A 72,089-nucleotide genomic window follows, 5' to 3' on the forward strand; every position below is an offset into this window, starting at 1 on the left:
GCTAAGATATATTTGACGCCTCCAGAGCTTGCTGGATGCGGTCCACTAATGTCAGTACACAGAATTTCCAGGGGTCTACCAGGTAAAATAGAATGTAAATCTGTTTTTGTGGATAAATTCTGAGGTTTTGATTTTTGACATATGACACATGTTTTTAGTTCCCTGTAAATTTTTCTTCTCATATTGCTAAAATAACAGTATGTACTGAGCTTTGCCAAACACTTTTTCGTCCCATAATGACCCCAAACTAAGTGTGTGTGCCAAATTAGATTACGTTCAGACTCTTTGGGAATGCATACACACCAGTTAGTAGCATTTGGATGTCGGCGGTAAAATAACACATCATTGTGTAACTTGTAATACTGAGTCAAAGGATGGTTGTGTTTTTCTACCAGTAATGTTATTATCTTATACCAGTGAGGATCAGATTTTTGTAATTCAGCCATGTTTCTGCACATATCAATATAATATTGGTGATACTGCTTGTCTTGCATTAAGAGAATCCTGTAGTCATTTATATTTTCTAAGTCACTGTTGGTATCATTCATACCTTGTGGAAGTCTAGACAAAGTGTCTGCAATGGTGTTGTCCTTACCTCTTATGTACTTAATTTCAAAAGAGTAGTTCTGAAGTGTAACTGCCCATCGTGATAGTCTAGGATGTACAAGTTTACAAGTTAACAAAAATGTCAGGGCCTGGTGATCGGTGTAAATTACCGTATGTTTTCCAAATAAATAATAATTGAATTTCTTGAATGCCCATACTATGGAAAGTGTTTCTAACTCAGTAGTGGAGTATGTACGCTCACATTCAGTTAGAGTGCGACTCGCAAACCCAATAATTCTTATCTGTTCCTCCTCTTTATTCCTTACAACTTGAAATAAGCAACAGCCCAAGCCAGTACGTGAAGCGTCACAAGTCATACAAAAATCTAAATTGAAATCTGGATGGCTCAAAATGTTAGCATTCACTAAAGCATGTTTAATTGTATTAAAGTCATTCTGGCACTGTTCCGACCAGATCCAAACTTGATTCCTTCTGAGTAGATTTAGCAGATGTTTACTGTTCAAAAGTGGTTGTGGCAAAAAACGTCTGAAAAATGAACATAGCCCAAGGAATGATTTTAACTGCTTTTTAGTTCGAGGGCTAGGAAAGTTTCTGATAGCATCTAATTTACTGGGATCCGGACGTATGCCCTGTGAATTAATGATATGTCCTAAATACTTTATCTCACTGCAACCAAATTTTGATTTTCTTAGGTTGGCTGTGACTCCAGCTTGTGCAAATTTTTCTAAAATTCTTTGAAGTGTGTCAACGTGTTCATTCCAGGATTGTGTAGCTATCAGTATATCATCTACATAGTGTGTGACTGTCTCAACTAAATCGTCGCCAAGCACGGTATCCAGGGCTGTAATGAATACCCCTGAGCTGACATTCAGTCCGAAGGGTAGAACACAAAACTGATAGGTTCGCCCCCCGAACATAAATGCAGTATATTTCCGAGAATCAGGAGTGATACCCACCTGCCAAAACGTATTAGCGAGATCTATTGTGGAAAAATATTTTGCATCTAGAAATTTCTGTAATTGCTCTTCTAAATTTTCAGGTTTTGTGTGAACCGGTAAAATTATTTCATTAATAGCTCGTGCGTCTAACACTAACCTAATGCCTCCATTTGATTTTTTGACAACAAGTAGAGGACTACAATAAGGTGAGGTGGATGGTTCAATGACCTTCCAGTCTAACATTTGTTTTAATTCTTGCCACACAGCAGGTCGTTGAGATAACGGTACGTTATATGTCTTATGGTAGAAGATCTTGTGAGGCTTAACTTCAATCTTGTACACATACGTGTTGATAACACCTAATCGTTTGGTAAAAACTTGTAAATATTTGGATAACACTTCCTGTAGTTTTATACGTTCATGTACACTGAGAGCTGTAGCTTCACTTATCTTATGATCAAGCAATGTTTTCAAGTCCATTAGCTCTCTGTCAGATGAGTGTGTTTGCATGTCTTGAATGTCTTTGTCAAGTACTAACTGTACCTTGTACCCTGTACAGTGTTTGTCATGCTTTAGAGTTCTCCTGTCCAAATCAATAATAATTACACTGCCTTTATCATTTAAAATACATTTACCTTTGGAGAAGTCTATAATGCAGTCCTTCTCGCTCATAATATCTATTCCTAATATGCAATTTGTCACAAGGTTTTGTACAACCAGGAATGGCCATTGTACGGTTCCATTACCTATTTTAACGTTTACAAAAACTTGCTTCGTAACCCTACATGACTTATTACCTAGTGCAGTAGTTATTTTACAGTTTTGGGCAGGAAACTCAGGCACAGGTTCCAATTCACACATCTTTTTATAAAAATTAAAAGATAAAACGCTCACAGCTGCACCTGTATCTAGGATAATAGTAGTTGGAATCCCACCTACTACACCAGTAGTGGATGCTAAAACAATTTCATTTGTGTTTAAACGACATTGTGTACTGTCTTGTAAAAGTTCACCTGATATATTGTTATTGTGGTTGTATCTTATAAATAAAACAGGTAGTTTTTGTTTAGAATTACTCGGCATATCATTATTCTGTTGTTCAAGTGTGGTGTCAAATAACTGATTAACATTGAAGCCGCCCCCCAAGGATTCTTCAGCCACGACCTGGGGCAAAGTAGTGACTGTTTCTAGTTTGTTGGATTATCATTTGTACTAGGTACCGACACAGATTGAGGTTGTGCATCAGGTGTCATTTCTATTATATTCACATTCGGATATTGCCTATTATGATCTCCAAACTTTTGCGGTTGTTGTTGCTGTTGCGCATTATAACTTACCTGTCGGTCGTAAGGTATGCTCCAATTTTGACCTGGTGGCTGCTGTGGTAAAGCAGAGTTTGAATGAAAGTACTGATCGTTACGAGTCCAACCTTGATGCTGTCTTGGCTCGTAGTTATTATTATTTCTATTTCTGTTTGTGTTTTTGTTATTACCTTTGTATCCGTTGTTACCGTTGCAGTTATTACCGCGGTGCCTTTTGTATGGATTGCCGCATGAAATGTTATTACTGTTGTAACTATTGTTCGTATTGGAATACGCGTGTTGATTTTGACTGAGACGGCATGTGAGTTTGCTGTTTTTGTTGTACCGCGTATCCAACTGTGGGCGCGCCAGAATTGTGTTGGCAAGCCTGCATGTTTTGCATACCACTAGTGTAAACATTGTGGCTGCTGTTTTGCCGCGCGAAGCGCTGATCTTCAAGTAACATGTCAACCGAATCTAAAGCTGTTAAAAAATAATCTGAATCGTCATCCGGGATATGTAGAAGTTTTTCCTTAATGTTGAAAGGCAATTTGGCCTTCAACGCTCGGAGTATATCACGTGTTGCGACTGGTTCGTCTAAAAAATGTCCCATGTTCAAGTATTTTTCAAAATATCTGCGTAAGTTACCATTTTTACTGTTAAAAGTTTCAGGTTCTAAAATTTGTCTCCTGAGTCGCTCCTGGACGGATTGCGACCAGAATTTGTTCAGAAAGGCACGCTCAAACTCACTGTACGTGGTACATACGTCAGCTTGACTGTATGCCCAGACAGCTGCATCGCCTTGGATGTAACCGACAATATATGAAATCTTTTTCCGGTCACTCCAAGTGCGTGGAAATGCGTTACTAAAAGATTTAAGAAAAATCACCGGATGAATGGTTCGTTTCTCTGGGATAAAAATCTGAAATTGCCTGTGTTTTATTAAGCTTTCTTCTTCCTTTGCATTATGATATGGATTTGTTCCACTGTAATTACTGCAATGCTCAGCTGGCGAGTAATTACGATAATGTTGCTGTGGTTTACCATGATAATAGCTTGTGTTTGTGGTTGCACGTCGTGGTATGTGTTGTAGTCGTGGTGTGTTTTGTTCTTGTGTGTTTGTGGTGTGCGGTATGTGTGCGTCATACTCGAATGTATATTGGTTTCTGAACTGTACATTTTGACTGATATTTTCGTTACATTCAGACTGTGGTTGATCGGTGAATTGTCTCATGGGTGCAGTGACGGATTGTACTGCGTCACTAATCAGCTGTTTGTTATTAGTGATGTATTCCGCTACGGAGTCGTGCACAATTGTTGGTAAATTTTCACGTATGCATCTATCAAAATGTTTGTCTTTGTTCTCTACCCAATCATGAAATTCTTTATTAATATTTTGAAAATGAGCTGTGGCATCAGATTGTAAGATGTCAGTCAGGTGTTGTTCAACATCGTCAAATTTATTCTGCACGTCAGTAATTCGTTTTTCAAGGTTGTCGTGTACTGAAGGATATGTTTGAATTTGTTCAGTAAGAGCTTCACACGTGACATTAAGGTTTTTTAATTGTTTCTGTAAAAGTGCTACGTCATTTGTAGTCTTTTCTTGTCTCGTATTAAGCTTGGAAAATTTCGTACTGAGTTCAGTCATCTGTTCGGTCAGTGTGGCGTCTATAAGTTCCACACGTTTACACAAAGTGTCATTACATGCCTTGATTGCTATGAGATCAGATTTAATTTCGTCATTTTGTGTCTTTAACTGTTCATTTTGTGTCTTTAAGGTTGCCATGTTTTCCGCGTTCTGCATGCTTAAGGTTGCCATATTTTCTGCGTTTTGTTTCATTAGCATTTGTAACATGTTGGCAATGTTTACTGTTTGCAAGGTCTCTGCCCCCGCCGCGTCATTAGACGTGACGTCATGTATTAACATGGGCTCTGACTGAGACTTTGAAATTTTTGTGGTGGACGGCCTATTGTCAAAATTTCCGTTGACACTTGCGTCAATATTTGATGTATCGTCACTACCGGTTGCTGTCGTAAAGTCATTTTCTAACATTTGTCTCTCGTCCGAGTCGGATTGCGTCTGAATAGTACGTCTTTGCTGTTCCATTTTTGCGTATTGTTTTCTAGTTATTACCATGCCACACGTGCTATATATTTCAAGAAAATATTTGACACTGATTTTAAAATAAAATACAGTTGAGTATGAATCGGTCGTAGCAACAATGGCTGTCTGTTAATTTAAAAATATAAACTGAATTTGAGATTATTGGTAATGGCTGCTGGCCATGTTACATGATATCGTACAGAAGTCGGCCATATTGTACACTCGTGTATTGGTATTGTTGCATACGTTATTGTTTAAGGAAAAATACTGAGAATGGAATTTATCACTGAAACTGTTATGCGGAAAAGAAACACTACAGAATTTTACTGAAAAGCTAATACACTGAATTATACGTCTGGTCAAGCCTGCTAATGCAAAGATGCTGCGTCTTACCTTATTTTGCTGGAAGCTTCTTTGCGTCTTCCCGCAAAATTTTATAATTGGCAAACATCTTCTGATTTTTTTTTTATTTCTCATTTAGTCAAGTCCAGGACCAGAAGGTTGATTTTTCACATGAAACAAAGAGAACAATGTAACAAATGACAAAATAACAAGTCCTGTCACGGTCGCCAATATAAAATAAATAAAATAAAATAAAATAAAATAAAATATTAATTATTTTTATCTGTCTGATTGGCTCTCCTATGAGTCGTCAGGTTTTGATTATTCGGTATCAGACGCTTGACAATGGCTTTTTCGTAAATGTAATGTTATTCGTAGTTGACCGTGAAATAAAACTGAAATAATCGGACTTCGTAATTAAATCGTTTCCAAAGACTGCTGCGGTAGGTGCGGACTCAAATCTAAATCTCAATATTAGAATAATTTGCCAGCCATGTCAATACGTCGTACAGAGGTGACTGTCTACTAAACAAAAAATTACACAGTTAGTTAAATCAGATATATTCAATGAATAAGCCTACAGTTCATAATCCTACTTACTTTTATAAATATAAATTCTTTACAGAATCGAGTGCCTAGTATGGTTGCAATTTTCTATATCATGAAATATGGCGGTGTGCCAGACAATAAACTAAAATACGTGCTTCTCGCACCACTTCAACGAGAGCTCTCCCTTTTTTTTTTAATCAAACATACGACTAACGAAAATGTACTTTTGTTTTATCAGCGACACAGCGCTGCAGTTGTGTGCCATAGGCTTTATTTATTTGTCACTGATTATTTATTTAATTAATATCTCGCGTTTCCGAGGAAACTCACGCTCGGCATGCAAATGTGCCTTTATAGTGCGTCGCTATGAAATACTATGGGTTCCATGACTTCTCTTTCTAAATCGAGTAACGTTTCTATGGAAACAACAGGATTTTCTTTTATGAGACGAGTATCTCCTTTCCGATGCACCATTAGTTCTTTACTGCATCCCTGGCTCCCTCACATTGACGAATAAGCACAGAAATTGCGTCGCTATGAAATACTATAGGCTCCATAACTTCTCCTTCTAAATCGAGTAACGTTTCTATTGAAACGACAGGATTTTGTTTTGGGATACGACTATCTCCTTTCCGATGCCCTATTCCTTCTTTACTTCATCCCTCGCTCCCTCACATTGACGAATTATCGCAGAAATTGCGTCGGTATGAAGTACTATGGGTTCCATGAATTCTCCTTCTAAATGGAGTAACGTTTCTATGGAAACGACAGGATTTTCCTTTGGGATACTAGTATCTCCTTTCCGATGAACTATTCCTTCTTTACTGCATCCCTCGCTCTTTCACATTGACGAATTAGCACTGAAATTGCGTGGCTGTGAAATACTATGGGTTCTATGACTTCTCCTTCTAAATCGAGTATCGTTTCTATGGTAACGACAGGATTCTCTTCTGGTATACGAGTAGCTCCTTTCCGAAGCACTATTCCTTCTTTACTGCATCCCTCGCTCCCTCACAATGACGAATTAACACAGAAATTGCGTCTCTATGAAATACTATGGGTTCTAAGACTTCTCCTTCTAAATCGAGTAACGTTTATATGGATACGACAGGAATTGCTTTTGGGATACGACTATCTCCTTCCGATGCACTATTCCTTCTGAACTGCATCCCTCGCTCCCTCACATGTGCGAATTAACTCAGACATCGCGTAGCTATGATATACTATGGGATCTATGGCTTCTCCTCCTAAATCGAGTAATGTTTCTATTGAAACGACAGGATTTTCTTTGGGGTACGAGTATCTCCTTTCCGCTGCACTATTCCTTCATTACTGCATTCCTCGCACCCTCCCACTGACGAATTAACGCAGAAATTGCGTCGCTATGAAATACTATGATTTCAATGACTTCTCTTTCTAAATCGAGTATCGTTTCTATGGAAACGACAGGAATTGCTTTTGGGATACGAGTATCTCCTCTCTGATCCACTATTCCCTGTTTACTGCATCCCTCGCTCCTTCACATTGACGAATTAACGCAGAAATAGCGTCGCTATGAAATACTATGGGTTCTATGACTTCTCCTTTACAATCGAGTAACGTTTCTATGGAAACGACAGGATTTTCTTCTTGTATACGAGTATCTCCTTTCTGATGCACTATACCTTCTTTAGTGCATCCCCCGCTCCCTCACATTGACGAATTTACTCAGATATTGCGTCGCTATGAAACACTATGGGTTCTACGACTTCTCCTTCTATATCGAGTAATTTTTCGAATGAAACGACAGGATTTTCTTTTGGGAAACGTGTATCTCCTTTCCGATACACTATTCGTTCTTTACTGCGTCCCTGGCTCCCTCACATTGACGAATTAACACAAAAATTGCGTGGCTATCTAATCCTATGGGTTCTACGACTTCTCCATCTAAATCAAGTAACGTGTCTATGGAAACGACAGGATTTTCTTTTGGGATACGAGTATGTCCTTTCCGATCCACTATTCCTTCCTTATTGCATCCCTCGCACCCTCACATTGACGAATTAACACTGATATTACGTCGCTAAGAAATACTATGGGTTCTATGACTACTCCTTCTAAATCGAGTAACGTTTCTATGGAAACGACAGGATTTTCTTTTGGGATACGAGTATCTCCTTTCCGATGCACTATTCCTTCTTTGCTGCATCCCTCGCTACCTCACATTAACGAATTAAAACAGAAATTGCGTCCCTATGAAATACTATGGGTTCTATGACTTTTCCTTCTAAATCGAGTCACGTTACTATGGAAACGACAGGATTTTCTTTTGGTATACGAGTATCTCCTTTCCGATGCACTATTCTTTCTTAACTGCATTCTTCGCTCCCTCACATTGACTAATTAACTCAGAAATTGCGTCCCTATGAAATACTATGTGTTCTATGACTTCTCCTCCTAAAACGAGTAATGTTTCTATGGAAACGACAGGATTTTCTTTTGCGATACGACTATCTCCTTTCCGATGCACTATTCCTTCCTTACTGCATCCCTGGCTCCCTCACATTGACGAATTAACACAGAAATTGCGACGCTATGGAATACTATGTGTTCTATGACCTCTCCTTCTAAATCGAGTAATGTTTCTATGGAAAGGACAGGATTTTCTTTTGGGATCCAAGTAACTCCTTTCCGATGCACTATTCCTTCTTTACTGCATCTCTCTCTCCCTCACATTGACGAATTAACACAGAAATTGCGTCGCTATGAAATACTATGGGATCTATGACTTCTCCTTCTAAATCGAGTAACGTTCCTATGGAAAAGACTGGATTTTCTTTTGGTATACGAGTATCTCCTTTCCGATGTACTATTCCTCCTTTACTGCATCCCTCGCTCCCTCACATTGACGAATTAACACAGATATTGCGTCGCTATGAAATACTATGGGTTCTATAACTTCTCCTTCTAAATGGAGTAACGTTTCTATGGAAACGACAGATTTTTGTTTTGGGATACGACTATCTCCTTTCCGATGCACTATTCCCCCTTTACTTCATCCCTCGCTCCTTCACATTGTCGAATTAACGCAGAAATTGCGTCGCAATGAATTACTATGGTTTCTGTGGTGTCACCGCCAGACACCACACTTGCTATGAGGTAGCTTAAATCGGCCGCGGTCCATTTAGTACATGTCGGACCCGCGTGTCCCCACTGTGTGATCGCAGACCCAGCGCCACCACAAGGCAGGTCTCGATATACGATAGGGCACTCGCCCCAGTTGTACGACGACATTGCTAGCGACAATACGGACGAAGCTTTCCTCTCATTTGCCGAGAGACAGTTAGAATAGCCTTCTGCTAAGTCCATGGCTACGACCTAGCAAGGCGCCATTAGCCTTACATAGTTTGAGAGTTATAGTATAAATGTCTCAAGAAGAACGCTGTATTCATCACATAATAAAAGTTAAGTATAAAGCAGCTACGTACTTTTCTTGCTACCATTCAATAGGTATCCTGTTCCAGAATTCACGCCCGTCTGCGTTAGATAGCGTGCCTATCGGCCCCCTCAAAATAACACTGTGTCGGCACTTCTGTCAACACATCATTGGGCGACGAGGCTTAAAGGAAACTTGTTCTTTCTGATTGCTTACATTTATTTGTGTCATGGCTTCGCCACAATCTCCAGATGTACTGTCCGAATTTTATCGCTTGCAGAATCGGCAGACGCAGGCGTTATTGGATGCCCTTGGATAGCTCGTCCAGGGTCAACGTGCCGTTCAAACCGATGCGGCAGCCGCCGCTTCACCGCTACCGCTGCCACAACTCGCAGTTGCACCGCCTTTTAGCACTACGACCCGGGGCACGAGTCGTGGAACGAGTGGTTCCGCCAGTTTGCCTTCTACCTAGCCGCCAACAGAATTCAAGGTAATGAGCGGCAGCTGTTTTTTCTTTCTTGTGTCGGTGTGTCCACCTACCGTGTGATAGTGAAATTGTTTCCCCGACGCGACAAAGCAACTCTGTCCTACGAGGAAATTTTGTCTGCTTTAGATGCCTTTTTCAAAGAAACAGTTAATGTGGTTGCAAAACGGTATACGTTTTTTCGTACAAAATGTATGGCCGGTCAAACTAATAGGGAGTGGGTAGCAACATTGCAAGGACTTACTAGGGACTGTGCCTTTGACTGTGACTGTGGCCTTTCTTATTCAGATACAATGGTACGTGATGCAATTGCACAGAACGTTTCTGATGTCGCATACGGGAGCAAATTTTGAAACTAGTTAATCCCTCCCTTCAACAAGTGATCGACATATTGGATAGACAAGACACACTTGACTGTGCTCAGGAATCCTTTGAAACTTCGCCAGCAGTGTGTAACATTAACCGGCCCTTCGGGCGAGCTGCGGTCAACTGCCCTCGCGCACACAAACGCAGCTGCCACCGCGCTCTACACCAGGTGTGCCGCGCCGGCCCACAAATGCAGTGAAATCATGCCCGCGGTGTGCTACTAGACATTCGCATGAACATTGCCCGTCACGCCAAGCTATTTGCTTTTTCTGTAATAGGAAAGGACATGTTCAAAGTGTTTGCCAGAAAAAGCTCTGATCAGACAATCGCAATCATTCCAGGCCCTTTGCTTCGCGCCGGAATCGAACCAAGGACACTCAGGATTGTGGACCTTCGCCCATGGACTTTCATGTAGTTACTTCCACTTCGTCCAGTGCCACTCTTTCTAACAGTGACTGTGTTCGTCCCACAAAAACCTGTGCGTCGAAGTCGCCGGAAATCACGTCAATTAGCAAGTGATTCTGTACAAGTATCGGTTCAAATTTCACAAAACAGTCGCTCTTGTCGTCAGCAGGACAATTAACTTTTTGTATTTTTGGACTTTAATGGCGAGGTCATACCATTCTAGCTCGATACCGGAGCTGCAATTTCATTGCTCAATCACGACACGTACAAACAACTGGGCGCACCTACATCTACATCTACATCTACATCTACATCGATACTCCGCAAGCCACCCAACGGTGTGTGGCGGAGGGCACTTTACGTGCCACTGTCATTACCTCCCTTTCCTGTTCCAGTCGCGTATGGTTCGCGGGAAGAACGACTGTCTGAAAGCCTCCGTGCGCGCTCTAATCTCTCTAATTTTACATTCGTGATCTCCTCGGGAAGTATAAGTAGGGGGAAGCAATATATTCGATACCTCATCCAGAAACGCACCCTCTCAAAACCTGGCGAGCAAGCTACACCGCGATGCAGAGCGCCTCTCTTGCAGAGTCTGCCACTTGAGTTTATTAAACATCTCCGTAACGCTATCACGGTTACCAAATAACCCAGTGACGAAACGCGCCGCTCTTCTTTGGATCTTCTCTATCTCCTCCGTCAACCCGACTTGGTACGGATCCCACACTGATGAGCAATACTCAAGTATAGGTCGAACGAGTGTTTTGTAAGCCACCTCCTTTGTTGATGGACTACATTTTCTAAGCACTCTCCCAATGAATCTCAACCTGGTACCCGCCTTACCAACAATTAGTTTTATATGATCATTCCACCTCAAATCGTTCCGTACGCATACTCCCAGATATTTTACAGAAGTAACTGCTACCAGTGTTTGTTCCGCTATCATATAATCATACAATAAGGGATCCTTCTTTCTATGTATTCGCAATACATTACATTTGTCTATGTTAAGGGTCAGTTGCCACTCCCTGCACCAAGTGCCTATCCGCTGCAGATCTTCCTGTATTTCGCTACAATTTTCTAATGCAGAAACTTCTCTGTATACTACAGCATCATCCGCGAAAAGCCGCATGGAACTTCCGACACTATCTACTAAGTCATTTATATATATTGTGAAAAGCAATGGTCCCATAACACTCCCCTGTGGCACGCCAGAGGTTACTTTAACGTCTGTAGACGTCTCTCCATTGATAACAACATGCTGTGTTCTGTTTGCTAAAAACTCTTCAATCCAGCCACTCAGCTGGTCTGACCTCCGTTGCATGCCGCAGGTGTTAAGTTACATAGTTATTCAGGACAGAATATCCCTGTGTTAGGACAGTGCAGCCTTCTTGCAACATATAAGGGACAAACAAAACTTGTGTCATTTTACGTTCTTCGTTCTTCTTCTGCAGTGAACTTGTTTGGTTTAGATTTATTTCAGTTGTTTAACATGTCTATCGTAAACCAGGTCCTATCAGTGAATCAGACTGTGCCTTCGGACAGTGTTTCTCCCTTATGTGAAGAATTTGCAGACATTTTTGCACCAGGCTTAGGTTGCGCTAAAAACTATGAAGCACATTTGGAACTGAAAGTCAATGCGCAACCAAAATTTTTCAGAGCGCGCAATGTTACTCACGCATTGCGTGATGAGGTCGCACGAACATTGAACGATTTCGAATCGCAGGGTGTGAGTGAATGTGCGCAATGCCTCTCCTCTTTCAGCTCCGCTTCATCGCGTACGCCGTACAGGTGTTCCGTTCGTCTGGACGACGGAATGCGAACGCGCCTTTCGCCAGTTGAAATCGGCGTTGCTTTCTAATACTTGCCTCACGCCTTTTGATCCCCAGAAACCCCTTTTGTTGATGGTAGATGCATCGGATTTCAGGATCGGTGCTGTGCTTGCGCACGAAGTTGGCTCGCAAGATCGCTCTATTGCCTTTGCGTCCAAATTGCTCTCGTCTGCGCAAAGAAATTATTCACAGATAGAGAAAGAAGCTTTGGCTCTCGTGTTTGGTGTTACTAAGTTCCATGATTTCTTGTATGGTTGTCACTTTACCATCATCACAGACCACAAACCTTTGACATTGCTTTTTCATCCGAACAAGCCTGTACCTCAGCGTACAGCGCAGAAATTCATTCGCTGGTCTATTTTCCTCTCGCAGTACCGCTACGATATCTTGTATCGGTCCACTGCTAAGCACGGCAACGCTGATGCGTTGTCCCGTTTGCCTGTTGCTGAGGATCAAGCATTCGATTCTTCCGAACTTGCTTGCCTGTTCATTGATTCGGAAACCGATGCAGTGGTCGAATCGTTTCCGATTGATTTTCGTCGTGTAGCTACTGCCACAGCTGCTGACCCTGTCCTTGCTACTGTTTTGCGTTTTGTTGCTACGCAGTGGCCTTTGTCAAAGTCTCGGATTGCGGATCCGTTGGTTCGCCGATTTTTTGCTCACAAGGAGAGACTTTTTGTTCGACGTGGTGTTTTGTTGTTGCGTTCTGATAATGATCAGTCCCGAGTCATGGTCCCACGTTCGTTACAGTCCTCTGTTTTACGGCTTCTTCACCAAGGACATTGGGGTATGGTGCGAACGAAACAACTAGCTCGTCAGCACTGCACTTGGTTCGGAATCGATGCTGCGATTACGAATATGTGTTCTTCTTGCATGGCGTGTGCCGAACAACAATCCGCACCGCCGCGGAAAGTCTTTGTATGGCCAAAAGCCACTTCCCCTTGGCAACGCTTGCACATTGATTTTGCTGGTCCATTCTGGAATGCTCGATGGTTGGTTCTGGTCGACGCCTTCAGTAATTTTCCTTTTGTTGTCCGGATGTCTTCCATGGCGTCCTCCGCCACCATCCAAGCGTTGTCTGCTATCTTCTGCATTGAAGGTCTTCCGCAGACTATTGTTTCCGACAATGGCCCACAATTCATGTCCGCAGAATTTCATTCATTCTGCCAGGCCAATGGTATTCAACATCTGACATCCGCGCCGTTTTCGCCTCAGTCAAACGGTGCCGCTGCACGATTGGTCCAGACTTTCAAGTCACAGATGTTGAAGTTGAAAGAGTTGCATTCTCGGGAGGACGCGTTGTTGCTCTTTTTGTCATCGTATCGCTCTCAGCCCCGAGATGGTCGCTCGCCGGCTGAGTTGCTCCACAGTCGTCCTCATCGCACCTTGATGTCTTTGCTGCATCCGCCGCATCAGGTTCCTGTGCAGTGGCGGACTCCTGCTTTTGCTCCAGGCGACGTTGTCTTTTATCGCAACTATCGAGGTTCACGGCGTTGGCTCGCAGGGCGCATTCTTCGCTGCCTCGGCCGCGCGATGTATTTGGTTTTGGGGGCATCTGGTGAGGTGCGACGGCATCTCAATCAGCTGCGCCTCTGTCGTCGTACGGGTTCTGCTGCACCCCGTCTGCTTTCAGCGACGGTGCCGTCCGGTCAGCGCCCTGGGGACCCATCTACTGGCTCGCCTCATCCCCAGGTGTTACCGACGATGCCTTCCATTTTGCCCCATGGCGACGCGCCGCCGCAGCAGCCGCCGCCGTCGCCGCCTGTTCTCCCGCCGGCGCCGCCCTCATTCGACGCTTCGCTGCAGCCGCCAAGCGCATCCCAGGGTCATGCGCCGCCGATCGCTTCCCGTGACCAGCCGTCCTCTGCCATGGAAATCTTGCCCACTCCGGACCACATGACGTCATCGCGCGTCGGGTACCCCGACGCGATGGAGGTCGACCCTTCGGCCCCTCCTGTCTCTTTACGGGCGCATACACCGCATGTTGACGTGCAGCCTGGACTAGGTTTTCAGGCGTTTCCTAGCTCCCCTCGGACCGAATGCCCGGGTGCGGGTGGCACAGCCTCGCCTGTTGTTAGGCTCCCCACCTCATCGCATACGTCAACATGGGGTCCTCCCCACGGCGGGCGGAAGCCTTATCTCACGACCGTTCGCCGATTTGCGCGGGAGGAATGTGGTGTCACCGCCAGACACCACACTTGCTAGGTGGTAGCTTAAATCGGCCGCGGTCCATTTAGTACATGTCGGACCCGCGTGTCGCCACTGAGTGATCGCAGACCTAGCGCCACCACAAGGCAGGTCTCGATATACGATAGGGCACTCGCCCCAGTTGTACGACGACATGGCTAGCGACAATACGGACGAAGCCTTCCTCTCATTTGCCGAGAGACAGTTAGAATAGCCTTCTGCTAAGTCCATGGCTACGACCTAGCAAGGCGCCATTAGCCTTACATAGTTTGAGAGTTATAGTATAAATGTCTCAAGAAGAACGCTGTATTCATCACATAATAAAAGTTAAGTATAAAGCAGCTACGTACTTTTCTTGCTACCATTCAATAGTTATCCTGTTCCAGAATTCACGCCTGTCTGCGTTAGATAGCGTGCCTATCGGCCCCCTCAAAATAACACTGAGTCGGCACTTCTGTCGACACATCAGTTTCTATGACTTCTCCCTCTAAATCGAGTATCGTTTCCCTGGAAACGACAGGATTTTCTTTTGGGATACGAGTATCTCCTTTCCGATGCACTATTCCTTCTTTACTGCGTCCCTCGCTCCCTCACATTGACGAATTAACACAGAAATTGCGTCGCTATGAAATGCTATGGGTTCTATGACTTCTTCTTCTAAATCGAGTAACGTTTCTATGGAAACGATAGTAATTTCCTTTGGGATACGAGTATCTCCTTTCTGATGCACTATTCTTCCTCAACTGCATTCTTCGCTCCCTCACATTGACGAATTAACACAGATATTGCGTCGCTATGAAATACTATGGGTTCTATAACTTCTCCTTCCAAATGGAGTAACGTTTCTATGGAAACAACAGATTTTCGTTTTGGGATACGACTATCTCCTTTCCGATGCACTATTCCCCCTTTACTTCATCCCTCGCTCCTTCACATTGTCGAATTAACGCAGAAATTGCGCCGCAATGAATTACTATGGTTTCTGTGGTGTCACCGCCAGACACCACACTTGCTATGAGGTAGCTTAAATCGGCCGCGGTCCATTTAGTACATGTCGGACCCGCGTGTCCCCACTGTGTGATCGCAGACCTAGCGCCACCACAAGGCAGGTCTCGATATACGATAGGGCACTCGCCCCAGTTGTACGACGACATTGCTAGCGACAATACGGACGAAGCTTTCCTCTCATTTGCCGAGAGACAGTTAGAATAGCCTTCTGCTAAGTCCATGGCTACGACCTAGCAAGGCGCCATTAGCCTTACATAGTTTGAGAGTTATAGTATAAATGTCTCAAGAAGAACGCTGTATTCATCACATAATAAAAGTTAAGTATAAAGCAGCTACGTACTTTTCTTGCTACCATTCAATAGGTATCCTGTTCCAGAATTCACGCCCGTCTGACTTAGATAGCGTGCCTATCGGCCCCCTCAATATAACACTGTGTCGGCACTTCTGTCAACACATCATTGGGCGACGAGGCTTAAAGGAAACTTGTTCTTTCTGATTGCTTACATTTATTTGTGTCATGGCTTCGCCACAATCTCCAGATGTACTGTCCGAATTTTATCGCTTGCAGAATCGGCAGACGCAGGCGTTATTGGATGCCCTTGGATAGCTCGTCCAGGGTCAACGTGCCGTTCAAACCGATGCGGCAGCCGCCGCTTCACCGCTACCGCTGCCACAACTCGCAGTTGCACCGCCTTTTAGCACTACGACCCGGGGCACGAGTCGTGGAACGAGTGGTTCCGCCAGTTTGCCTTCTACCTAGCCGCCAACAGAATTCAAGGTAATGAGCGGCAGCTGTTTTTTCTTTCTTGTGTCGGTGTGTCCACCTACCGTGTGATAGTGAAATTGTTTCCCCGACGCGACAAAGCAACTCTGTCCTACGAGGAAATTTTGTCTGCTTTAGATGCCTTTTTCAAAGAAACAGTTAATGTGGTTGCAAAACGGTATACGTTTTTTCGTACAAAACGTACGGCCGGTCAAACTAATAGGGAGTGGGTAGCAACATTGCAAGGACTTACTAGGGACTGTGCCTTTGACTGTGACTGTGGCCTTTCTTATTCAGATACAATGGTACGTGATGCAATTGCACAGAACGTTTCTGATGTCGCATACGGGAGCAAATTTTGAAACTAGTTAATCCCTCCCTTCAACAAGTGATCGACATATTGGATAGACAAGACACACTTGACTGTGCTCAGGAATCCTTTGAAACTTCGCCAGCAGTGTGTAACATTAACCGGCCCTTCGGGCGAGCTGCGGTCAACTGCCCTCGCGCACACAAACGCAGCTGCCGCCGCGCTCTACACCAGGTGTGCCGCGCCGGCCCACAAATGCAGTGAAATCATGCCCGCGGTGTGCTACTAGACATTCGCATGAACATTGCCCGTCACGCCAAGCTATTTGCTTTTTCTGTAATAGGAAAGGACATCTTCAAAGTGTTTGCCAGAAAAAGCTCCGATCAGACAATCACAATCATTCCAGGCCCTTTGCTTCGCGCCGGAATCGAACCAAGGACACTCAGGATTGTGGATCTTCGCCCATGGACTTTCATGTAGTTACTTCCACTTCGTCCAGTGCCACTCTTTCTAACAGTGACTGTGTTCGTCCCACAAAAACCTGTGCGTCGAAGTCGCCGGAAATCACGTCAATTAGCAAGTGATTCTGTACAAGTATCGGTTCAAATTTCACAAAACAGTCGCTCTTGTCGTCAGCAGGACAATTAACTTTCTGTATTTTTGGGCTTTAATGGCGAGGTCATACCATTCCAGCTCGATACCGGAGCTGCAATTTCATTGCTCAATCACGACACGTACAAACAACTGGGCGCACCTCCGTTGCATGCCGCAGGTGTTAAGTTACATAGTTATTCAGGACAGAATATACCTGTGTTAGGACAGTGCAGCCTTCTTGCAACATATAAGGGACAAACAAAACTTGTGTCATTTTACGTTCTTCGTTCTTCTTCTGCAGTGAACTTGTTTGGTTTAGATTTATTTCAGTTGTTTAACATGTCTATCGTAAATCAGGTCCTATCAGTGAATCAGACTGTGCCTTCGGACAGTGTTTCTCCCTTATGTGAAGAATTTGCAGACATTTTTGCACCAGGCTTAGGTTGCGCTAAAAACTATGAAGCACATTTGGAACTGAAAGTCAATGCGCAACCAAAATTTTTCAGAGCGCGCAATGTTACTCACGCATTGCGTGATGAGGTCGCACGAACATTGAACGATTTCGAATCGCAGGGTGTGAGTGAATGTGCGCAATGCCTCTCCTCTTTCAGCTCCGCTTCATCGCGTACGCCGTACAGGTGTTCCGTTCGTCTGGACGACGGAATGCGAACGCGCCTTTCGCCAGTTGAAATCGGCGTTGCTTTCTAATACTTGCCTCACGCCTTTTGATCCCCAGAAACCCCTTTTGTTGATGGTAGATGCATCGGATTTCAGGATCGGTGCTGTGCTTGCGCACGAAGTTGGCTCGCAAGATCGCTCTATTGCCTTTGCGTCCAAATTGCTCTCGTCTGCGCAAAGAAATTATTCACAGATAGAGAAAGAAGCTTTGGCTCTCGTGTTTGGTGTTACTAAGTTCCATGATTTCTTGTATGGTTGTCACTTTACCATCATCACAGACCACAAACCTTTGACATTGCTTTTTCATCCGAACAAGCCTGTACCTCAGCGTACAGCGCAGAAATTCATTCGCTGGTCTATTTTCCTCTCGCAGTACCGCTACGATATCTTGTATCGGTCCACTGCTAAGCACGGCAACGCTGATGCGTTGTCCCGTTTGCCTGTTGCTGAGGATCAAGCATTCGATTCTTCCGAACTTGCTTGCCTGTTCATTGATTCGGAAACCGATGCAGTGGTCGAATCGTTTCCGATTGATTTTCGTCGTGTAGCTACTGCCACAGCTGCTGACCCTGTCCTTGCTACTGTTTTGCGTTTTGTTGCTACGCAGTGGCCTTTGTCAAAGTCTCGGATTGCGGATCCGTTGGTTCGCCGATTTTTTGCTCACAAGGAGAGACTTTTTGTTCGACGTGGTGTTTTGTTGTTGCGTTCTGATAATGATCAGTCCCGAGTCATGGTCCCACGTTCGTTACAGTCCTCTGTTTTACGGCTTCTTCACCAAGGACATTGGGGTATGGTGCGAACGAAACAACTAGCTCGTCAGCACTGCACTTGGTTCGGAATCGATGCTGCGATTACGAATATGTGTTCTTCTTGCATGGCGTGTGCCGAACAACAATCCGCACCGCCGCGGAAAGTCTTTGTATGGCCAAAAGCCACTTCCCCTTGGCAACGCTTGCACATTGATTTTGCTGGTCCATTCTGGAATGCTCGATGGTTGGTTCTGGTCGACGCCTTCAGTAATTTTCCTTTTGTTGTCCGGATGTCTTCCATGGCGTCCTCCGCCACCATCCAAGCGTTGTCTGCTATCTTCTGCATTGAAGGTCTTCCGCAGACTATTGTTTCCGACAATGGCCCACAATTCATGTCCGCAGAATTTCATTCATTCTGCCAGGCCAATGGTATTCAACAACTGACATCCGCGCCGTTTTCGCCTCAGTCAAACGGTGCCGCTGCACGATTGGTCCAGACTTTCAAGTCACAGATGTTGAAGTTGAAAGAGTTGCATTCTCGGGAGGACGCGTTGTTGCTCTTTTTGTCATCGTATCGCTCTCAGCCCCGAGATGGTCGCTCGCCGGCTGAGTTGCTCCACAGTCGTCCTCATCGCACCTTGATGTCTTTGCTGCATCCGCCGCATCAGGTTCCTGTGCAGTGGCGGACTCCTGCTTTTGCTCCAGGCGACGTTGTCTTTTATCGCAACTATCGAGGTTCACGGCGTTGGCTCGCAGGGCGCATTCTTCGCTGCCTCGGCCGCGCGATGTATTTGGTTTTGGGGGCATCTGGTGAGGTGCGACGGCATCTCAATCAGCTGCGCCTCTGTCGTCGTACGGGTTCTGCTGCACCCCGTCTGCTTTCAGCGACGGTGCCGTCCGGTCAGCGCCCTGGGGACCCATCTACTGGCTCGCCTCATCCCCAGGTGTTACCGACGATGCCTTCCATTTTGCCCCATGGCGACGCGCCGCCGCAGCAGCCGCCGCCGTCGCCGCCTGTTCTCCCGCCGGCGCCGCCCTCATTCGACGCTTCGCTGCAGCCGCCAAGCGCATCCCAGGGTCATGCGCCGCCGATCGCTTCCCGTGACCAGCCGTCCTCCGCCATGGAAATCTTGCCCACTCCGGACCACATGACGTCATCGCGCGTCGGGTACCCCGACGCGATGGAGGTCGACCCTTCGGCCCCTCCTGTCTCTTTACGGGCGCATACACCGCATGTTGACGTGCAGCCTGGACTAGGTTTTCAGGCGTTTCCTAGCTCCCCTCGGACCGAATGCCCGGGTGCGGGTGGCACAGCCTCGCCTGTTGTTAGGCTCCCCACCTCATCGCATACGTCAACATGGGGTCCTCCCCACGGCGGGCGGAAGCCTTATCTCACGACCGTTCGCCGATTTGCGCGGGAGGAATGTGGTGTCACCGCCAGACACCACACTTGCTAGGTGGTAGCTTAAATCGGCCGCGGTCCATTTAGTACATGTCGGACCCGCGTGTCGCCACTGAGTGATCGCAGACCTAGCGCCACCACAAGGCAGGTCTCGATATACGATAGGGCACTCGCCCCAGTTGTACGACGACATGGCTAGCGACAATACGGACGAAGCCTTCCTCTCATTTGCCGAGAGACAGTTAGAATAGCCTTCTGCTAAGTCCATGGCTACGACCTAGCAAGGCGCCATTAGCCTTACATAGTTTGAGAGTTATAGTATAAATGTCTCAAGAAGAACGCTGTATTCATCACATAATAAAAGTTAAGTATAAAGCAGCTACGTACTTTTCTTGCTACCATTCAATAGTTATCCTGTTCCAGAATTCACGCCTGTCTGCGTTAGATAGCGTGCCTATCGGCCCCCTCAAAATAGCACTGAGTCGGCACTTCTGTCGACACATCAGTTTCTATGACTTCTCCCTCTAAATCGAGTATCGTTTCCCTGGAAACGACAGGATTTTCTTTTGGGATACGAGTATCTCCTTTCCGATGCACTATTCCTTCTTTACTGCGTCCCTCGCTCCCTCACATTGACGAATTAACACAGAAATTGCGTCGCTATGAAATGCTATGGGTTCTATGACTTCTTCTTCTAAATCGAGTAACGTTTCTATGGAAACGATAGTAATTTCCTTTGGGATACGAGTATCTCCTTTCTGATGCACTATTCTTTCTCAACTGCATTCTTCGCTCCCTCACATTGACGAATTAACACAGATATTGCGTCGCTATGAAATACTATGGGTTCTATAACTTCTCCTTCCAAATGGAGTAACGTTTCTATGGAAACAACAGATTTTCGTTTTGGGATACGACTATCTCCTTTCCGATGCACTATTCCCCCTTTACTTCATCCCTCGCTCCTTCACATTGTCGAATTAACGCAGAAATTGCGCCGCAATGAATTACTATGGTTTCTGTGGTGTCACCGCCAGACACCACACTTGCTATGAGGTAGCTTAAATCGGCCGCGGTCCATTTAGTACATGTCGGACCCGCGTGTCCCCACTGTGTGATCGCAGACCTAGCGCCACCACAAGGCAGGTCTCGATATACGATAGGGCACTCGCCCCAGTTGTACGACGACATTGCTAGCGACAATACGGACGAAGCTTTCCTCTCATTTGCCGAGAGACAGTTAGAATAGCCTTCTGCTAAGTCCATGGCTACGACCTAGCAAGGCGCCATTAGCCTTACATAGTTTGAGAGTTATAGTATAAATGTCTCAAGAAGAACGCTGTATTCATCACATAATAAAAGTTAAGTATAAAGCAGCTACGTACTTTTCTTGCTACCATTCAATAGGTATCCTGTTCCAGAATTCACGCCCGTCTGACTTAGATAGCGTGCCTATCGGCCCCCTCAATATAACACTGTGTCGGCACTTCTGTCAACACATCATTGGGCGACGAGGCTTAAAGGAAACTTGTTCTTTCTGATTGCTTACATTTATTTGTGTCATGGCTTCGCCACAATCTCCAGATGTACTGTCCGAATTTTATCGCTTGCAGAATCGGCAGACGCAGGCGTTATTGGATGCCCTTGGATAGCTCGTCCAGGGTCAACGTGCCGTTCAAACCGATGCGGCAGCCGCCGCTTCACCGCTACCGCTGCCACAACTCGCAGTTGCACCGCCTTTTAGCACTACGACCCGGGGCACGAGTCGTGGAACGAGTGGTTCCGCCAGTTTGCCTTCTACCTAGCCGCCAACAGAATTCAAGGTAATGAGCGGCAGCTGTTTTTTCTTTCTTGTGTCGGTGTGTCCACCTACCGTGTGATAGTGAAATTGTTTCCCCGACGCGACAAAGCAACTCTGTCCTACGAGGAAATTTTGTCTGCTTTAGATGCCTTTTTCAAAGAAACAGTTAATGTGGTTGCAAAACGGTATACGTTTTTTCGTACAAAACGTACGGCCGGTCAAACTAATAGGGAGTGGGTAGCAACATTGCAAGGACTTACTAGGGACTGTGCCTTTGACTGTGACTGTGGCCTTTCTTATTCAGATACAATGGTACGTGATGCAATTGCACAGAACGTTTCTGATGTCGCATACGGGAGCAAATTTTGAAACTAGTTAATCCCTCCCTTCAACAAGTGATCGACATATTGGATAGACAAGACACACTTGACTGTGCTCAGGAATCCTTTGAAACTTCGCCAGCAGTGTGTAACATTAACCGGCCCTTCGGGCGAGCTGCGGTCAACTGCCCTCGCGCACACAAACGCAGCTGCCGCCGCGCTCTACACCAGGTGTGCCGCGCCGGCCCACAAATGCAGTGAAATCATGCCCGCGGTGTGCTACTAGACATTCGCATGAACATTGCCCGTCACGCCAAGCTATTTGCTTTTTCTGTAATAGGAAAGGACATCTTCAAAGTGTTTGCCAGAAAAAGCTCCGATCAGACAATCACAATCATTCCAGGCCCTTTGCTTCGCGCCGGAATCGAACCAAGGACACTCAGGATTGTGGATCTTCGCCCATGGACTTTCATGTAGTTACTTCCACTTCGTCCAGTGCCACTCTTTCTAACAGTGACTGTGTTCGTCCCACAAAAACCTGTGCGTCGAAGTCGCCGGAAATCACGTCAATTAGCAAGTGATTCTGTACAAGTATCGGTTCAAATTTCACAAAACAGTCGCTCTTGTCGTCAGCAGGACAATTAACTTTCTGTATTTTTGGGCTTTAATGGCGAGGTCATACCATTCCAGCTCGATACCGGAGCTGCAATTTCATTGCTCAATCACGACACGTACAAACAACTGGGCGCACCTCCGTTGCATGCCGCAGGTGTTAAGTTACATAGTTATTCAGGACAGAATATACCTGTGTTAGGACAGTGCAGCCTTCTTGCAACATATAAGGGACAAACAAAACTTGTGTCATTTTACGTTCTTCGTTCTTCTTCTGCAGTGAACTTGTTTGGTTTAGATTTATTTCAGTTGTTTAACATGTCTATCGTAAATCAGGTCCTATCAGTGAATCAGACTGTGCCTTCGGACAGTGTTTCTCCCTTATGTGAAGAATTTGCAGACATTTTTGCACCAGGCTTAGGTTGCGCTAAAAACTATGAAGCACATTTGGAACTGAAAGTCAATGCGCAACCAAAATTTTTCAGAGCGCGCAATGTTACTCACGCATTGCGTGATGAGGTCGCACGAACATTGAACGATTTCGAATCGCAGGGTGTGAGTGAATGTGCGCAATGCCTCTCCTCTTTCAGCTCCGCTTCATCGCGTACGCCGTACAGGTGTTCCGTTCGTCTGGACGACGGAATGCGAACGCGCCTTTCGCCAGTTGAAATCGGCGTTGCTTTCTAATACTTGCCTCACGCCTTTTGATCCCCAGAAACCCCTTTTGTTGATGGTAGATGCATCGGATTTCAGGATCGGTGCTGTGCTTGCGCACGAAGTTGGCTCGCAAGATCGCTCTATTGCCTTTGCGTCCAAATTGCTCTCGTCTGCGCAAAGAAATTATTCACAGATAGAGAAAGAAGCTTTGGCTCTCGTGTTTGGTGTTACTAAGTTCCATGATTTCTTGTATGGTTGTCACTTTACCATCATCACAGACCACAAACCTTTGACATTGCTTTTTCATCCGAACAAGCCTGTACCTCAGCGTACAGCGCAGAAATTCATTCGCTGGTCTATTTTCCTCTCGCAGTACCGCTACGATATCTTGTATCGGTCCACTGCTAAGCACGGCAACGCTGATGCGTTGTCCCGTTTGCCTGTTGCTGAGGATCAAGCATTCGATTCTTCCGAACTTGCTTGCCTGTTCATTGATTCGGAAACCGATGCAGTGGTCGAATCGTTTCCGATTGATTTTCGTCGTGTAGCTACTGCCACAGCTGCTGACCCTGTCCTTGCTACTGTTTTGCGTTTTGTTGCTACGCAGTGGCCTTTGTCAAAGTCTCGGATTGCGGATCCGTTGGTTCGCCGATTTTTTGCTCACAAGGAGAGACTTTTTGTTCGACGTGGTGTTTTGTTGTTGCGTTCTGATAATGATCAGTCCCGAGTCATGGTCCCACGTTCGTTACAGTCCTCTGTTTTACGGCTTCTTCACCAAGGACATTGGGGTATGGTGCGAACGAAACAACTAGCTCGTCAGCACTGCACTTGGTTCGGAATCGATGCTGCGATTACGAATATGTGTTCTTCTTGCATGGCGTGTGCCGAACAACAATCCGCACCGCCGCGGAAAGTCTTTGTATGGCCAAAAGCCACTTCCCCTTGGCAACGCTTGCACATTGATTTTGCTGGTCCATTCTGGAATGCTCGATGGTTGGTTCTGGTCGACGCCTTCAGTAATTTTCCTTTTGTTGTCCGGATGTCTTCCATGGCGTCCTCCGCCACCATCCAAGCGTTGTCTGCTATCTTCTGCATTGAAGGTCTTCCGCAGACTATTGTTTCCGACAATGGCCCACAATTCATGTCCGCAGAATTTCATTCATTCTGCCAGGCCAATGGTATTCAACATCTGACATCCGCGCCGTTTTCGCCTCAGTCAAACGGTGCCGCTGCACGATTGGTCCAGACTTTCAAGTCACAGATGTTGAAGTTGAAAGAGTTGCATTCTCGGGAGGACGCGTTGTTGCTCTTTTTGTCATCGTATCGCTCTCAGCCCCGAGATGGTCGCTCGCCGGCTGAGTTGCTCCACAGTCGTCCTCATCGCACCTTGATGTCTTTGCTGCATCCGCCGCATCAGGTTCCTGTGCAGTGGCGGACTCCTGCTTTTGCTCCAGGCGACGTTGTCTTTTATCGCAACTATCGAGGTTCACGGCGTTGGCTCGCAGGGCGCATTCTTCGCTGCCTCGGCCGCGCGATGTATTTGGTTTTGGGGGCATCTGGTGAGGTGCGACGGCATCTCAATCAGCTGCGCCTCTGTCGTCGTACGGGTTCTGCTGCACCCCGTCTGCTTTCAGCGACGGTGCCGTCCGGTCAGCGCCCTGGGGACCCATCTAATGGCTCGCCTCATCCCCAGGTGTTACCGACGATGCCTTCCATTTTGCCCCATGGCGACGCGCCGCCGCAGCAGCCGCCGCCGTCGCCGCCTGTTCTCCCGCCGGCGCCGCCCTCATTCGACGCTTCGCTGCAGCCGCCAAGCGCCTCCCAGGGTCACGCGCCGCCGATCGCTTCCCGTGACCAGCCGTCCTCCGCCATGGAAATCTTGCCCACTCCGGACCACATGACGTCATCGCGCGTCGGGTACCCCGACGCGATGGAGGTCGACCCTTCGGCCCCTCCTGTCTCTTTACGGGCGCATACACCGCATGTTGACGTGCAGCCTGGACTAGGTTTTCAGGCGTTTCCTAGCTCCCCTCGGACCGAATGCCTGGGTGCGGGTGGCACAGCCTCGCATGTTGTTAGGCTCCCCACCTCATCGCATACGTCAACATGGGGTCCTCCCCACGGCGGGCGGAAGCCTTATCTCACGACCGTTCGCCGATTTGCGCGGGAGGAATGTGGTGTCACCGCCAGACACCACACTTGCTAGGTGGTAGCTTAAATCGGCCGCGGTCCATTTAGTACATGTCGGACCCGCGTGTCGCCACTGAGTGATCGCAGACCTAGCGCCACCACAAGGCAGGTCTCGATATACGATAGGGCACTCGCCCCAGTTGTACGACGACATGGCTAGCGACAATACGGACGAAGCCTTCCTCTCATTTGCCGAGAGACAGTTAGAATAGCCTTCTGCTAAGTCCATGGCTACGACCTAGCAAGGCGCCATTAGCCTTACATAGTTTGAGAGTTATAGTATAAATGTCTCAAGAAGAACGCTGTATTCATCACATAATAAAAGTTAAGTATAAAGCAGCTACGTACTTTTCTTGCTACCATTCAATAGTTATCCTGTTCCAGAATTCACGCCTGTCTGCGTTAGATAGCGTGCCTATCGGCCCCCTCAAAATAACACTGAGTCGGCACTTCTGTCGACACATCAGTTTCTATGACTTCTCCCTCTAAATCGAGTATCGTTTCCCTGGAAACGACAGGATTTTCTTTTGGGATACGAGTATCTCCTTTCCGATGCACTATTCCTTCTTTACTGCGTCCCTCGCTCCCTCACATTGACGAATTAACACAGAAATTGCGTCGCTATGAAATGCTATGGGTTCTATGACTTCTTCTTCTAAATCGAGTAACGTTTCTATGGAAACGATAGTAATTTCCTTTGGGATACGAGTATCTCCTTTCCGATGCACTATTCCCTCTTTACTGCATCCCTCGCTCCCTCTCGTTGACGAATTAACGCGGAAATTGCGTCGCTATGAAATACTATGGGTTCTATGACTTCTCCTTCTAAATCAAGTAACGTTTCTATGGAAACGACAGGACTTTCTTTTGGGATACGAGTATCAAGTTTCCGATGCCCTATTCCTTCTTTACTGCGTCTCTCGCTCCCTCACATTGACGAATTAACACAGAAATTGCGTCGCTATGAAATACTATGGGTTCTATGACTTCTCCTTCTAAATCGAGTAACGTTTTTTATGGAGACGACAGGTTTTTCTTCTGGTATACGAGTATCTCCTCTCCGATGCACTATTCCTTCTCTACTGCATCCCTCGCTCCCCCACATTGACGATTTAACACAGAAATTGCGTCGCCATGAAATACTATGTGTTCTATGACTTATTCTTCTAAATCGAATAACGTTTCTGTGGAAACGACAGGATATTCTTTTGGGATACGACTGTCTCCGTTCCGATGCCCTATTCCTTCTTTACTGCATCCATCGCTCCCTCACATTAACGAATTAACACAGAAATTGCGTCGCTATGAAATACTATGGGTTCTATGACTTCTCCTTCTAAATCGAGTTATGTTTCTATGGAAACGACATGTTTTTCTTTTGGGATACGAGTATCTTTTTTCTGATGCACTATTCCTCCTCTACTGCATCCCTTGATCCCTCACATTGACGAATTAACACTGACATTGCGTCGCTATGATATACTATGGCTTCTATGACTTCTCCTTCTAAATCGAGTAACGTTTCTATGGAAGCGACAGGATTTTCTTTTGGGATAGGTCTATCTCCTTTGCGACGCACTATTCCTTCTGTACGGCATCCCTCGCTCCCTCACATTGACGAATTAACACAGATATTGCGTCGCTTTCAAATTCAATGCGTTCTATGACTCCCCCTTCTAACTCGAGTAACGTTTCTATTGAAACGAAAGGTATTTCTTTTGGGATACGAGTATCTCCTTTCGGATCCACTATTCCCTCTTTACTGCATCCCTCGCTCCTTCACATTGACGAATTAGCGGAGAAATTGCATCGCTATGAAATACTATGGGTTCTGCGTCTTCTCCTTCTAAATCGAGTAACGTTTCTATTGAAACAAAAGGATTTTGTTTTGGGATACGAGTATCTACTTTCCGATGCACTATTCCTTCTATACCGCATCCCTCGCTCCCTCCCATTGACGAATTAACACGAAATTGCGTGGCAATGAAATACTATCGATTCCATGAGTTCTCCTTCTAAATCGAGTAACGTTTCTATGGAAACGACAGGATTTTCTTATAGTATACGAGTATCTCCTTTCCGATGCACTATTCCTTCTTAACTGCATCCCTCGCTCCCTCACATTGACGAATTAACACAGATATTGCGTCGCTATGAAATACTGTGGGTTCTATACTTCTCCTTCTATATCGAGTAACGTTTCTATCGAAACTACAGGATTTGCTTTTGGGATACGTCTATCTCCTTTCCGATGCACTATTCCTTCTGTACTGCATCCCTCGCTCCTTCACATTGACGAATTAACGCAGAGATTGCGTCTCTATGAAATACTATGGGTTCTGTGACTTCTCCATCTAAATCGAGTAACGTTTCTATTGAAACGAAAGGACTTTGTTTTGGGATACGAGTATCTACTTTCCGATTCACTATTCCTTCTATACCGCATCCCTCGCTCCCTCAGATTGACGAAATAACACGAAATTGCGTGGCAATGAAATAGTATGGATTCCATAACTCCCCCTTCAAATTCGAGTAACTTTTCTATTGAAACGACAGGATTTTCTTTTGGGATACGAGCACCTCCTTTCCAATGCACTATTACTTCTTTACTGCATCACTCGGTAACTCACATTGATGAATTACCACACATAAATTGCGTCGCTATCAAATACTATTGGTTCTATGTCATCTCCTTCTAAATCGAGTAACGTTTCTATGGAAACGACTGGAATTTCTTTTGGGATACGAGTATCTCCTTTCCGATGCACTATTCCCTCTTTACTGCATCCCTCGGTCAATCACATTGACGAACTAACGCGGAAATTGGGTCGCTAAGATATACTATGGGTTCTATGACTTCTCTCTCTAAATCGAGTAACGTTTATATCGAAGCGACAGGATTTTCTTTTGGGACACGTGTATGTCCTTTCCGATGCACTATTCCTTCTTTACTGCGTCTCTTGCCCCCTCACATTGACGAATTAACACAGAAATTGCGTCGCTATGAAATACTATGGGTTCTATGACTTCTCCATCTAAATCGACTAACGTTTCTATTGAAATGACAGGATTTTCTTTTGGGATACGAGTATCTCCTTTCCGATGCACTATTCCTTCTTTACTGCATCCCCTGATCCCTCACATTGACGAATTAACACAGATATTGTGTCGCTATGAAATACTATGGGTTCCATGGCTTCTCCTTCTAAATCGAGTATTGTTTCTATGGAAACGACAGGATTTTCTTTTATGATGCGAGTATCTCCTCTCCGATGCACTAATAGTTCTTTACTGCATCCCCCACTCCCTCACATTGACGAATAAGCACAGAAATTGCGTCGCTATGTAATACTATGGGTTCTAGGACTTCTCCTCCTAAATCGGGTAACGTTTCTATGGGAACGACAGGATTTTATTTTGGGATACGAGTATCTCCTTTCCGATGCACTATTCCTTCTTAACTGTATCCCTCGCCCCCTCACATTGACGACACAGAAATTGCGTAGCTATGAAATACTATGTGTTCTATGACTTCTCATTCTAAAACGAGAAACGTTTCTATTCCAACGACTGGATTTTCTTTTGGGATACGAGAATCTTCTTTCCGATGCACTATTCCCTCTTTACTGAATCTCTCTCTCCCTCACATTCAAGAATTAACACAGAAATTGCGTCGCTATGGCATACTATGGGTTCAATGACTTCTCCTTCTAAATCGAGTAACGTTTCAATGGAAACAACAGAATTTTCTTTTATGATGCGAGTATCTCCTTTCCGATTCACTATTAGTTCTTTACTGCATCCCTCGCTCCCTCACATTGTCGAATAAGCAGAGAAATTGCGTCGCCATGAAATACTATCGGTTCTATAACTTCCCCTTCTAAATCGAGTAACGTTTCTATGCAAACGACAGGATTTCGTGTTGGGATACAACTATCTCCTTTCCGATGCACTATTCCCACTTTACTTCATCTCTCGCTCCCTCACATTGACGAATTAACGCAGAAATTGCATCGCCATGACTTACTATGGATTCTATGACTTCTCCTTCTAACTCAAGTAACGTTTCCATGGAAACGTCAGGATTTTCTTTATGGATACAAGTATCTCCCTGCCGATGCACTATTCCTTCGTTACTGCATCCCTCGCTACCTCACATTGACCAATTAACACAGAAATTGCGTCGCTATGAAATACTATGTGTTCTATCACTTCTCCTTCTAAATCGAGTAACGTTTCTATGGAAACGACAGGATTTTCTTTTGGTATACGAGTATCTCTTTTGCGATGCACTATTCCTCCTTTACTGCTTCCCTCGCTCCCTCACATTGACGAAGTAACACAGAGATTCCGTCGCTATGAAATACTATGGGTGCTATAACTTCTCCTTCTGAATCGAGTAAAGTTTCTATGGAAACGACAGATTTTCGTTTTGGGTTACGACTGTCTCCTTTCCGATGCACTATTCCCTCTTTACTTCATCCCTCGCTCCCTCATATTGACGATTTAACACAGAAATTGCGTAGCTATGAAATACTATGGGTACTATCACTTCTCCTTCTAAATCGAGTAACGTTTCTATTGCAACGACAGGATTTTCTTTTGGGATACGATTATCTTCTTTCCGACGCACTATTCCCTCTTTACTGAATCTTTCGCTCCTTCACATTAAAGAATTAACACAGAAATTGCGTCGCTATGACATACAATGGGTTCCATGACTTCTCCTTCTAAATCGAGTAACGTTTCTATGGAAACAACAGAATTTTCTTTTATGATGCGAGTATCTCCTTTCCGATGCACTATTAGTTCTTTACTGCATCCCTCGCTCCCTCACATTGTCGAATAAGCAGAGAAATAGCGTCGCCATGGAATATTATCGGTTCTATAACTTCCCCTTCTAAATCGAGTAACGTTTCTATGGAAACGACAGGATTTCGTTTTGGGATACAACTATCTCCTTTCCGATGCACTATTCCTTCTTTACTTCATCTCTCGCACCCTCACATTGACGAATTAACGCAGAAATTGCATCGCTATGAATTACTATGGGTTCTATAACTTCTCCTTCTAAATCAAGTAACGTTTCCATGGAAACGTCAGGATTTTCTTTATGGATACAAGTATCTCCTTTCCGATGCACTATTCCTTCTTTACTGCATCTCTCGCTCCCTCACATTGACGAATTAACACAGAAATTGCGTCGCTAAGAAATACTAGGGGTTCTATGATTTCTCCTTCTAAATGGAGTAGCGTTTCTATGGACACGGCAGTTTTTTTTTTTTTTGGGATACGAGGATCTCCTTTCCGATGCACTATTCCTTCTTTACTGCATCCCTCGCTACCTCACATTGACCAATTAACACAGAAATTGCGTCGCTATGAAATACTATGTGTTTCATGATTTCTCCTTCTAAATCGAGTAAAGTTTCTCTGGATACGACAGGATTTTCTTTTATGACACGAGTATCTCCTTTCTGATGCACTATTAGTTCTTTACTGCATCCCACGCTCCCTCACATTGACGAATTAACGCAGAGATTGGGTCGCTATGAATTACTGTGGGTTCTATGAATTCCTCTTCTAAATCGTGTCACGTTTCAATGGAAACGACAGGATTTTCTTTTGGGATACGAGTATGTCCTTTCCGATGCACTATTCCTTCTTTACTGCATCCCTCGCTCCCCCACATTGACGAATTAACACAGAAATGGCGTCGCTATGAAATACTATGGGTTCTATGACTTCTCAATCTAAATCTAGTAACGTTTGTATGGAAACGACAGGATTTTCTTTTGGGATACGATTATCTCCTTTCCGATACACTATTCCTGTTTCACTGCATCCCTCGCTCCCTCACCTTGACAAATTAACACAGAAATTGCGTCGCTATGAAATACCATTGGTTCTATGACATCTCCTTCTATATCGAGTAACGTTTCTATAGAAACGACAGGATTTTCTTTTGGGATACGAGTATCTACTTTCCGATGCACTATTCCTACTTTACTGCATCATTCGTTCCCTCGCATTGACGAATAAGCACAGAAATTGCGTCGCTATGAAATACTATGTGTCACATGTCTTCTCCTTCTAAATCGATTAACGTTTCTACGGAAACGACAGGATTTACTTATGGTATAGGAGTATCTCCTTTCCGATGCACTATTCCTTCTGTACTGCATCCCTCGCTCCCTCACATTGATGAATTAACACAGATATTGCGTCGCTATGATACTATGGGTTCTATGACTTCTCCTTCTAAATCGAGTAACGTTTCTATGCAAACGACCAGATTTTCTATTGAGATACGAGCATCATCTTTCCGATGCACTATTCCATCATTACTGCATCCCTCGCTCCCTGACATTGACGAATTAACACAGAAATTGCGTCGCTATGAAATACTATGGTTTCTATGACTTCTCCTTCTAAAACGAGTAACGTTTCTATGGAAACGTCAGGATTTTCTATTGCGATACGAGTGACTCCATTCAGATGCACTTTTCCCTCTTAACTGCATCCCTAGCTCCCTCACATTGACAAATTAACACAGAAATTGCGTCGCTCTGAAATACCATTGGTTCTATGAGATCTCCTTCTAAATCGAGTAAAGTTTCTACGGAAACAACAGGATTTTCTTTTGGGATACGAGTGTCCCCTTTCCGATGCAATATTCCTTAATTACTGCATCCCTCGCTCCCTCAGTTTGACGAATTAACACAGAAATTGCGTCGCTATGAAATACTATGCGTTCTATGACTTCTCCTTCTAAATCGAATAACGTTTCTGTGGAAACGACAGTATTTCTTTTGGGAAACGAGTATCTCCTTTCCGATGCAATATTCCTTTTTTACTGCATCTCTTGCTCCCTCACATTCACGAATTAACACAGAAATTGCTACTCCATGGAATTCTATGTGTTCTATGACTTCTCCTTCTAAATCGAGTAACGTTTCTATGGAAACGACAGGATTTTCTTATGGGTTACGAGTATCATCTTTCCGATACACTATTCCTTCTGTACTGCATCCCTCGCCCCCTCACATTGACGAATTAACACAGATATTGCGTCGCTTTGAAATACAATGCGTTATACGACTCCCCCTTCAAAATCGAGAAACGTTTCTATGGAAACGACAGGAATTTCTTTTGGGATACGAGTATCTCCTTTCCGATGCACTATTCCCTCTTTACTGCATCTCTCGGTCAATCACATTGACGAACTAACGCGGAAATTGGGTCGCTATGATATACTATGGGTTCTATGACTTCACACTCTAATTCGAGTAACGTTTCTATGGAAGCGACACGATTTTCTTTCGGGATACGTGTATGTCCTTTCCGATGCACTATTCCTTCTTTACTGCGTCTCTCGCTCCCTCACATTGACGAATTAACACAGAAATTGCGTCGCTATGAAATACTATGGGTTTTATGACTTCTCCTTCTAAATCGACTATTGTTTCTATTGAAATGACAGGATTTCCTTTTGGGATACAAGTATCTCCTTTCCGATGCACTATTCCTTCTTTATTGCATCCCCCGCACCCTCACATTGACGAATTAACACAGAAATTGCGTCGCTATGAAATACTATGGGTTCTATGACTTCTTCTTCTAATTCAAATAACGTTTCTATGGAAACGACAGAATTTTCCTTTGAATACGAGTATCTCCTTTCCGATGCACTATTCCTTCTTTACTGCATCCCTCGCTACCTCACATTGACGAATTAACACAGAAATTGCGTCGCTATTAATTACTATGGGTTCTATGACTTCTCCCTCAAAATCGAGTAACGTTTATATGGATGCGACAGGATTTTCTTTTGGGATACGTGTATGTCCTTTCCGATGCACTATTCCTTCTTTACTGCGTCTCTCGCTCCCTCACATTGACGAATTAACACTGAAATTGTGTCGCTATGAAATTCTATGGGTTTTATGACTTCTCCTTCTAAATCGACTAACGTTTCTATTGAAATGACAGGATTTCCTTTTGGGAAACGGGTATCTCCTTTCCGATGCACTATTCCTTCCTTACTGCATCCCCCGCTCCCTCACATTGACGAATTAACACAGATATTGTTTCGCTATTAAATACTATGGGTTCCATTACTTCTCCTTCTAAATCGAGTAACGTTTCTATGGAAACGACAGGATTTTCTTTAATGATGCGAGTATCTCGTTTCTGATGCACTATTACTTCTTTACTGCTTCCCCGGCTCCCTCACATTGACGAATAAGCACAGAAATTGTGTCGCTATAAAATACTATGTGTTCCAGTACTTCTCCTTCTAAATCGAGTAACGTTTCTATGGATACGACAGGATTTCCTTTTATGATGCGAGTATCTCCTTTCCGATGCACTATTATTTCTTTACTGCATCCCCGGCTCCCTCACATTGACGAATAAGCAGAGAAATAGCGTCGCCATGAAATACTATGGGTTCTATTACTTCTCCTTCTAAATCAAGTAACGTTTCTAAGGAAACGACAGGATTTCGTTTTGGGATACAACTATCTCCTTTCCGATGCACAATTCCTTCTTTACTTCATCCCTCGCTCCCTCACAATGACGAATTAACGCAGAAATTGCGTCGCTATGAATTACTGTCGGTTCTATGACTTCTCCTTCTAATTCAAGTAACGTTTCTATGGAAACGACAGAATTTTCCTTTGAATACGAGTATCTCCTTTCCGATGCACTATTCCTTCTTTACTGCATCCCTCGCTACCTCACATTGACGAATTAACACAGAAATTGCGTCGCTATTAATTACTATGGGTTCTATGACTTCTCCCTCAAAATCGAGTAACGTTTATATGGAAGCGCCAGGATTTTCTTTTGGGATACGTGTATGTCCTTTCCGATGCACTATTCCTTCTTTACTGCGTCCCTCGCTCCCTCACATTGACGAATTAACACAGAAATTACTTCGTAATGAAATACTATGGGTTCTATAACTTCTCCTTCTAAATCGAGTAACGTTTCTATGGAAACGGCAGATTTTCGTTTTGGGATACGACTATCTCCTTTCCGATGCACTATTCCCTCTTATCTTCATCCTCGCTCCCTCACATTGACGAATTAACACAGAAATTGCGTGGCTATCAAATACTGTGTGTTCTATGACTTCTCCTTCTAAATCGAGTAACGTTTCTATGGAAACGACACGATTTTCTTTTGGTATACGAGTATCTCCTTTCCGATGCACTATTCCTTCTTTAGTGCATTCCTCGCTCCCTCTCATTGACGAATTAACGCGGAAATTGCGTCGCTATGAAATATTATGGGTTCTATGACTTCTCCTTCTAAATCAAGTAACATTTCTATGGAAACGACAGGATGTTCTTTTGGGATACAAGTATCTCCTTTCCGATGCACTATTCCTTCTTTACTGCGTCTCTCGCTCCCTCTCATTGACGAATTAACACAGAAATTGCGTCGCTATGAAATACTATGGGTTCTATGACTTCTCCTTCAAAATCGAGTAACGTTGCTATGGATACGACAGGATTTTCTTTTATGATGCGAGTATCTCCTTTCCGATGCACTATTACTTCTTTACTGCATCCCCGGCTCCCTCACATTGACGAATAAGCACAGAAATTGCATCGCTATGAAATACTATCGGTTCTATAGCTTCTCCTTCTGAATCTAGTAACGATTCAATGGAAACGAATGGTTTCCGTTTTGGGATACGACTATCTCCTTTCCGAAGCACTATTCCTTCTGTACTGCATCCCTCGCTCCCTCAGTTTGACGAATTAACACAGAAATTGCGTCGCTATGAAATACTATGCGTTCTATTACTTCTCCTTCTAAATCGAATAACGTTTCTGTGGAAACGACAGTATTTCTTTTGGGATACGAGTATCTCCTTTCCGATGCAATATTCCTTTTTTACTGCATCTCTTGCTCCCTCACATTCAGGAATTAACACAGAAATTGCGACTCCATGGAATTCTATGTGTTCTATGACTTCTCCTTCTAAATCGAGTAACGTTTCGAAGGAAACGACAGGATTTTCTTATGGGTTACGAGTATCTCCTTTCCGATGCACTATTCCTTCCTTACTGCAATCCTCGCTACCCCACATTGTCGAATTAACACAGAAATTGCGTCGTTATGAAATACTATGCTTTCTATGACTTCTCCTTCTAAATCGAGTAACGTTTCAAATGAAACGACAGGACTTTCTTATGGTTTACGAGTGTCTCCATTCCGATGCACTATTCCCTCTTAACTGCAACCCTAGCTCCCTCACAGTGACAAATTAACACAGAAATTGCGTCGCTCTGAAATACCATTGGTTCTATGAGATCTCCTTCTAATTCGAGTAACGTTTCTATGGAAACAACAGGATTTTCTTTTGGGATACGAGTATCTCCTTTCCGATGCACTATTCCTCCACTACTGCATTCCTCGATCCCTCACATTGACGAATTAACACTGAAATTGCGTCGCTATGAAATACTATGTGTTCTATAACTTCTCCTTCTAAATCGAGTAACGTTTCTATTGAAACGACAGGATTTTCTTTTGGGATACGAGTATCTCCTTTCCGATGCATTATATCCTCTTTACTACATCTCTCGCTCCCTTACTATGACGAATTAACAATGAAATTGCGTCTCTATGAAATACTATGGGTTCTATGACTTCTCCTTCTAAATCGAGTAACGTTTCTATGGAAACGACAGGATTTTCTTTTGGATTACGAGTATCTCCTTTCCGACGCACTATTCGTTCTTTACTGCATCCCTGGCTCCCTCACATTGACGAATTAATACAGAAATAGCGACTCGATGGAATACTATGTGTTCTATGAATTCTTCTTCTAAATCGAGTAACGTTTCTATGGAAACAACCGGATTTTCTTATGGGATACAGGTATCTCCTTTCCGATGCACTATTCCTTCTTTACTGGATCCCTCGCTCCCTCACATTGACGAATTAACACAGAAATCGCGTCGCTATGAAATACTGTGGGTTCTATGACTTCTCCTTCTAGATCGAGTAACGTTTCAATGGAAACGAGAGGTAGTTCTTTTGTGATACGGCCGGCCGAAGTGGCCGTGCAGTTAAAGGCGCTGCAGTCTGGAACCGCAAGACCGCTACGGTAGCAGGTTCGAATCCTGCCTCGGGCATGGATGTTTGTGATGCCCTTAGGTTAGTTAGGTTTAACTAGTTCGAAGTTCTAGGGGACTAATGACCTCGCCAGGTGGGTCCCATAGTGCTCACATCCATTTTTATTGTGATACGACAATCTCATTCCGATGCACTATTCCTTCTTTACTGCATCCCTCGATCCCTCACACTGACGAATAAGCACAGAAATTGCGTCGCTATGAAGTCCTATGTGTTCTGTGACGTCTCCTTCTAAATCGAGTAACGTTTCTATGGAAACGACAGCATTTTCTTTTGGGATACGACTATCTCCTTTCCGATGCACCATTCCTTCTATACTGCATCCCTCGCTTGTTCACATTGGCGAATTAACACAGAAATTGCGTGGCTATGAAATACTATGAGATCTATGGCTTCTCGTCCTAATTCGAGTAATGTTTCTATTGAAACGACAGGATTTTCTTTTGGGATACGAGTATCATCTTTCCGATGCACTATTCCTTCTGTACTGCATCCCTCGCCCCCTCACATTGACGAATTAACACAGATATTGCGTCGCTTTGAAATACAATGCGTTATACGACTCCCCCTTCAAAATCGAGTAACGTTTCTATTGAAACGATAGAATTTTCTTTTGAGATACGAGCATCTCCTTTCCAATGCACTATTCCTTCATTACTGCTTCCCTCGGTCCCTCACATTGATGAATTAACACACAGATATTGCGTCGCTATGAAATACTATGGGTTCTATGACATCTCCTTCTAAATCGAGAAACGTTTCTATGGAAACGACAGGAATTTCTTTTGGGATACGAGTACCTCCTTTCCGATGCACTATTCCCTCTTTACTGCATCTCTCGGTCAATCACATTGACGAACTAACGCGGAAATTGGGTCGCTATGATATACTATGGGTTCTATGACTTCACACTCTAATTCGAGTAACGTTTCTATGGAAGCGACACGATTTTCTTTCGGGATACGTGTATGTCCTTTCCGATGCACTATTCCTTCTTTACTGCGTCTCTCGCTCCCTCACATTGACGAATTAACACAGAAATTGCGTCGCTATGAAATACTATGGGTTTTATGACTTCTCCTTCTAAATCGATGATTGTTTCTATTGAAATGACAGGATTTCCTTTTGGGATACAAGTATCTCCTTTCCGATGCACTATTCCTTCTTTATTGCATCCCCCGCACCCTCACATTGACGAATTAACACAGAAATTGCGTCGCTATGAAATACTATGCGTTCTATGACTTCTCCTTCTAATTCAAGTAACGATTCTATGGAAACGACAGAATTTTCCCTTGAATACGAGTATCTCCTTTCCGATGCACTATTCCTTCTTTACTGCATCCCTCGCTACCTCACATTGACGAATTAACACAGAAATTGCGTCGCTATTAATTACTATGGGTTCCATTACCTCTCCATCTAAATCGAGTAACGTTTCTATGGAAACGACAGGATTTTCTTTTATGATACGAGTATCTCTTTTCTGATGCACTATTACTTCTTTACTGCTTCCCCGGCTCCCTGACATTGACGAATAAGCACAGAAATTGTGTCGCTATGAAATACTATGGGTTCTATTACTTCTCCTTCTAAATCAAGTAACGTTTCTATGGAAACGACAGGATTTCGTTTTGGGATACAACTATCTCCTTTCCGATGCACCATTCCTTCTATACTGCATCCCTCGCTTGTTCACATTGGCGAATTAACACAGAAATTGCGTGGCTATGAAATACTATGAGATCTATGGCTTCTCGTCCTAATTCGAGTAATGTTTCTATTGAAACGACAGGATTTTCTTTTGGGATACGTGTATGTCCTTTCCGATGCACTATTCCTTCTTTACTGCGTCTCTCGCTCCCTCACATTGACGAATTAACACAGAAATTGTGTCGCTATGAAATTCTATGGGTTTTATGACTTCTCCTTCTAAATCGACTAACGTTTCTATTGAAATGACAGGATTTACTTTTGGGATACGGGTATCTCCTTTCCGATGCACTATTCCTTCCTTACTGCATCCCCCGCTCCCTCACATTGACGAATTAACACAGATATTGTTTCGCTATGAAATACTATGGGTTCCATTACCTCTCCATCTAAATCGAGTAACGTTTCTATGGAAACGACAGGATTTTCTTTTATGATACGAGTATCTCTTTTCTGATGCACTATTACTTCTTTACTGCTTCCCCGGCTCCCTGACATTGACGAATAAGCACAGAAATTGTGTCGCTATGAAATACTATGGGTTCTATTACTTCTCCTTCTAAATCAAGTAACGTTTCTATGGAAACGACAGGATTTCGTTTTGGGATACAACTATCTCCTTTCCGATGCACTATTCCTACTTTACTTCATCCCTCGCTCCCTCACAATGACGAATTAACGCAGAAATTGCGTCGCTATGAATTACTGTCGGTTCTATGACTTCTCCTTCTAAATCGAGTAACGTTTCCATGGAAACGACAGGATTTACTTTTGGGATACAAGTATCTCCTTTCCGATGCACTATTCCTTCTATACTGGATCTCTCGCTCCCTCACATTGACGAATCAACACAGAAATTGCGTCGCTATGAAATACTGTGGGTTCTATGACTTCTCCTTCTAAATCGAGTAACGTTTCTATGGAAACGACAGGTTTTGCTTTTGGGATACGAGTATCTCCTTTCCGATGCACTACTCCTTCTTTACTGCGTCCCTCGCTCCCTCACATTGACGAATTAACACAGAAATTACTTCGTAATGAAATACTATGGGTTCTATAACTTCTCCTTCTAAATCGAGTAACGTTTCTATGGAAACGGCAGATTTTCGTTTTGGGATACGACTATCTCCTTTCCGATGCACTATTCCCTCTTATCTTCATCCTCGCTCCCTCACATTGACGAATTAACACAGAAATTGCGTGGCTATCAAATACTGTGTGTTCTATGACTTCTCCTTCTAAATCGAGTAACGTTTCTATGGAAACGACACGATTTTCTTTTGGTATACGAGTATCTCCTTTCCGATGCACTATTCCTTCTTTAGTGCATTCCTCGCTCCCTCTCATTGACGAATTAACGCGGAAATAGCGTCGCTATGAAATACTATGAGTTCTATGACTTCTCCTTCTAAATCAAGTAACATTTCTATGGAAACGACAGGATGTTCTTTTGGGATACAAGTATCTCCTTTCCGATGCACTATTCCTTCTTTACTGCGTCTCTCGCTCCCTCTCATTGACGAATTAACACAGAAATTGCGTCGCTATGAAATACTATGGGTTCTATAGCTTCTCCTTCTAAATCTAGTAACGATTCTATGGAAACGAATGGTTTTCGTTTTGGGATACGACTATCTCCTTTCCGAAGCACTATTCCTTCTTTACTTCATCCCTCGCTTCCTCACATTGACGAATTAACACAGATATTGCGTCGCTATTAATTACTATGGGTTCTATGACTTCTCCCCCAAAATCGAGTGACGTTTCTATGGAAGCCACAGGATTTTCTTTTGGGATACGTGTATGTCCTTCTCGATGCACTATTACATCTTTACTGCGTCTCTCGCTCCCTCACATTGACGAATTAACACAGAAATTGTGTCGCTATGAAATTCTATGGGTTTTATGACCTCTCCTTCTAAATCGACTAACGTTTCTATTGAAATGACAGGATTTCCTTTTGGGATACGAGTATCTCCTTTCCGATGCACTATTCCTTCTTTATTCAATCCCTCGCACCCTCACATTGACGAATTAACACAGAAATTTCGTCACTATGAAATACTATGGGTTCTATGACTTCTCCTTCTAATTCAAGTAACGTTTCTATGGAAACGACAGAATTTTCTTTTGAATACGAGTATCTCCTTTCCGATGCACTATTCCTTCTTTACTGCATCCCTCGCTACCTCACATTGAAGAATTAAAACAGAAATTGCGTCGCTATGAAATACTATGGGTTCTATGACTTCTCGTTCTAAATATAGTAATTTTTCTAATGAAACGACAGGATTTTCTTTTGGGATACGTGTATCTCCTTTCAGATGCACTATTCCTTCTTTACTGCATTCCTCGCTCCCTCACATTGACAAATTAACACAGTAATTGCGTCGCTATGAAATGCTATAGGTTCTATGACTTCTCCTTCTAAATCGAGTAACGTTCATATCGAAACGACAGTAATTTCCTTTGGGATACTAGTATCTTCTTTCCGAAGCACTATTCCCTCTTTACTTCTTCCCTCGCTCCCTCTCATTGACGAATTAACGCAGAAATTGCGTCGCTATGAAATACTATGGGTTCTATGACTTCTCCTTCTAAATCAAGTAACATTTCTCTGGAAACGACAGGATTTTCATTTGGGATACGAGTATCTCCTTTCCGATGCACTATTCCTTCTTTACTGCGTCTCTCGCTCCCTCTCATTGACGAATTAACACAGAAATTGCGTCGCTATGAAATACTATGGGTTCTATGACTTCTCCTACTAAATCGAGTAACGTTTCTATGGAAACGACTGGTTTTTCTTCTGGTATTCGAGTATCTCCTTTTCGATGCACTATTCTTTCTCTACTGCATCCCTCGCTCCCTCACATCGACGAATTAACATAGAAATTGCGTCGCTATGAAATACTATGCGTTTCATGACTTCTCCTTCTAAATCGAGTAAACTTTCTATGAAAGCGACAGGATTTTCTTTTATGATACGAGTATCTCCTTTCCGATGCACTATTAGTTCTTTACTGCACCCCTCGCTCCCTCACAATGACGAATAAGCAGAGAAATTGCTTCGCCATGAAATACTATCTGTTCTATAACTTCTCCTTCTAAATCGAGTAACGTTTCTATGGAAACGACAGGATTTCGTTTTCGGATACATCTATCTTCTTTCCGATGCACTATTCCTTCTTTACTTCATCTCTCGCTCCCGCACATTGACGAATTAACGCAGAGATTGCGTCGCTATGAATTACTATGGGTTCAATGACTTCTCCTTCTAAATCGGGTAACGTTTCCATGGAAACGACACGATTTTCGTTTGGGATACGAGTATCTCCTTTCCGAAGCACTATTCCTTCTTTACTGCATACCTCGCTCCCTCACATTGACGAATTAACTCAGAAATTGAGTCGTCATGGAATACTATGAGTTCTATGACTTATTCTTCTAAATCGAGTAACGTTTCTGTGGAAACGACAGGATATTCTTTTGGGATACGACTATCTCCTTTCCGATGCCCTATTCCTTCTTTACTGCATCCCTCGCTCCCTCGCATTGACGAATTAAATCAGAAATTCCGTCGCTATGAAATACTATGGCTTCTATGACTTCTATATCTAATTCGAGTAACGTTTCTATGGAAAAGACAGGATTTTCTTTTGGCATACGAGTATCTCCTTTCCGATGCACTATTCCTTCTTTACTGCATCCGTCGCTCCCTCACACTGACGAATTAACACAGACGTTGCGTCGCTAAGAAATACTATGGCTTCTATGACTTCTCCATCTAAATCGAGTAACGTTTCTATGTAAACGACAGGATTTTCTTTTGGGACCCGAGTATCTCCTTTCCGATGCACTATTCCTACTTTACTGCATCCCTCGCACCCTCACATTGACGAATTAATTTTGAAATTGCTTCGCTATTAAACACTATGGCTTCTATGAACTCTCCTTCTAAATCGAGTAACATTTCTATGGAAACGTCAGTATTTTCTTTTGGGGTACGAGTATCTCCTTTCCGATGCACTATTCCTTCTTTACTGCATCCCTCGCTCCCTCACATTGACGAATTAACTTTGAAATTGCGTCGCTATTAAACACAATGGCTTCTATGAACTCTCCTTCTAAATCGAGTAACATTTTTATGGAAACGTCAGTATTTTCTTTTGGGATACGAGTATCTCCTTTCCCATGTAATATTCCTACTTTACTGCATACCTCGCTATTTCAGATTGACGAATGAACACAGAAATTGCGTCGCTATGAAATACTATGTGTTCTATGACTTCTCCTTCTAAATCGAGAAACGTCTCTATGGAAACGACAGGTTTTTCTTTCGAAATACGAGTATTTCCTTTCCGATGCACTATTCCTTCTTTACTGCATCCCTGGCACCCTCACACTGACGTATTAACACAGAAATTGCGTCGCTATGAAATACTATGTTTTCTATGACTTCTCCTTCTAAATCAAATAACGTTTCTATGTAAACGACAGGATTTTCTTTCGGTATACGAGTATCTTCTCTCCGATGCACTACTCCTTCTTTACTGCATCTCTCGCTCCCTCACATTGTCGAATTAACACAGAAATTGCGTCGCTATGAAAAACTATGGGTTCTATGACTCCTCCTTCTAAATCGAGTGACGTTTCTATGCAGACGACAGGATTTTCTTTTGGGATACGAGTATCTCCGTTCCGATGCACTATTCCTACTTTACTGCATCCCTCGTTCCCTCACATTGACGAATAACCACAGAAATTGCATCGCTATGAAATCCTATGGGTTCTATGCCTTCGCCTTCTAAATCGAGTAACGTTTCTATGGAAACGACAGCATTTTCTTTTGGGATACGACTATCTCCTTTTCGATGCAATATTCCTCCCTTACAGCATCCCTGGCTCCATCACATTGACGAATTAACACAGAAATAGCGACGCTATGGATTACTATGTGCGCTATGACTTCTCCGTCTAAATCGAGTAACGTTTCTATGGAATGGACAGGATTTCCTTTTGGGATCCGAGTATATCCATTCCGATACACTATTCCCTCTTTACTGCATCTCTCGCTCCCTCCCATTGACGAATTAACACAGATATTGCGTCAGTATGAAATACTATGGGTTCTATGACTTCTCCTTTTAAAACGAGTTACGTTTCTATAGAAACGACAGGATTTTCTTTTGGGATACGTCTATCTCCTTTCCGAAGCACTAGTCCTTCTTTATGCATCCCTGGCTCCCTCACATTCACGAATTAACACAGAAATTGCGACTCCATGGAATACTATGTGTTCTATGACTTCTCCTTCTAAATCGAGTAACGTTTCTAAGGAAACGACAGGATTTTCTTATGGGATACGACTATCTCCTTTCCGATGCACTATTCCTTCTTTACTGCATTCCTCGCTACCTCACATTGACGAATAAACATAGAAATGGCGTCGCTATGAAATACTACGTGCTCCATGACTTCTCCTACTAAATCGAGTAACGTTTCTATGGAAACGACAGGATTTCTTTTCAGGATACAACTATCTCCTTTCCGATCCACTATTCCTTCTTTATTTCATCCCTCGCTCCCTCCCTCCTTCAAAATCGAGTTATGTTTCTATGGAAACGACAGGTTTTTCATTTGGGATGCGAGTATCTCCTTTCCGGTGCCCTATTCCCTCTTTACTGCATCTCTCGCTCCCTCACATTGACGAATTAACAAAGAAATTGCCTCGCTATGAAATACTATGGGTTCTATGACATCTCCTTCTAAATCGAGTAACGTTTCCATGGAGGCGACTGGATTTTCTTTTGGGATACGAGTATCTCCTTCCCGATGCACTATTCCTTCTTTACTGCATACCTCGCCACCTCACATTGACGACTTAAAACAGAAATTGTGTCACTATGAAATACTATAGTTTCTATGACTTCTCCTTCTAAATCGAGTAACGTTTCTTTGGAAAAGACAGGATTTTCTTTTGGTATACGAGTATCTCCTTTCCGATGCACTATTCCTTCTTTACTGCATCCCTCGAGCCCTCACATTGACGAATTAACACAGAAATAGCGTTGCTATGAAATACTAGGGGTTCCATGACTTCTCCTTCTAAATATAGTAACGTTTCTACGGAAACGACAGGATTTTATTTTGGGATATGAGTATCTCCTTTCCGACGAACTATTCCTTTTTTACTGCATCCCTGGCTCCCTTACATTGACGAATCAATACAGAAATCACGACCCTATGGAATACTATGTGTTCTATGACTTCTCCTTCTAAATCGAGTAACGTTTCTATGGAAACGACAGGATTTTCTTATGGGATACGAGTATCTCCTTTCCGATGCACTAGTCCTTCTTTACTGCATTCCTCGCTCCCTCACATTGACGAATTAACACAGAAATTGCGTCGCTATGAAATACTATGGGTTCTATGACTTCTCCATCTAAATCGAGTAACGTTTCTATGGAAACGACAGGATTTTCGTTTGGGATACGAGTATCTCCTTTCCGATGCACTATTCCCTCTTTACTGAATCTCTCGCTACCGCACATTGACGAATTAACATAGAAATTGCGTCGCTCTGAAATACTATGTGTTCCATGACTTCTCCTTCTAAATCGAGTAACGTTTCTATGGAAACGACAGGATTTTCTTATATGATACGAGTACCTCCTCTCCAATGCAATATTAGTTCTTTACTGCATCCCTCGCTCCCTCACATTGACGAATATGCAGAGAAATTACGTCGCAATGAAATACTATGGGTTCTATGACTTCTCCTTCTAAATCGAATAACGTTTCTATGGAAACGACAGGATTTTCTTTTGGTATAAGAGTATCTCCTTTTCGATGCACTATTCCTTCATTACTGCATCCCTCGCTCCCTCACGTTGACGAATTAACACTGAAATTGCGTCGCTATGAGATACTATGTGTTCTATGACTTCTCCTTCTAAATCGAGTAACGTTCCTATGGAAACGACAGGATTTTCTCTTGGGATACGTCTATCTCCTTTCCGATGCACTAGTCCTTCTTTAGTGCATCCCTGGCTCCCTCACATTCACGAATTAACACAGAAATTGCGACTCCATGGAATACTATGTGTTCTATGACTTCTCCTTCTAAATCGAGTAACGTTTCTAAGGAAACGACATGTTTTTCTTATGGGATACGAGTATCTCGTTTCCGATGCACTATTCCTTCCCTAGTGCATCCCTGGCTCCCTCACATTGACGAATTAACACTGAAATTGCGTCGCTATGAAATACTATGTGTTCTATAACTTCTCCTTCTAAATCGAGTAACGTTTCTATGGAGACGACAGGATTTTCTTTTATGATAAGAGTACCTCCTTTCCGATGCACTATTAGTTCTTTACTGCATCCCTCGCCCCCTCACATTGACGAATAAGCAGAGAAATTGCGTCGCCATGATATACTATGGGTTCTATGACTTCTCCTTCTAAATCGAGTAACGTTTCTATGGAAACGAATGGATTTTCTTTTGGTATACGAGTATCTCCTTTCCGATACACTATTCCTTCTTTACTGCATCCCACGCTCCCTCACATTCACGAATTAACACAGAAATTGCGTCGCTATGAAATACTATGTGTTTCATGACTTCTCCTTCCAAATCGAGTTACGTTTCTATGGAAACGACGGGATTTTCTTATGGGACACGAGGATCTCCTTTCCGATGCACTATTCCTTCTTTACTGGATTCCTCGCCACCTCACATTGACGAATAAACACAGTAATGTCGTCGCTATGAAATACTATGGTTTCCATGAATTTTCCTTCTACATCAAGTAACGTTTCTATGGAAGCGAAAGGATTTTCTTTTGGTATAGGAGTATCTTCTTTCCGATGCACTATTTCTTCTTTACTGCATCCCTCGCTCCTTCACATTTACGAATTAACACAGAAATTGCGTCGCTATGAAATACTATGGGTTCCATGACCTCTCCTGGTAAATCGAGTAACGTTTCTATGGAAACGTCAGGATTTTCTTTTGCGATACGAGTATCTCCATTCCGATTCAATATTCCCTCTTAACTGTATCCCTTGCTCCCTCACATTGACTTATTAACTCAAAAATTTCGTCGCTCTGAAATACCATTGGTTCTGTGACATCTCCTTCTAAATCGAGTAACGTTTCAATGGAAACAAAAGGATTTTCTTTTGGGATACGAGTATCTCCACTCCGCAGCACCATTCCTTCTTTACTGCATTCCTCGCTCCCTCAGATTGACGAATTAACACAGAAATTGCGTCAGTATGAAATACTATGGGTTCTATGACTTCTCCTTTTAAAACGAGTTACGTTTCTATGGAAACGACAAGACTTTCTTTTGGGATACGTCTATATCCTTTCCTATGCACTAGTCCTTCTTTACTGCATCCCTGGCTCCCTCACATTCACGAATTAACACAGTAATTGCGACTCCATGGAATACTATGTGTTCTATGACTTCTCCTTCTAAATCGAGTAACGTTTCTAAGGAAACGACAGGATTTTCTTATGGGATACGAGTATCTCCTTTCCGATGCACTATTCCTTCTTTACTGCCTCCCTCGCTCCCTCACATTGTCGAATTAACACAGAAATTGTGTCGCTATGAAATACTATGGGTTCTATGATTTCTCCTTCAAAATCGAGTTATGTTTCTATGGGAACGACATGATTTTCTAATGGGATACGAGTATCTCCTTTCCGAGGCACTATTCCTTCTTTACTGCATCCCTCGGTCCCTCACATTGACGAATTAACAATGAAATTGCGTCTCTATGAAATACTATGGGTTCTATGACTTCTCCTTCTAAATCGAGTAACGTTTTTATGGAAACGACAGGATTTTCTTTTGGGATACGACTATCTCCTTTCCGATGCACTATTCCTTCCTGACTCCATCCCTGGCTCCATCACATTGACGAATTAACACAGAAATTGCTACGCTATGGAATACTATGTGCTCTATGGCTTTTCCTTCTAAATCGAATATCGATTCTATGGAAAGGACAGGATTTTCTTATGGGATACGAGTATCTCCTTTCCGATGCACTATTCCTTCTTTACTGCATCCCTCGCTCCCTCACATTGTCGAATTAACACAGAAATTGTGTCGCTATGAAATACTATGGGTTCTATGATTTCTCCTTCAAAATCGAATTATGTTTCTATGGAAACGACATGATTTTCTAATGGGATACGAGTATCTCCTTCTCGAGGCACTATTCCTTCTTTACTGCATCCCTCGTTCCCTCACATTGTTGAATTAACATAGAATTTGCGTCGCTATGAAATATTATGGGTTCTATGACTTCTCCTTAAAAATCGAGTTACGTTTCTATGGAAACGACAGGATTTTCGTTTGGGATACGAGTATCTCCTTTCCGATGCACTATTCCTTCTATCCTGCATCCCTCGCTCCCTCACATTGACGAATTAACACAGAAATTGCGTCAGTATGGAATACTATGGGTTCTATGACTTCCCCTTTTAAGACGAGTTACGTTTCTATGGAAACGACAGCAATTTCGTTTGGGATAGGTCGATCTCCTTTCCTATGCACTAGTCCTTCTTTACTGCATCCCTGGCTCCCACACATTCACGAATTAACACAGTAATTGCGACTCCATGGAATACTATGTGTTCTATGACTTCTCCTTCTAAATCGAGTAACGTTTTTATGGAAACGACAGGATTTTCTTATGGGATACGAGTATCTCCTTTCCGATGCACTATTCCTTCTTTACTGCATCCCTCGCTCCCTCACATTGTCGAATTAACACAGAAATTGTGTCGCTATGAAATATTATGGGTTCTATGATTTCTCCTTCAAAATCGAGTTATGTTTCTATGGGAACGACATGATTTTCTAATGGGATACGAGTATCTCCTTTCCTATGCACTAGTCCTTCTTTACTGCATCCCTGGCTCCCTCACATTCACGAATTAACACAGTAATTGCGACTCCATGGAATACTATGTGTTCAGTGACTTCTCCTTCTAAATCGAGTAACGTTTCAATGGAAACGACAGGATTTTCTTTTAGGATACGAGTATCTCCTTTCCGATGCACCATTCCTTCTTTACTGCATCCCTCGCTCCCTCACATTGTAGAATTAAAATAGAATTTGCGTTGCTATGAAATACTATGGGTTCTATGATTTCTCCTTAAAAATCGAGTTACGTTTCTATAGAAACGACAGAATATTCTTTTGGGATACGAGTATCTCCTTTCCGATGCACTATTCCTCCTCTACTGCATCCCTCGATCCCTCACATTGACGAATTAACACTGAAATTGCGTCGCTATGAAATACTATGTGTTCTATAACTGCTCCTTCTAAATCGAGTAACGTTTCTATTGAAACGACAGGTTATTCTTTTGGGATACGAGTATCTCCTTTCCGATGCACTATACCTTCTTTACTGCATCCCTCGCTCCCTCACATTGACGAATTAAGAATGAAACTGCGTGTCTATGAAATACTATGGATTCTATGACTACTCCTTCTACATCAAGTAGCGTTTCTATGGAAACGACATGATTTTCTGTTGGGATACGAGTATCTCCTTTCCGATGCATATTCCTTCTTTATTCAATCCCTCGCACCCTCACATTGACGAATTAACACAGAAATTGCGTCGCTATGAAATACTATGGGTTCTATGACTTCTCGTTCTAAATAGAGTAATTTTTCTAATGTAACGACAGGATTTTCTTTTGGGATACGTGTATCTCCTTTCAGATGCACTATTCCTTCTTTACTGCATTCCTCGCTCCCTCACATTGACAAATTAACACAGTAATTGCGTCGCTATGAAATGCTATAGGTTCTATGACTTCTCCTTCTAAATCGAGTAACGTTCATATCGAAACGACAGTAATTTCCTTTGGGATACTAGTATCTTCTTTCCGAAGCACTATTCCATCATTACTTCATCCCTTCTCCCTCTCATTGACGAAATAATGCAGAAATTGCGTCGCTATGAAATGCTATGGGTTCTATGACTTCTCCTTCTAAATCAAGTAACATTTCTCTGGAATCGACAGGATTTTCATTTGGGATACGAGTATCTCCTTTCCGATGCACTATTCCTTCTTTACTGCGTCTCTCGCTCCCTCTCATTGACGAATTAACACAGAAATTGCGTCGCTATGAAATACTATGGGTTCTATGACTTCTCCTTCTAAATCGAGTAACGTTTCTATGGAAACGACTGGTTTTTCTTCTGGTATTCGAGTAGATCCTTTCCGATGCACTATTCTTTCTCTACTGCATCCCTCGCTCCCTCACATCGACGAATTAACATAGAAATTGCGTCGCTATGAAATACTATGCGTTTCATGACTTCTCCTTCTAAATCGAGGAAACTTTCTATGAAAGCGACAGGATTTTCTTTTATGATACGAGTATCTCCTTTCCGATGCACTATTAGTTCTTTACTGCACCCCTCGCTCCCTCACAATGACGAAAAAGCAGAGAAATTGCTTCGCCATGAAATACTATCTGTTCAATAACTTCTCCTTCTAAATCGAGTAACGTTTCTATGGAAACGACAGGATTTCGTTTTCGGATACATCTATCTTCTTTCCGATGCACTATTCCTTCTTTACTTCATCTCTCGCTCCCGCACATTGACGAATTAACGCAGAGATTGCGTCGCTATGAATTACTATGGGTTCAATGACTTCTCCTTCTAAATCGGGTAACGTTTCCATGGAAACGACACGATTTTCGTTTGGGATACGAGTATCTCCTTTCCGAAGCACTATTCCTTCTTTACTGCATCCCTCGCTCCCTCACATTGACGAATTAACACAGAAATTGCGTCGCCATGGAATACTATGAGTTCTATGACTTATTCTTCTAAATCGAGTAACGTTTCTGTGGAAACGACAGGATATTCTTTTGGGATACGACTACCTCCTTTCCGATGCCCTATTCCTTCTTTACTGCATCCCTCGCTCCCTCGCATTGACAAATTAAATCAGAAATTCCGTCGCTATGAAATACTATGGCTTCTATGACTTCTTTATCTAAATCGAGTAACGTTTCTATGGAAAAGACAGGATTTTCTTTTGGCATACGAGTATCTCCTTTCCGATGCACTATTCCTTCTTTACTGCATCCGTCGCTCCCTCACACTGACGAATTAACACAGACATTGCGTCGCTAAGAAATACTATGGGTTCTATGACTTCTCCTCCTAAATCGAGTTATGTTTCTATGGAAACGACAGGATTTTCTTTTGGGATACGAGTATCTCCTTTCCGATGCACTATTCCTTTGTCACTGCGTCCCTCGCTCCCTCACTTTGACGAATTAACACAGAAATTGCGTCGCCATGGAATACTATGCGTTCTATGACTTATTCTTCTAAATCGACTAACGTTTCTGTGGAAACGACAGGATATTCTTTTGGGATACGACTATCTCCTTTCCCATGCCCTATTCTTTCTTTACTGCATCCCTCGCTCCCTCACATTGACGAATTAACTCAGAAATTCCGTCGCTATGAAATATTATGGCTTCTATAACTTCTCCATCTAAATCGAGTAACGTTTCTATGGAAACGACAGGATTTTCTTTTGGTATACGAGTATCTCCTTTCCGATGCACTATTCCTTCTTTACTGCATCCCTCGCTCCCTCTCATTGACGAATTAGCACAGAAATTGCGTCGCTATGAAATGCTATGTGTTCCATGACTTCTCCTTCTAAATCGAGTAACTTTTCTATGGAAACGACAGGATTTTCTTTTGGGACCCGAGTATCTCCTTTCCGATGCACTATTCCTACTTTACTGCATCCCTCGCACCCTCACATTGACGAAATAACTTTGAAATTGCTTCGCTATTAAACACTATGGCTTCTATGTACTCTCCTTCTAAATCGAGTAACATTTCTATGGAAACGTCAGTATTTTCTTTTGGGGTACGAGTATCTCCTTTCCGATGCACTATTCCTTCTTTACTGCATCCCTCGCTCCCTCACATTGACGAATTAACTTTGAAATTGCGTCGCTATTAAACACAATGGCTTCTATGAACTCTCCTTCTAAATCGAGTAACATTTTTATGGAAACGTCAGTATTTTCTTTTGGGATACGAGTATCTCCTTTCCCATGTAATATTCCTACTTTACTGCATACCTCGCTATTTCAGATTGACGAATGAACACAGAAATTGCGTCGCAATGAAATACTATGTGTTCTATGACTTCTCCTTCTAAATCGAGAAACGTCTCTATGGAAACGACAGATTTTTCTTTCGAAATAAGAGTATTTCCTTTCCGATGCACTATTCCTTCTTTACTGCATCCCTGGCTCCCTCACACTGACGTATTAACACAGAAATTGCGTCGCTATGAAATACTATGTTTTCTATGACTTCTCCTTCTAAATCAAATAACGTTTCTATGTAAACGACAGGATTTTCTTTCGGTATACGAGTATCTTCTCTACGATGCACTATTCCTTCTTTGCTGCATCTCTCGCTCCCTCACATTGTCGAATTAACACAGAAATTGCGTCGCTATGAAAAACTATGGGTTCTATGACTCCTCCTTCTAAATCGAGTGACGTTTCTATGAAGACGACAGGATTTTCTTTTGGGATACGAGTATCTCCGTTCCGATGCACTATTCCTACTTTACTGCATCCCTCGTTCCCTTCACATTGGCTATTAACCACAGAAATTGCATCGCTATGAAATCCTATGGTTTCTATGCATTAGCCTTCTAAATCGAGTAACGTTTCTATGGAAACGACAGCATTTTCTTTTGGGATACGACTATCTCCTTTTCGATGCAATATTCCTCCCTTACTGCATCCCTGGCTCCATCACATTGACGAATTAACACAGAAATAGCGACGCTATGGATTACTATGTGCGCTATGACTTCTCCGTCTAAATCGAGTAACGTTTCTATCGAATGGATAGGATATCCTTTTGGGATCCGAGTATGTCCATTCCGATACACTATTCCCTCTTTACTGCATCTCTCGCTCCCTCCCATTGACGAATTAACACAGATATTGCGTCAGTATGAAATACTATGGGTTCTATGACTTCTCCTTTTAAAACGAGTTACGTTTCTATAGAAACGACAGGATTTTCTTTTGGGATACGTCTATCTCCTTTCCGAAGCACTAGTCCTTCTTTACTGCATCCCTGGCTCCCTCACATTCACGAATTAACACAGAAATTGCGACTCCATGGAATACTATGTGTTCTATGACTTCTCCTTCTAAATCGAGTAACGTTTCAAAGGAAACGACAGGATTTTCTGATGGGATACGAGTATCTCCTTTCCGATGCACTATTCCTTCTTTACTGCATTCCTCGCTACCTCACATTGACGAATAAACATAGAAATGGCGTCGCTATGAAATACTACGTGCTCCATGACTTCTCCTACTAAATCGAGTAACGTTTCTATGGAAACGACGGGATTTCGTTTCAGGATACAACTATCTCCTTTCCGATTCACTATTCCTTCTTTATTTCATCCCTCGCTCCCTCCCTCCTTCAAAATCGAGTTATGTTTCTATGGAAACGACAGGTTTTTCATTTGGGATGCGAGTATCTCCTTTCCGGTGCCCTATTCCCTCTTTACTGCATCTCTCGCTCCCTCACATTGACGAATTAACAAAGAAATTGCCTCGCTATGAAATACTATGGGTTCTATGACTTCTCCTTCTAAATCGAGTAACGTTTCTATGGTAATGACAGGATTTTCGTTTGGGATACGAGTATCTCCTTCCCGATGCACTATTCCTTCTTTACTGCATACCTCGCCACCTCACATTGACGACTTAAAACAGAAATTGTGTCGCTATGAAATACTATGGTTTCTATGACTTCTCCTTCTAAATCGAGTAACGTTTCTTTGGAAAAGACAGGATTTTCTTTTGGTATACGAGTATCTCCTTTCCGATGCACTATTCCTTCTTTACTGCATCCCTCGATCCCTCACATGGACGAATTAACACAGAAATAGCGTTGCTATGAAATACTATGTGTTCCATGACTTCTCCTTCTAAATCGAGTAACGTTTCTATGGAAACGACAGGATTTTCTTATATGATACGAGTACCTCCTCTCCAATGCAATATTAGTTCTTTACTGCATCCCTCGCTCCCTCACGTTGACGAATATGCAGAGAAATTGCGTCGCATTGAAATACTATGGGTTCTATGACTTCTCCCTCTAAATCGAGTAACGTTTCTATGGAAACGACAGGATTTTCTTTTGGTATAAGAGTATCTCCTTTTCGATGCACTATTCCTTCATTACTGCATCCCTCGCTCCCTCACGTTGACGAATTAACACTGAAATTGCGTCGCTATGAGATACTATGTGTTCTATGACTTCTCCTTCTAAATCGAGTAACGTTCCTATGGAAACGACAGGATTTTCTCTTGGGATACGTCTATCTCCTTTCCGATGCACTAGTCCTTCTTTAGTGCATCCCTGGCTTCCTCACATTCACGAATTAACACAGAAATTGCGACTCCATGGAATACTATGTGTTCTATGACTTCTCCTTCTAAATCGAGTAACGTTTCTAAGGAAACGACATGTTTTTCTTATGGGATACGAGTATCTCGTTTCCGATGCACTATTCCTTCCCTAGTGCATCCCTGGCTCCCTCACATTGACGAATTAACACTGAAATTGCGTCGCTATGAAATACTATGTGTTCTATAACTTCTCCTTCTAAATCGAGTAACGTTTCTATGGAGACGACAGGATTTTCTTTTATGATAAGAGTACCTCCTTTCCGATGCACTATTAGTTCTTTACTGCATCCCTCGCCCCCTCACATTGACGAATAAGCAGAGAAATTGCGTCGCCATGAAATACTATGGGTTCTATGACTTCTCCTTCTAAATCGAGTAACGTTTCTATGGAAACGAATGGATTTTCTTTTGGTATACGAGTATCTCCTTTCCGATACACTATTCCTTCTTTACTGCATCCCACGCTCCCTCACATTCACGAATTAACACAGAAATTGCGTCGCTATGAAATACTATGTGTTCCATGACTTCTCCTTCCAAATCGAGTAACGTTTCTATGGAAACGACGGGATTTTCTTATGGGACACGAGTATCTCCTTTCCGATGCACTATTCCTTCTTTACTGCATTCCTCGCCACCTCACATTGACGAATAAACACAGAAATGTCGTCGCTATGAAATACTATGGTTTCCATGAATTTTCCTTCTACATCAAGTAACGTTTCTATGGAAGCGAAAGGATTTTCTTTTGGTATACGAGTATCTCCTTTCCGATGCACTATTTCTTCTTTACTGTATCCCTCGCTCCTTCACATTTACGAATTAACACAGAAATTGCGTCGCTATGAAATACTATGGGTTCCATGACCTCTCCTGGTAAACCGAGTAACGTTTCTATGGAAACGTCAGGATTTTCTTTTGCGATACGAGTATCTCCATTCCGATTCAATATTCCCTCTTAACTGTATCCCTTGCTCCCTCACATTGACTTATTAACTCAAAAATTTCGTCGCTCTGAAATACCATTGGTTCTGTGACATCTCCTTCTAAATCGAGTAAAGTTTCAATGGAAACAAAAGGATTTTCTTTTGGGATACGAGTATCTCCACTCCGCAGCACCATTCCTTCTTTACTGCATTCCTCGCTCCCTCAGATTGACGAATTAACACAGAAATTGCGTCAGTATGAAATACTATGGGTTCTATGACTTCTCCTTTTAAAACGAGTTACGTTTCTATGGAAACGACCAGACTTTCTTTTGGGATACGTCTATATCCTTTCCTATGCACTAGTCCTTCTTTACTGCATCCCCGGCTCCCTCACATTCACGAATTAACACAGTAATTGCGACTCCATGGAATACTATGTGTTCTATGACTTCTCCTTCTAAATTGAGTAACGTTTCTAAGGAAACGACAGGATTTTCTTATGGGATACGAGTATCTCCTTTCCGATGCACTATTCCTTCTTTACTGAATCCCTCGCTCCCTCAAATTGTCGAATTAACACAGAAATTGTGTCGCTATGAAATACTATGGGTTCTATGATTTCTCCTTCAAAATCGAGTTATGTTTCTTTGGGAACGACATGATTTTCTAATGAGATACGAGTATCTCCGTTCCGAGGCACTATTCCTTCTTTACTGCATCCCTCGCTCCCTCACATTGTCGAATTAACACAGAAATTGTGTCGCTTTGAAATACTATGGGTTCTATGATTTCTCCTTCAAAATCGAGTTATGTTTCTATGGAAACGACATGATTTTCTAATGGGATACGAGTATCTCCTTTTCGAGGCACTATTCCTTCTTTACTGCATCCCTCGTTCCCTCACATTGTTGAATTAACATAGAATTTGCGTCGCTATGAAATATTATGGGTTCTATGACTTCTCCTTAAAAATCGAGTAACGTTTCTATGGAAACGACAGGATTTTCTTTTGGTATACGAGTATCTCCATTCCGATGCACTATTCCTTCTTTACTGCATCCCTCGCTCCCTCTCATTGACGAATTAGCACAGAAATTGCGTCGCTATGAAATGCTATGTGTTCCATGACTTCTCCTTCTAAATCGAGAAACTTTTCTATGGAAACGACAGGATTTTCTTTTGGGACCCGAGTATCTCCTTTCCGATGCACTATTCCTACTTTACTGCATCCCTCGCACCCTCACATTGACGAAATAACTTTGAAATTGCGTCGCTATTAAACACAATGGCTTCTATGAACTCTCCTTCTAAATCGAGTAACATTTTTATGGAAACGTCAGTATTTTCTTTTGGGATACGAGTATCTCCTTTCCCATGTAATATTCCTACTTTACTGCATACCTCGCTATTTCAGATTGACGAATGAACACAGAAATTGCGTCGCAATGAAATACTATGTGTTCTATGACTTCTCCTTCTAAATCGAGAAACGTCTCTATGGAAACGACAGATTTTTCTTTCGAAATACGAGTATTTCCTTTCCGATGCACTATTCCTTCTTTACTGCATCCCTGGCTCCCTCACACTGACGTATTAACACAGAAATTGCGTCGCTATGAAATACTATGTTTTCTATGACTTCTCCTTCTAAATCAAATAACGTTTCTATGTAAACGACAGGATTTTCTTTCGGTATACGAGTATCTTCTCTCCGATGCACTATTCCTTCTTTGCTGCATCTCTCGCTCCCTCACATTGTCGAATTAACACAGAAATTGCGTCGCTATGAAAAACTATGGGTTCTATGACTCCTCCTTCTAAATCGAGTGACGTTTCTATGAAGACGACAGGATTTTCTTTTGGGATACGAGTATCTCCGTTCCGATGCACTATTCCTACTTTACTGCATCCCTCGTTCCCTCACATTGGCTATTAACCACAGAAATTGCATCGCTATGAAATCCTATGGTTTCTATGCATTAGCCTTCTAAATCGAGTAACGTTTCTATGGAAACGACAGCATTTTCTTTTGGGATACGACTAACTCCTTTTCGATGCAATATTCCTCCCTTACTGCATCCCTGGCTCCATCACATTGACGAATTAACACAGAAATAGCGACGCTATGGATTACTATGTGCGCTATGACTTCTCCGTCTAAATCGAGTAACGTTTCTATCGAATGGACAGGATATCCTTTTGGGATCCGAGTATGTCCATTCCGATACACTATTCCCTCTTTACTGCATCTCTCGCTCCCTCCCATTGACGAATTAACACAGATATTGCGTCAGTATGAAATACTATGGGTTCTATGACTTCTCCTTTTAAAACGAGTTACGTTTCTATAGAAACGACAGGATTTTCTTTTGGGATACGTCTATCTCCTTTCCGAAGCACTAGTCCTTCTTTACTGCATCCCTGGCTCCCTCACATTCACGAATTAACACAGAAATTGCGACTCCATGGAATACTATGTGTTCTATGACTTCTCCTTCTAAATCGAGTAACGTTTCTAAGGAAACGACAGGATTTTCTTATGAGATACGACTATCTCCTTTCCGATGCACTATTCCTTCTTTACTGCATTCCTCGCTACCTCACATTGACGAATAAACATAGAAATGGCGTCGCTATGAAATACTACGTGCTCCATGACTTCTCCTACTAAATCGAGTAACGTTTCTATGGAAACGACAGGATTTCGTTTCAGGATACAACTATCTCCTTTCCGATTCACTATTCCTTCTTTATTTCATCCCTCGCTCCCTCCCTCCTTCAAAATCGAGTTATGTTTCTATGGAAACGACAGGTTTTTCATTTGGGATGCGAGTATCTCCTTTCCGGTGCCCTATTCCCTCTTTACTGCATCTCTCGCTCCCTCACATTGACGAATTAACAAAGAAATTGCCTCGCTATGAAATACTATGGGTTCTATGACATCTCCTTCTAAATCGAGTAACGTTTCCATGGAGGCGACTGGATTTTCTTTTGGGATACGAGTATCTCCTTTCCGATGCACTATTCCTTCTTTACTGCATCTCTCGCTCCCTCACATTGAAGAATTAACACAGAAATTGCGTCGCTATGGAATACTATGGGTTCTATGACTTCTCCTTCTAAATCGAGTAACGTTTCTATGGTAATGACAGGATTTTCGTTTGGGATACGAGTATCTCCTTCCCGATGCACTATTCCTTCTTTACTGCATACCTCGCCACCTCACATTGACGACTTAAAACAGAAATTGTGTCGCTATGAAATACTATGGTTTCTATGACTTCTCCTTCTAAATCGAGTAACGTTTCTTTGGAAAAGACAGGATTTTCTTTTGGTATACGAGTATCTCCTTTCCGATGCACTATTCCTTCTTTACTGCATCCCTCGATCCCTCACATGGACGAATTAACACAGAAATAGCGTTGCTATGAAATACTATGTGTTCCATGACTTCTCCTTCTAAATCGAGTAACGTTTCTATGGAAACGACAGGATTTTCTTATATGATACGAGTACCTCCTCTCCAATGCAATATTAGTTCTTTACTGCATCCCTCGCTCCCTCACGTTGACGAATATGCAGAGAAATTGCGTCGCATTGAAATACTATGGGTTCTATGACTTCTCCCTCTAAATCGAGTAACGTTTCTATGGAAACGACAGGATTTTCTTTTGGTATAAGAGTATCTCCTTTTCGATGCACTATTCCTTCATTACTGCATCCCTCGCTCCCTCACGTTGACGAATTAACACTGAAATTGCGTCGCTATGAGATACTATGTGTTCTATGACTTCTCCTTCTAAATCGAGTAACGTTCCTATGGAAACGACAGGATTTTCTCTTGGGATACGTCTATCTCCTTTCCGATGCACTAGTCCTTCTTTAGTGCATCCCTGGCTCCCTCACATTCACGAATTAACACAGAAATTGCGACTCCATGGAATACTATGTGTTCTATGACTTCTCCTTCTAAATCGAGTAACGTTTCTAAGGAAACGACATGTTTTTCTTATGGGATACGAGTATCTCGTTTCCGATGCACTATTCCTTCCCTAGTGCATCCCTGGCTCCCTCACATTGACGAATTAACACTGAAATTGCGTCGCTATGAAATACTATGTGTTCTATAACTTCTCCTTCTAAATCGAGTAACGTTTCTATGGAGACGACAGGATTTTCTTTTATGATAAGAGTACCTCCTTTCCGATGCACTATTAGTTCTTTACTGCATCCCTCGCCCCCTCACATTGACGAATAAGCAGAGAAATTGCGTCGCCATGAAATACTATGGGTTCTATGACTTCTCCTTCTAAATCGAGTAACGTTTCTATGGAAACGAATGGATTTTCTTTTGGTATACGAGTATCTCCTTTCCGATACACTATTCCTTCTTTACTGCATCCCACGCTCCCTCACATTCACGAATTAACACAGAAATTGCGTCGCTATGAAATACTATGTGTTCCATGACTTCTCCTTCCAAATCGAGTAACGTTTCTAAGGAAACGACATGTTTTTCTTATGGGACACGAGTATCTCCTTTCCGATGCACTATTCCTTCTTTACTGCATTCCTCGCCACCTCACATTGACGAATAAACACAGAAATGTCGTCGCTATGAAATACTATGGTTTCCATGAATTTTCCTTCTACATCAAGTAACGTTTCTATGGAAGCGAAAGGATTTTCTTTTGGTATACGAGTATCTCCTTTCCGATGCACTATTTCTTCTTTACTGCATCCCTCGCTCCTTCACATTTACGAATTAACACAGAAATTGCGTCGCTATGAAATACTATGGGTTCCATGACCTCTCCTGGTAAATCGAGTAACGTTTCTATGGAAACGTCAGGATTTTCTTTTGCGATACGAGTATCTCCATTCCGATTCAATATTCCCTCTTAACTGTATCCCTTGCTCCCTCACATTGACTTATTAACTCAAAAATTTCGTCGCTCTGAAATACCATTGGTTCTGTGACATCTCCTTCTAAATCGAGTAAAGTTTCAATGGAAACAAAAGGATTTTCTTTTGGGATACGAGTATCTCCACTCCGCAGCACCATTCCTTCTTTACTGCATTCCTCGCTCCCTCAGATTGACGAATTAACACAGAAATTGCGTCAGTATGAAATACTATGGGTTCTATGACTTCTCCTTTTAAAACGAGTTACGTTTCTATGGAAACGACCAGACTTTCTTTTGGGATACGTCTATATCCTTTCCTATGCACTAGTCCTTCTTTACTGCATCCCTGGCTCCCTCACATTCACGAATTAACACAGTAATTGCGACTCCATGGAATACTATGTGTTCTATGACTTCTCCTTCTAAATTGAGTAACGTTTCTAAGGAAACGACAGGATTTTCTTATGGGATACGAGTATCTCCTTTCCGATGCACTATTCCTTCTTTACTGCATCCCTCGCTCCCTCACATTGTCGAATTAACACAGAAATTGTGTCGCTATGAAATACTATGGGTTCTATGATTTCTCCTTCAAAATCGAGTTATGTTTCTTTGGGAACGACATGATTTTCTAATGAGATACGAGTATCTCCGTTCCGAGGCACTATTCCTTCTTTACTGCATCCCTCGGTCCCTCACATTGACGAATTAACAATGAAATTGCGTCTCTATGAAATACTATGGGTTCTATGACTTCTCCTTCTAAATCGAGTAACGTTTTTATAGAAACGACAGGATTTTCTTTTGGGATACGACTATCTCCTTTCCGATGCACTATTCCTTCCTGACTCCATCCCTGGCTCCACCACATTGACGAATTAACACAGAAATTGCTACGCTATGGAATACTATGTGCTCTATGACTTTTCCTTCTAAATCGAATATCGATTCTATGGAAAGGACAGGATTTTCTTATGGGATACGAGTATCTCCTTTCCGATGCACTATTCCTTCTTTACTGCATCCCTCGCTCCCTCACATTGTCGAATTAACACAGAAATTGTGTCGCTTTGAAATACTATGGGTTCTATGATTTCTCCTTCAAAATCGAGTTATGTTTCTATGGAAACGACATGATTTTCTAATGGGATACGAGTATCTCCTTTTCGAGGCACTATTCCTTCTTTACTGCATCCCTCGTTCCCTCACATTGTTGAATTAACATAGAATTTGCGTCGCTATGAAATATTATGGGTTCTATGACTTCTCCTTAAAAATCGAGTTACGTTTCTATGGAAACGACAGGATTTTCGTTTGGGATACGAGTATCTCCTTTCCGATGCACTATTCCTTCTATCCTGCATCCCTCGCTCCCTCACATTGACGAATTAACACAGAAATTGCGTCAGTATGGAATACTATGGGTTCTATGACTTCCCCTTTTAAGACGAGTTACGTTTCTATGGAAACGACAGCATTTTCGTTTGGGATACGTCGATCTCCTTTCCTATGCACTAGTCCTTCTTTACTGCATCCCTGGCTCCCTCACATTCACGAATTAACACAGTAATTGCGACTCCATGGAATACTATGTGTTCTATGACTTCTCCTTCTAAATCGAGTAACGTTTTTATGGAAACGACAGGATTTTCTTATGGGATACGAGTATCTCCTTTCCGATGCACTATTCCTTCTTTACTGCATCCCTCGCTCCCTCACATTGTCGAATTAACACAGAAATTGTGTCGCTATGAAATACTATGGGTTCTATGATTTCTCCTTCAAAATCGAGTTATGTTTCTATGGGAACGACATGATTTTCTAATGGGATACGAGTATCTCCTTTCCGATGCACTAGTCCTTCTTTACTGCATCCCTGGCTCCCTCACATTCACGAATCAACACAGTAATTTCGACTCCATGGAATACTATGTGTTCTAAGACTTCTCCTTCTAAATCGAGTAACGTTGCTAAGGAAACGACAGGATTTTCTCATGGGATACGAGTATCTCCTTTCCGATGCACCATTCCTTCTTTACTGCATCCCTCGCTCCCTCACTTTGTAGAATTAAAATAGAATTTGCGTCGCTATGAAATACTATGGGTTCTATGATTTCTCCTTAAAAATCGAGTTACGTTTCTATAGAAACGATAGAATATTCTTTTGGGATACGAGTATCTCCTTTCCGATGCACTATACCTTCTTTACTGCATCCCTCGCTCCCTCACATTGAAGAATTAAGAATGAAACTGCGTGTCTATGAAATACTATGGGTTCTATGACTTCTCCTTCTAAATCGAGTAACGTTTCTATGGAAACGACAGGATTTTACTTTGAGATACGAGTATCTTCTTTCCGATGCACTATTCCTACTTTACTGATTGCCTCGTTCCCTACCATTGACGAACGAGCACAGAAAATGCGTCGCTATGAAATCCTATGTGTTCTATGACTTCTTGTAAATCGAATAACGTTTCTATAGAAGCGACAGGATTTTCTTTTGGGATACGACTATCTCGCTTCCGATGCACTATGCCTTCCTTACTCCATCCTGTGATATTCGCTATTTTTGGCTTAATTAAAACAGCAAATTCAGCCAGAAGGCAAATACTTGTCTATAAAGAATGATTAATATATAATAAGGTGTCGCATGGCGACGGTGGAATTTTCTAGATAATGTAATTCGTCGTCTTTGGGCGGCAATATAAACAGAAAAGTACGGATGGATATGCGATCCTTCACTATTTTGTTCGCTGGAGAACAAATGAAGCCTTGAGCGCTAAAAAGACTTTTACTGTTTTTCTCGAGTAAGACGGACGCAGATTTGTGGCGGTCTGATCTAATTATTTTTACTAAATGTATAAAAACGTGTTATGTTTAAGTTTGAGTGAAGTGTAAAGAACTGTTATAACTTACCGTGACGACGCACGAGCGACTCAAAGAAGAGAATGGCTATATAAAAGAGCGCTCAGTGGACATGATACGGACATAAAAATCTCCCGTCATTGTTGTATTAAGCTTAAGGTACGATATATGTTTTAGTTATAATAAATATTTGTTCTGGGAATACTGAATCATTTAGCAGTGCTTATTTCTATTATCTCCTCAGTATTATTTTCATTTTAATTATGCATTTTGCTAATATTACAGACTCCAAGATCAGCAGTCCAATGTGCGTGTTACATTGATAAAAAGAAAACTGTTTTATCGTCTTCTTGCATGAGCTTTAATATTGAATTTCTCTTTTGTGTGATGTTACAGTTGTTTTTGCGCCCTTAAGAACTTTCTGGTCCCTTAGGAAATTGTTTTGTCATAACAATAACTTCACAACCGGGTATGATCGTATCTACGATCATGAAGTAATTAGAAAGACGATAACGCAACTTCTTAATCAATAGCACGCTAGTTGTGACTGCCTCAAGCCACGCGAATCCGCAAGTAAAAACTATTCACATCTCATAATGCAATATTTTATGACAATGGTCAATCCATGATTCTTACGCCAATTGTGATTGATAAAACAGTTAGTTAAATCTCAATTTCCAACTTTCCATTGAATAGCAACATCACTTCTATTTTGTAACATCACACTTGGCGCCCGAACAGGGACTTGACCAAAAATTAGTTCAAATTCTTGGAAAATTTTCTATGTGCTTGTGTTAATAAATGTTCTGTCGTTTCATGTACACATCGTCTCTCTGTGAGAATAACGGTCAATAATGCAGTTTAATTACCGAGAGAAAAGAAAAGAAAAGAGATGTGAATTTGCTGAGACTACATAGCGGTATTCAAGCCATCAAAAAGTAAGTCAGAATTTTGCATACGCAGTGTAGTGCTTCAGTAGCAACGTTGCTTTTCCAAGTCGATCCACATCCTTTCTATCTCCTTCCCGCTATAGAAAATCTGCTTTATTTTGTCTTTCAAAGTAAAATTCTTCGTAGTCTGATAATAGAAATTATTTCTCCCCATTGTTAGTATACCTGTATTGCATTTTCAACATGGAGGATAGTGTGTGCAATTTGCAGTGAAGAGCACCTTCATTCATTTGTCTGAAACGTTTAGGTTCCATCTTGTCTTCTTGCCAGATAGAATTTCATTTGTTGCTCACGCGAGGGCGGTGCTCTTAGCGGACTCACCACGTCACTGACAAACGACGAAAGCCTTGCGTAGCACCTGATTTACTGACGAAAATGGCAGATAGTAAACAGAGACAGGTGACAACAGGAGACGGGAGTGAAGACGTTAATAGTATTCCATACCCTTTACGATCGCGAACGGTAGGTTCCCGTGTGGAAACTGAACTAACCATGTCTGTAACAGGGGAAAGTGACCCTGAAGTCCAAACTCGTCCCGCTGCAGCTACAAATGACCTCGGTGCGTTAATGGAAATGCTGAAACAACAGTTTGACGCAGTAAATGAGATTATAAAAACACAAAATGAGACTATAAAAACACAAAATGAGACTGTTAACGCCCGACTAGATGCTGTAAGCGAATCATTAAAAACAGAGCTAGGCACAATCAAAACAGATCTGCATAAAGAAATTACGGCTGAATTAAATACCCATTTGGGTGAGGTGCAAACTAAGATCAGTGATCAAATTCAGAAAATGCAGAAACAGGTGAAAAGTGAAATAGCTGAAGTATCTGGAACATTAAACACAAAAATTCAGGCAGCTACCAAAGAAATAAACTCGGTTAGAAATGCAGTATCTGACATTGAAGGTGTATTAGAGGATCTGTCGAGGCAGATAGACTCAATCAATATTGAAGAACAGGTTAAGAGCACCGTGAAAGCACACGCGGAGGCATTGTCGGAACACTACAGTGAATGGATAAAGGGTAAAGATATTTTTATCGAAAAGAAGGTCAGGGAGGAGCTTAGGGAGACTGTCAAGGATGTAACTTATGAAATCTTAGCTGCTCCTGGTAAGTCGGGAGACACAGTAGTTTCTGAATTGGGACAGATTCGGAGGACACTTACACGGGATCTTCCCGAGTGGAAGCAGCAAGTAGTGGACGAAGTCAGAATGCTGAGAAACTGGGTAGAAAATCCGCACACACATACGCAAACTATAGGGAACAACTCTTTAGACGGTGACGAATGTCAGTCAACTCCTTATCGTTCACCGCCTGATTACATGCAAAACAACAGTCCTGTTGAGTCCCGAGTAGGGAAACTAAATGATCCGCCCACAATTGTGAGTTTAATGCAAGAGGAAAGTGTGATTAAGCATCGCACTTTTCCTGTTTTTCATCCGCAGAAGCGAGAAATACACCCCATCGTGTTCCTAAAGAATTTTTCCGGCATATTTCCCAGGAGCTGGACAGACAGACAGCGTATTCAGTTCGTCACTGGCTGTATTTCTGGTGATGCAGCATTATGGGGAACGGAAATGGTAGACACGTGTAGGAATTATGAAGAGTTTGAGAAAATGTTCTTGGCAAAATTTTGGAGTAATGGGGTACAGCAAAGATTAAGGAAGGAGGTGTATGGTGCGGAAATTTTCAATGAGAAGCATGGAAGTCTCCGGCGATACTTTGAGAAGTATCTAGCAAAAATTAAATTCTGGTATTCTCCGATTTCTTCCAAGGACGTAATTATGATTCTCAAAAGCAAACTCCCTGTGTCTATTAGAGAGAAATTAGTAAATGTGTCCGAAGAAGACACGGATGTATTCCTTTCTGTGCTGGATTCCTTAGATTTAATTAGCGAGGATGTGCGCTCCAAGGTTGGCAGCAGCAAATTCTTCCCTGGCAGCCAGCAGAATGCATCGCACGCGGACAACAATGCGCCCAAGGAGAGAGCGAGCTACTGCGACCGCTGTTACCAACCTGCCAGCGGTTATCAAAACGCAAACGGCAATAACTTTAAACGGAAGCAGAAAACCAATTACAGTAATCAGCAGAGATACCACCCAATTTACAACCACCAGGAACAACATCAGTACGGAAACCCACCCTTTAATTCTGCGCCTGAGCAGTATGGAAATTCTCCACAAACTAGTGGTAATTTTTCAAATGGGCCAGTGTACAATCAAAGTTATAGGTCGAAAAATAGCAAGTGGCATGGGCAAGGCGGAGGCCACCCAGCACATCAGAACAACTTTTCACACAATAGAGGACCGCGGAACAATTTTCAAACGGTACCAAATGCGAACTTTCCTTCACAAGGAAATGGTTCTGCCGGCAACCAAAAGATCGGGCGACAGCCGCCGTCTCAAGTATTTTATTCACAAGTGAATGCACCCAGTGGATTTTACCCCTCTACACCGGCATTTGTACCACATAACCAGCACCAATATGAAACGGAACAAACACTTAAGGCCATGAATGACAAACAGGTTAAACATCCTGCGGAAAATTAGAGGCAGCACCTTTCAGCCTCCTAGAGGTCGCTGCCGGTTCCAGTGGGGGTACTAACGAATACTCTGATTCTGAGTATGTTAATGCGATACGGTACGACCATGAGACCGACTTACGAGATGACCTTGCACCTGACCTAGAAGCTCAAGACATTAATGACATTTATGATGAACAGGTCCAGGCTTCGATTAAGATTTCTATTGCCAACATTCCTGTCACAGCCATTGTTGATACAGAAGCAAACATCAATGTGATGTCATCATGTCTCTTCAGACAGGTGTCTTCTGTTTCAAAAGTTTTATCATTGCCGATTCAGGGCTGCTCCATATCGGGAGCGATTGGTCCATTGAAACAGAGAGTTAGTTTACAGACGCAGCCTCAACTGCAGATAGAATCTGTTTCCGTTTCTTGCTTCTTACGTACTGGAAATTTCCTTGTGTGAACTGTTAATGATAAGTATTGTGTTGAACAGCGCACTGACTACATGGTAACGGCTACTACATGTAAACTTTAAGTATTAAATGTTAAGTATGGAAAAATTGTTTATAGTGATGGACATTGAACTGATATTTCTTCAACAAGCTGAAGCAGGAAATAGGGGTTGCACCAAGAATTTCAATTTAATTTTAAGTTAGTATTAAGAAAAAAAAAAGTGCTAGCGAGGCGATTGCCCGGAGCTATATAAATATGTAAAGGTGAGAAATGGAGGAGGATGCGTAAATAAGCACTTCTCTCAAGGTACAAGAATATTTATAGATTTATTTTTAGTAATGTAAGTACTTGAAGTTCTGTAGTAAAAGCCCAAATTACCTGCTTAAAAAAAAGGGTACATGTTCAAACAGTCCAGACAGTGGACAGGAGTAGAAGAAATAGCTTAAAGTTCAGTTAAAGCGTGCTGTTAAATGGAAAAAGAAATGGTAACCCACATGTGTTCACGCAAGGAGACAATAAGCTGTAGTAAACTAAGTTAGGTGAAATACAGTACAAATAGAGGCAAACCATGAAGCATCAATAATGTAGCGTAAGTACTCCACGAGGCCACTAATTGCTATGAAAGTAAACTATTTCCCTGTGATCTGAGCCCAATGTAAAGAGTATATGAGGAATGTTAGCTGACGAATTGATTTCAGTAGAATCGAGGTACTAAATAACCACACAGCAAGCCACCTGTATCATAAATAAGTCCAAGTAAAGATCTTCAGAAGATCTGTAGTGTAATCTAGCGACCATTCAATACCCTAATTGAAGACTAATCTAAAGAACAAGCAATGCAGTGATATTTAAACTTAATATTGACTATAACCTGAGTAAGACGTAGAAGTAGCAAAGCATGCTGTAAGGAAGGAGGTTGAAGTTTATATATGTGCCTATGTTTATTAAGATAATTTTATTTACATGCAGATTTTATTGTAAAACTGTCTCCTAAGACACTCCTCTTATGAAATCCATTTTCCTTGTGCCCGTTCCTTTTGATCCTGGTTCATTAACCCAGACCAAGGGTCGACTTGTAAAAGGCACGTGTGCTTCGAGGCAAAGCAGTGCTTATGAGAAATGAGACACGTAGCGTGATGAACTTCGCTAGCTTTGGTAATGTTTGTTATGGACCGGTTGCGTAAACCCAGTGAACTGTCGGTAATTCCATTCATGCAAAAAAAAATAGTAGACACGCGTTACCCTATTTTTTTTTTTTAACAGAGAACGATTGCTGAGTACATGAAGCGAAGAGGGAGAACTATTGTTATCCAGTCTGCCCTCAAATATAAAAAAAAATTTGGCAAGCACAAAGGAAAGCACAAAAAGAAAAAAAAAGATTCAGCGTTAAATGCGTACTCGTTAAGTAGTGGATATGCTGCGTGGCAGTAGAAAATGATCTTGGGTGCACTAAAGAATAAATGCAACGAGTGTTGCGAAACCTGTAGTTTTCATAATGAGGAGATGAGCACTTAAAAGAAAGTTTGAAAGAATATTTTTAGGTTCACTAGTGAAAGCAAATCTTGAGATATAAAGAGTCCATTCATAAAGCAGTTGTTCACTGGACTTAACAAAAGGAGTGACCATTAATTGTAAATATTAGCTCGTAAGTCATCTTTTGTAAATAGTAGAATTAAGTCTTTCTGTACCAATGGAGGAAACCTGCAAAATTAATTGTTTTGTAAATGAACTCCATCGGCGAAGGAACTAAGCACGAATGCTGTGTGAAGATGCACACTAAAGTGCGACGTGCATCATAAAAATAACTGTTCACTGTATATTAGTGGTAGTGTTGTACTGCAAGTGTAAAAAGAAGTCAAGGCTACGACAACAGGTGCAACGCAAAGTTCAGTGTTGTTCTAAGTGCAGCGACAGCTAAAACATTCGCCGTCACTTACCTGTGAGCCTCATGGGAGGCAGTTGACAGAGAAGTATGGAGGCAGCTTCAGTGTCTGGCTCCTCCGATGGAAAACGCGCGCGAGGTGTTTGTATCGATGCACTCGTGTGATACGAAGTTCACAAAAAAAAAGGAGCACTCGACGACCACCAGCTCTGTTACAGCCTGAGCGCGAACGGATACTGAGTGTTGGAGCTCACGCAACACTGTGCAGCCGCTGTGAGTGGCTGACGTGTGGGTGACGAAACAATCTAAACTTTAAACTGCTAACCGCCATGACTACAATCGTACATACTGGAGGAAAGACATTTGTACACTTGTGTGACTACATTTTCATATGTAAATTAAGCAATTTTCTTGAGTTGAAGTTCAGATGAGTGAGAAGTAGATTGTTAGATTACTCAGGCCTTAAAGCCATTAATACCGGCACTCCTGAACACTGCTAAAATGAATTATAATCCTGTCTCTTGATGGACAAAGAAAATGAATGTGCATTATAGGAAGACCCTAAACTCCAGACCAGTCCCGATCCTTAACAAATGTATCCAATAGGTTATAAGTTGTACTAATAATTATCCACTTCTTCTGTTTCATATTGTAAATAAAACCCGGGAAGCCACTTGAATTCCTGGCACCACAGTGGAAAGGACAGATGTACTGCATGATGAACGCCGTAGACAGCTAACACAGAAAGTGAAAGCATCACGAAGTGTAGTGCTACGTTATTAAACTGTAATTGAACCACAAGGAGTCAACAGATGCTCGAACATTGTCCACTCTAGTTTAGTGAAAATAAGCACTCACTGTACTCATGTATTAGTAGTTACGCTCAAGAGAAAGTAATTTCTGAATTCTATCCCATGAAGAGCGAAATGAACGTTCACTTATTGTTATAAGCAAATATGAACAAAACTTAAATATGCACATAAATGTTAATCTTGGTATTATGGAATGAAGTGACTGATGAACAAAGAATGAAAAACTTTATTTTGAAAAATGATAAATATCTGAAATATGTTTATAAATGTGATTTCAATTTATGTACTTTGTACGCCAGTAACGTTATGTAAATGTCACACCAAAAAATCACGAATATCTCATGAGGACATGAGGATCGAGGTAATCCTTCGGCATTCCCTCACATTGAAGAATTAAGAATGAAACTGCGTGTCTATGAAATACTATGGGTTCTATGACTTCTCCTTCTAAATCGAGTAACGTTTCTATGGAAACGACAGGATTTTACTTTGAGATACGAGTATCTTCTTTCCGATGCACTATTCCTACTTTACTGATTGCCTCGTTCCCTACCATTGACGAACGAGCACAGAAAATGCGTCGCTATGAAATCCTATGTGTTCTATGACTTCTTGTAAATCGAATAACGTTTTTTTTCTTTTGGGATACGACTATCTCGCTTCCGATGCACTATGCCTTCCTTACTCCATCCTGTGATATTCGCTATTTTTGGCTTAATTAAAACAGCAAATTCAGCCAGAAGGCAAATACTTGTTTATAAAGAATGAATAATATATAATAAGGCGTCGCATGGCGACGGTGGAATTTTCTAGATAATGTAATTCGTCGTCTTTGGGCGGCAATATAAACAGAAAAGTACGGATGGATATGCGATCCTTCACTATTTTGTTCGCTGGAGAACAAATGAAGCCTTGAGCGCTAAAAAGACTTTTACTGTTTTTCTCGAGTAAGACGGACGCAGATTTGTGGCGGTCTGATCTAATTATTTTTACTAAATGTATAAAAACGTGTTATGTTTAAGTTTGAGTGAAGTGTAAAGAACTGTTATAACTTACCGTGACGACGCACGAGCGACTCAAAGAAGAGAATGGCTATATAAAAGAGCGCTCAGTGGACATGATACGGACATAAAAATCTCCCGTCATTGTTGTATTAAGCTTAAGGTACGATATATGTTTTAGTTATAATAAATATTTGTTCTGGGAATACTGAATCATTTAGCAGTGCTCATTTCTATTATCTCCTCAGTATTATTTTCATTTTAATTATGCATTTTGCTAATATTACAGACTCCAAGATCAGCAGTCCAATGTGCGTGTTACATTGATAAAAAGAAAACTGTTTTATCGTCTTCTTGCATGAGCTTTAATATTGAATTTCTCTTTTGTGTGATGTTACAGTAGTTTTTGCGCCCTTAAGGACTTTCTGGTCCCTTAGGAAATTGTTTTGTCATAACAATAACTTCACAACCGGGTATGATCGTATCTACGATAATGAAGTAATTAGAAAGACGATAACGCAACTTCTTAATCAACAGCACGCTAGTTGTGACTGCCTCAAGCCACGCGAAACCGCAAGTAAAAACTATTCACATCTCATAATGCAATATTTTATGACAATGGTCAATCCATGATTCTTACGCCAATTGTGATTGATAAAACAGTTAGTTAAATCTCAATTTCCAACTTTCCATTGAATAGCAACATCACTTCTATTTTGTAACATCAGAATCCCTGGCTCCATCACATTGACGAATTAACACAGAAATTGGGACGCTATGGAATACAATGTGCTCTATGACTTCTCCTTCTAAATCGAATTTCGATTCTATGGAAACGACAGGATTTTCTTTTATGATACGAGTACCTCCTTTCCGATGCACTATTAGTTCTTTACTGCATCCCTCGCTCCCTCACATTGACGAATAACCAGTGAAATTGCGTCGCCATATAATTCTAGGGGTTCTATAACTTCTCCTACTATATCGAGTAACGTTTTTATGGAAACGACAGGATTTCGTTTCGGGATACAACTATCTCCTTTCCGATGCACTATTCCTTCTTTACTTCATCCCTCGCTCCCTCACATTGACGAATTAACACAGAAATTGCCTCTCTAGAAATTACTATGGGTTCTATGACTTCTCCTTCCAAATCGAGTAACGTTTCCATGGAGACGACTGGATTTTCTTTTGGGATACGAGTATCTCCTTTCCGATGCACTATTCCATTTTTACTGCATCCCTCGCTCCTTCACATTGACGAATTAACACAGAAATTGCGTCGCTATGAAATACTATGGGTTCTATGATTTCTCCCACTAAATCGAGTAACGTTTCTATGGTAACGACTGGATTTTCTTTTGGGATACGAGTATCTCCTTTCCGATGCACTATTCCATTTTTACTGCATCCCTCGCTCCCTCACATTGACGAATTAACACAGAAATTGCGTCGCTATGAAATACTATGGGTTCTATGATTTCTCCCACTAAATCGAGTAACGTTTCTGAGGAAACGACAGAATTTTCTTATGGGATACGAGTATCTCCTTTCAAATGCACTATTCCCTCTTAACTGTATCCCTTGCTCCCGCACATTGACAAATTAACTCAGAAATTGCGTCGCTCTGAAATACCATTGGTTCTATGACATCTCCTTCTAAATCGAGTAACGTTTCAATGGAAACAAAAGGATCTTTTTTTGGGATACGAGTATCTCCACTCTGTTGCACTATTCCTTCTTTACTGCATCCCTCGCTCCCTCAGATTGACGAA

This window comes from Schistocerca serialis, chromosome 4 (genome assembly GCF_023864345.2).
Source record: "Schistocerca serialis cubense isolate TAMUIC-IGC-003099 chromosome 4, iqSchSeri2.2, whole genome shotgun sequence".
NCBI lineage: Eukaryota > Metazoa > Arthropoda > Insecta > Orthoptera > Acrididae > Schistocerca > Schistocerca serialis.